At 42.5% G+C, this 72089-nt stretch overlaps 1 long non-coding RNA gene across 3 annotated transcripts; it reads left to right on the top strand.

The window, feature by feature from the left end:
* Positions 1–22578: 22578 nt before the first annotated feature.
* On the top strand, positions 22579–45359 carry LOC309366792. 3 transcript variants are annotated; one of them, XR_014166879.1, is made up of 4 exons: positions 22579–22676; positions 23060–23147; positions 34292–34397; positions 45186–45359. It is a non-coding gene; the product is annotated as an uncharacterized lncRNA (long non-coding RNA). The 3 variants fall into 3 exon arrangements; XR_014166880.1 differs by lacking the exon at positions 45186–45359 and adding an exon at positions 43706–43765; XR_014166881.1 differs by lacking the exons at positions 34292–34397; positions 45186–45359 and adding an exon at positions 23329–23761.
* Positions 45360–72089: the final 26730 nt, after the last annotated feature.

Below are 72089 nucleotides of genomic sequence, written 5' to 3'. Positions count from 1 at the left end.
CGCATAAGCACTACACTACAGCATGGCCATAAACTTGTACGTTCAACCGCTGAAATATACACCCAATATGTAGCAATGGAGATTTATGTTACTGCTTTATGAATGAACACTGTGAACGGACTCTGTATTTTGTGAATTACCTAAGAGCCACCAATAGGGAACTCTAGAATCTGACAGCTAACCAATTGGGTACTACCAAACAGCGACCCCTACTGTTGAAAGCAGGTAACCAGCAGGGAATGCTGCAGCTCAGTCTTTGCAGTGTTGACTGAACAGCCCTTGCTGTGCAGATAATGGAGAAAGCTCATAAATTGTATCCCTTCTGGCATCCTGGCCAACCCTATTACACTGGTGTAAACTCTGGTGCACCAGAAGCCCAGAATAGCAGCAAATAAAATCCGCTCATACGTCAGCAACTGATAAGACTTGTTCGGCTACTTCCATGCACATGATGTGTGATGCTAATTATTTCCCCCGGGAATTAAATGATAAGTAATCAGAGGCAGCTGTGGGAGAGCTATGAGATACAGGTGAGCGTCAGATGCCTTGTCAATCGGGCCTGGGATCTTGCAGTGTTTGGAGATAGCAGTGGTGTGTAAAACTATCTATTATTTTAGAGATGAACCAAATCCTAAAAGGAGATCCATAGCAAGCTTACACAGAGTGCTGTCTGATGCTCTTATAACTATCAATTAACACCAATCAAATGTAGTAAGCAGTTCCAGTGCAATCACATACAGTGGTACCTCGGGTTAAGTACTTAATTCGTTCCGGAGGTCTGTTCTTAACCTGAAACTGTTCTTAACCTGAAGCACCACTTTAGCTAATGGGGCCTCCTGCTGCTGCCGTGCTGCCGGAGCACAATTTCTGTTCTCATCCTGAAGCAAAGTTCTTAACCTGAAGCACTATTTCTGGGTTAGCAGAGTATGAAACCTGAAGTGTATGTAACCTGAAGCGTATGTAACCCGAGGTACCACTGTATTAACAATAATCAAACAAGCAGCTACTGCACAGAAGTACTATGCTAAATAGTATGAAACCAACAAATAAGGTGTGTAAGGTTTTCAAAAAGCAGGCCTACAACTTCCACACTTCATGAACACTGGCAATGCTTGCTGGGGCTGAAGGGAGTTGTAGTCTAAAGCACCTGAAGGCCACCATACTGCATATATAGTGTTAAATATAGTGCTATTATATGCGATCAAAGAATCACAGAATTGTAGAGTTGGAAGGGACCCTGAGGATAATCTAGTCCAGGCTTCCTCAAACTCGGCCCTCCAGCTGTTTTGAGACTACAATTCCCATCATCCCTGACCTGCTGGCTAGGGATCATGGGAGTTGTAGGCCAAAAACATATGGAGGGCTGAATTTGAGAAAGCCTGATCTAGTTCAACACCCTGCAATGAAGGAATATGTGGCAGCCCCATATGGGGATCAAATTAGCAAAGACGTAGATTAGAATAATAAAATCATAGAGTTGCTGAGTTGGAAGGGACCCTGAGGGTCATCTGGTCTAACTCTCTGCTATGCAGGAATCTCAACCCATGGCAGATGGTCATCCAGCTTCTCCTTAAAACCTTGCTAGCTGGTGGATGCCTCCCATTGCTATGCCACTCTGTGTTTCTTCTATGTAGAATTTCCTGTGAAATGAGAGCAGACAAATTTCCTATGTCCCGAAAACTAAATTATTCACTTCTCTATAAACAGAAACAATTAACTATACAGCATTGGGCAAAATGATTTGGCACTTTGTCTTGCAATGCATTTTTGCTATCAGGTTGTAAAATGTGTCAAACTGAAAGCATAAGCCGTTTTGTATATCTGGAAAACATTGCCAGCAATCTGTTAAAATCCAACAAGTAGTTATCACAAAAAAATTAAAAATCAACATGCTAAAGTCAATGTGCCTTTCCTCCTTCAAAATACACACACAGAAATAGTCTTTCTCAAAGTTACTATATTTGGTAAAGCGTACTATGACTGACTGCAAATTGTTTCTTCCAAGCAGTAGAACGTTTTCTTACCAAGGTAATTTTATTTCAGCAAGATGATATCTTTGTTTCCCACATAAAGGTATGCTTTAAAATTTAGTGCTCCATGATCCATTTCCATTCAGATGCTAGATGAGGCCAATTTGCATCCTTTTTGTGATAGACTGAAGAGGCCTTTGGCTTCTTTGTGGGAATCTAGCAATGACTAGTAAAGTCTGTCCTGTAGAAGGCCATCATACAAAACTTTCTCAGTGAAGTGGCTCACCCCTAGACCTTATGTAGATTTTTAGTGTGTACCTGAGGTACCTTAGGCTACAATCCTGCGCCCACTTACCTGTGAGTAAGCCCCACTGCACACAGTGAAATTTGCTGACATGAGTACACGTACATAAAGGTAAAGGGAGCCCTGACCATTAGGTCCAGTTGTGACCGACTCTGGGGTTGCGGCGCTCATCTCGCTTTATTGGCCGAGGGAGCCGGCGTACGGCTTCCGGGTCATGTGGCCAGCATGTCCAAGCCGCTTCTGGCGAACCAGAGCAGCACACGGAAACGCTGTTTACCTTCCCGTGACCTATTTATCTACATGCACTTTGATGTGCTTTCGAACAGCTAGGTTGGCAGGAGCAGGGACTGAGCAACGGGAGCTCACCCCGTCGCGGGGATTCGAACCGCCGACCTTCTGATCAGCAAGTCCTCGGCTCTGTGGTTTAACCCACAGCGCCACCCGTGTCCCACACGTTCATAGTTTTGTGCCATTAATGTCTAAAAAAGAAACACACCTTTTGAAAGAGAAGCACATATTGGGGAAGCAGGAATTGGTTGGACCTCTCTGGCATATATACACAATACAGGACAGCAATAAAATATGTAAGAGGAATATTCTTTTTGGCTATGTTCATGACCTCACAGCTTGTCTTTCCCAAATTGGCATCCTCCAGAGGTCTTTGACGCCAGCTCCCAACATCCCTGACTATTGACCACACAGGCTTAGGCTGATATCAGCTGAAGTCCAACAGCAGATGGACTACTTTGGGAAGGCTAAATTTGACCTTTACTTAGAGCTGCAAAAAATTCCTAACCTTGTGCTGTATGAGTACCTTTTTACAAAGTATTGTTTCATTGTTGCTATTTATTACTAGGTAAGAAATGGGTTACTTAATTTTGTTAACTTGCTTTTAGTTCTCTTTTGAACTGTTACGACAGCAGTGTGGTTTTTGTTTTACATTTTATCGTTTCTGTGGGCTGTCAGCCATCTTGAGTATAATAATGTAGCAAGGCAGTACAGAAATTAAAAATGAAATGGAATGCTCTTCTTATTGTGAGATCTTTCAGAGAAAAGGGATACAAATGAGAAACTAAAGTAAGGATCAGATGGCAAAATACATTCTCTACGTTTTATTTAATGCTATTTCATTGTGCTTAAAGGCCTTCCTCATTATTTTTAATTTTTTTGGATAGTTTTTAACAATAAACTGGATTCTGATTCTCTGTAGTCACTTTTAAGCTCAATTAACACAGATACTCTTTAAGGCTCTAATCTGTCTACACACTTTCCTGGAAGTAAGCCTCACTGAATTCAAGGGGCCTCACTTCTGAATAGATGTGGATAAGCTTGTGTTGTGAGACAAATGAGCCAAGCTATTTGTGTCTAATAGCAGAAAGCCTAAACATGTCAAAATATGATTTATCACTTCCTCCAAAAATACTTTTCAATGCAGACAGATGTGTGGCTTCTAACCTACATTAATGACTGCAAGTCTGGAATGGTTGCAGGTGGAAACTGTTCTGGAATAAATTAATATGGAGCAGAATGGTGTAGTCTTGTATACAGAGGAGGTATAAAGGTCCATACAAAAGAAGACTAATACAATAATTTTATTTAGTTTTGGGTTTTGTGTTACTATGACAACCTATTCATAAAGATGAAATGCAAATCTTGGTACTGCATGCCAAGTTTTTATTTTCTCTCTTGCAAAGAATGAATCATGTTAAAGAAGCATAAGGTCACAACTAAACACCAGGGAGACCCTCTTCCCCTCTGTAACCTCTTAGCCCATGTCTTTAAGTTCTCGCCTTGCATATTCCTCCACCCCAACAGTAGCAGCCAATGACGTCATCAATAATGCCATCAGCTAATAATAGCACCAGGACATGGTCATATTATGGAGGGGAAGGACTCTATATAAGCTGCTGTTTACAGCAGCAAGCCCATCTTCAATTATTTTCCTCTCTATTTTCCTGGGTATCATAAATTGATTTTTTAAAAACATGCAGAAACCTGCACTGTGCTGCCGCGTGTGCTTCTCATTCTTGACACACTTCTCTCAATATTATTTAGATTGCAAGGTCATTCCGCATGGGACATGTGTCATTTTTTTGCATCAGCAGCATATTAGGAGATAAATCAACCTCGGTATGCTTACTGCTGGAATACTGACTCTGAAAAATGAGAGAGAGGGAACTGGAGAGAACAAGATGGGAAAGGATCTATATACATATCTCCAGAGAGTTCTCCCATTCCCAAGGCCTTGTTAATTTGTGTACTTGCATTTGTACACATACACACATAGGCCTAGATGGTAAACCTGAGTCCGGATCGAACTGCTTCAGAGTGCTGAGGGATATTCACATAAATGAATACTTCTGCACATAGAAAACTTTTGGTTTCTGTACACAAAAGCCCTGTGGATAGACAACAAGCATGTCAGAGGAAAGGTTAGTCTAGAGTCATTTTCTCTAATATATAGTTTCTCTCTGTGCACATATAAACTCTATGCCCTGCGCAACATTCAGGCATGCAATGAACACAAAGCCAGCCAGCAACCATTCACCAGCCATTCATAAAAGGCAGAGTCTTAAATACTTGAATGGGAGCTCACAAGAAGGAAAGGTGGTGCTTGTTACGATGTACATGCGCCATAAAAAAACAAAACCCAAGTGGTTTTTCATTTTGCTTCTGAACAATTTTATTTATTCACATGCATATTGACTTTATTCACAATTGCATTTGAAATTAATTAACACTTTTTTTGTGTCAGGTAACATGCATAGTCAATCAGTGCTATTCACTGGCAAGTTACCTCTGTGCGTGCTGTTAGAAATAACACCCTCACTTAAATCCCAGGGGAATGGAGAACATATGGCTCTCCAGAGGTTTTGGACACCAAAGCTGGATCTAGACGTATCAAAAAAGCATTTTGGGAAAACGCGTTGTAAACCTCAATGTGCGAAATCACATTGGTGAAGAAGGAACTCCATAGCACCATCTGGTGTCATGGTTTTATAACGCATATAAAATGCTTTTTCTTTACTAATGTAGCTGAGTCCTGACTCTCCTCAGTCCCAGCCAGCCTGGGCAATGGGAAGGGGCAATGGGGCAGTTGTAGTCTACCAACATTTGGGAAGGCCACAGTTTTCCCAACCTGGCTTACACCTAAGGCCATGTACACACTCTACTCCTTTAAACCCTCAAATAATCCTGGGCATTAGAGTTTTCCCCAAGCAGAGCTACAATTACCAGCAACCCTTAACAAACCACAGTGCCCAGAATTCTTTGAAATAACATGCTCTGAATATGTTTTAAAAGTATAGTGTGTGCACAGCCACAGAAGTGGGGGAGCAGGAAGGATATGGCATATAGTAAGAGAACCAGTGATTTCGTTTTCAGATTCAGGGGATGAGAAAGGATTCTTGCCCTCACTAATCCTCATCCACTGTCTAGTTCCTCTGTCCTCTGTCCTCTGTGCTTGCTGATGCTGTTGCTTCTTACTCTTGCCAGTTGCACATTCTTACCGCTATCCATAACTAATGTTTAATGCACATAGGTAATAATGGATGCTGGTTGTGATGATGCCAAGTTTCCACTATAAGGCTGCTATGATTATTTACACATTGCAGTCAGATAATGATGGTGAACATTGGGTGGATTTAGAGAAGCCTTTTATTTTGTCAAGGGTTGCATTCTTTAGAACAGGGGTCAGCAACCTTTTTCTTTTCTTTTTTTTTATAAATATTTATTAGGATTTTTAAAAACAGAAAAAAATAAGTACATTAATAATAAACAGTATTGTTTGTTTTAACAAAGTTTCATGTCATCTTTGAACTTCCTCACGCCTCCCGCTCCCATTTACATCATTAATAAATTTTGTCAAGCAAATTATCATCTTATTTCCAGCTTGTGTATCAATAAAATACAATAAATTAATTCTCCTTCAAATTTGTTTCTCTTAATCTCTCTTATTATCATTTCCTGATCTATTTTAGTGATGGCCAATTATTTATAACCAAGCATCTTTTTTAACATTCCATTAAATCACAATATTTTTGTAAATAAGTCTTAAATTTCTTCCAGTCCTCTTCTATCCTTTCTTCTCCCAGGTCTCGGATTCTGCCAGTCATCTCCGCCAATTGCATATAGTCCATCAGTTGCATCTGCCATTCTTCCAGTGTGGGTAGATCTTGAGTTTTCCAATTCTTGGCAAGTAGTATCCTTGCTGCTGTTGTCGCATACATGAAAAATGTTCTATCTTTCTTTAACACCTTCTGGTCGACAATGCCCAGGAGGAAGGCCTCTGGTTTCTTAGTGAAGGTATACTTAAATACCTTTTTCAACCGTGGGCCGGTCCACCGTCCCTCAGACCATGTAGTGGGCCGGACTAAAAATAATAAAAATGAATGAATTCCTATGCCCCACAAATAACCCAGAGATGCATTTTAAATAAAAGCACTCATTCTACTCATATAAAAACATGTTAATTCCCAGACCGTCCGTGGGCTGGATGGAGAAGGCGATTGGACCGCCCCCAGCCCCTGGGCCTTAGGTTGCCTACCCCTGCTTTAGAAGCTGTTGTTCTCTTGGGGGCTGGGGTGATGGGTGGGATGAAGTCAGTGTGTGCAGGGCAACCCTTTTTCTTTCTGTCTTCCTAATGAGGAATGCTTGGGGGGAGTTGGGTATGTTTGGCCCGGATAAGAGGAGACTGAGATGAGATATGAGAGCCATCTTCAAATATCTAAAGGGCTGCCACATGGAGCAAGCTTATTTTCTCATGCTCCGGAGGGTAGGAACCGAACGCAATGGCTTCAAGTCACAAGAAAGGAGATTCCAGCTAAACATAAGGAAAACCTTTCTGATGGTAAGAGCTGTTCAACAGTGGAGAATAGACTCCCTCAGAAGGTGGTAGACTCTCTTTCATTAGAGATTTTTAAGCAGAGGTTGGATAGCCATCTGTCTTGGATGCTTTAGTTGATATTCCTGCGTTGCAGGGTTTTTGGTGACTCTTCAGATCCCTTCCAGCTCTACAATTCTATGAATCAGATACGCACGCCCCGCCCCCCATGCAGTAGGCTGCCATGGGAGAGGAAAATGGCTTTTTACAGCAGTCTGAACTGATTACTTGCAAAGGACTAAGGAAACTGGCACAGGACAAGTAAATACCTGGATCGATCTAGAAATATATTATTAAATAGCTCATCCTGGCCCCCCACCCCTTTGAATATGTCTTATTAAACTACGAGTTTTTATTTTAAGCATTCACTCATCATAGTTAGAATGGGAAGGACTGTAGGTCAGGAATGCATTCTTTCTTTTGACCAGGGGTGGTGGTGAGCAGACATGGGGAAAAGATGCAGTTACCAGACCTGTGATGAAACATGCTGCGCTAGACTTTCTAATCCTTCTCTGGTTCACTTACAACAAATTAGGTTCAGAGTCAGCCAAAGATTGCTGCATTTTATCAGAATGAAATTTAAACTACACTCATAGCTGGAGCTGAAAAGGCAGGATTCCAGGGCTGACTTTAAATTGCATTGGCTGTTTGAATGTGGTCTGCTTCCCACTGTTTTCTTTGCGAGGTCAGATGGGGCCCCAGCAAACCAAGGCACAGTCTAGCCCCATATGTGGGACAGGTTTTTGTTTTAAAGGCGACACAATTGCTCTAGCAGCAAGGGATGCTTATGATAGCATAGCAACACAGGTAAATTAATTTAATCTCTTGCCTCAAGTCTTACGGCTTGCTCACTCTGATTTGGAAGTACTGCTCCCTGTGACAGGGGGATGATAAGTTCTGTGGTTTTATTCAGTCATATAAATCCCTGCTTAACTAAAGCTCTCGGCTTTGCTGATTTCCTGCAGATTTGTGATCAGAACTGAGATTGTTCCACCATGGCTATGTATATCTTTTTTAAACAGGTAGGCTTTTCCTTATGCTCTGTATAGAATTAAAACAATTCAAAAGCAGAATATAGAAGATTAATCCTATGGCTTTTTCAAAAGCTTAGCAGAAGTACCAGAGATGCTATGTTGATCCATCTCCCTACTCCCCTGCCCCCCCCCCCGCTCACACACTGCCTCCCTGTTACAGCTTTCTGTTGCTTTAAAAGTTATCCATTTTATTGCTGCTGTTTTATTCAGAGCTGCACAGAACTTTTTGGGGTTGAACTTTGGAGGGCTTTGGGGCATATGTATAAAAGAATCCACAAAATCAGCTGTTTTGCTACAATCACCTGCTTGATGGGGCCAAGTCCCAAAGCTCAATGGTGGAGCCCATGCATCACAGAGAGCAGGTCTCAGATTCAACCCCTGGCATCTCCAGGTACGGTTGGGGAAGACTGAAGCCTAGGAGAGATGCTACCTAATCAGGAAAGACAATACTGAGTTAGATGGACCAATCAGTCAAAAGCAGCTTCCTGGATTCCTGGCAGCAGCAGCAGTTGCCATCTTTCCCCCTGGCAGACTTTAGAGTGAGGGCAGAGAGTCACACGGCATTATCACAAAGCAAATATTCTCTCCCCCCTCCCACTGAGTTACGATTTCCAGAGTGACGTAACAATCAATCCCTCTTATCAGGGAACTCTGAGAATTGTCCCTCTGCAAAGGGGGAAAGGCATCTCCTATCAACTTTCAGAACCCTTAGCAAACTGCGGCTCCCAGAATTCTTTGGGGGAAGCCATGACAGTTTAGCAGGGGTCAGCAAACTTATTCAGCAGGGGGCCAGTCCACTGTCCCACAGACCTTGCGGGAGGCCGGACTGTATTTTGAAAAAATATATGAACGAATTCCTATGCCCCACAAATAACCCAGAGATGCATTTTAAATAAAAGAACACATTCTACTCATGTAAAAACACGCTGATTCCCGTACCATTCACAGGCCGGATTTAGAAGGCAATTGGGCCAGATCCAGCTTCCAGGCCTTAGTTTGCTTACCCATGGTTTAAAGTGATGTCATAGTGCTTTAAATGTATGGTGTGGATGCGGCCTGTGACCACCAGTAAGTTCATGCAGACTCCATGTCTTTTCATACAACCACCACTGCCACTCCAAAATGTCCCCTCAACACCACAGTATAAAAAAGGGTGCAGAAGTTCAGGGAAGGACTTCAGCTCAGCCTTCTTCCACATTGCCATAGATCAGCCAAAAGGGGCATATCATTTCCCCTCTCATACGCATGGGCATGGGCAACCTTTGGAACTCTAGATATAGCTAGTATTGAAGATTTTTTTTTAAAAAAAAAACCCTCACACACATCTGGAGGTTACCAGACTAAGGAAGGTTGTGCTAAAGCCTGGAGCTGTGTTGCTTCATAATAATGTTTAATATCTGAAATGTCAAGCTGCCCTTTTCCTGTGACAAATTTGTGTCTGGTGGTTACCTCTCTGCTTTTTCTCACCAGAGCGAAAATATTCTTTTGGTTTCTGCCACTTACCCAATAACTGTTTCCTACAATAATGCAACGGTTTTCACTGCTTTATGCTTATGTCTAGGAAGGATTCTGAGAACTTTCTTCTCTTTTTTAGGAATAAAAAGATCCTGTAAGCAGGGATAGGGAACTTCGGGATGCTTCCATGCAGCTAGAATGTAGTCTACTGTGCAAGGTAGGATTTACATCAATTGCTCTGCCCATTTTTGCCTCTGACTCCACCCCCTGTCAGAATGTGGCCTCTGGAAGGCTGCTCATGAGGGAATGTGGTCCTCAGGCAGAAAACAGTTCCACACCCCTGTTGAATGTAGTACCTTACACAGCAGGGGCGGAGAAGCTGTGGGTTCCCATTGTTCTTAGATTCAAACTTCCACCAGCCCCAATCAGCATAGCCAATGGTCAGGGATGAAGAACCTGGTTGGGGAAGACTACCTTCATGGAACGGATTACAGAAGGAAACAAACCAGCCAGGCATGTTTACAAGCAAGTAGATGCTGAAATGCTTCTTAAATATCTCCCACGGACGAGCTGGTGCATTAGGGAAACAGAGGAATATTATTAATCCTATTGCTTTAGCTCTTTTGAAATGGGAATCGTGGTGTTTTTTTTTAAAAAAAGAGCCTCTGAACCATCTCAGCAGGATTCATTTTGCATGGATCCAGTGGGGTAATAATTGATGGAACTGGGGAACAAGTCCATCCGATTAGGCGGAAGGATATCTTGGGCTACCTACCTAAAAGAAACTGGCTTGCGCTCAGAATTAAGGAGGCAAGAGAGGATGCAAAGGAGAATACAAAGGAGCAAAGATGGCTGGGGGGGGGATCAGAATGTTACAGGGAAATGTTTTATGAAAGAGTAACGTGCCTTTATAAAATGCCTGATACACATTTTGTGGTGATACAGGAGCACGTCTTGAGGGTCTGTCCCAATCACTGTGTGTTCATTGTCTCCCTCTATGTGTGGGTGGGATGTGGCCTCATGGGCACTGGTGCAGCTTCCAGGAACGCTGATGATGTGTCTGTCCTTATATCATACCTGTCTTTTCTGATTGTGTTTTTCCCTTCCTAGGTTGAATGCTGTCAAGCAAAGTGGCCGTGTGTACTCTCAACACTGTAATATGAGTATTCAACTGCTCTCTCTCTCTCTCTCTCTCTCTCTCTCTCTCTCTCTCTCTCTCTCTCTCTCTCTCTCCTGTGTGTGTCTGTGTGTAGTCAACAAAATGAAGCAAATAACCAGCCTAAGTTTTTAAATGGTTAATGGATATTTTTAATCAATGTATTAGTACTGTTAATAAATTTCTATGGTATCCACGATGGGAATGCTGAATTTAATCATAATGAACCATGTGCTTTTAAACAAGTACTCCTCTCCCTGCACTATAGAGGGGAGTTGGCACCCCTTAGAGGGCTGGATTTGGCCCTGTGGCTTCTAGCTGCTATACCTCACCAATACAAGCCACTTAAATATCTCTCTTGTTCCTACCAAGAAGGTGTTGTTTGTCTTGTCATAAAATGAATTGCTATGAATTCCTAGCAAACTTCTTCAAATGGCAGCTGTAACTGATTAAGCTGTCAGTTTCAGAAAGCAGAGTAACGAGGATTATTTGTATATATTTTCTCCATCATTTGACACAAGTAAACTTGGAAGTGTGCTCCTTAATCTTGTAAATGATGTGAACAAGAACGCTACTGACTGTCATTAGGGGACGCTTGTCAGAATCCCCTGCTACTTAATGCCCAGCTACTACTGTTGAAATGGCAGATTACTTATGGTGCATTTAGGGCATCGGTTTAGTGCCAACAGGAGGCCTGAATTTATGGAGAGCTATGGAGAGAAAATGGCAAGATCAGTCATGTATACAGCTGCTTATGCAAAGCTCTGCAGTTCATCATTTCAATGCAATGCACTCACAAGTTAAACATTTTATGGCCTTTTATTTTCATACTTGTTTTTTTTGCAGAGGGGGAGATATTTCATGGGGAAGGTTTTTTTGTAAGTGCACAGTAGAGTTAACTGTTTGATCCCTCTGTGGATGCTTTGGTCTCTAACTGATTTTTTTTTCTAAGGAAGAACATTGCTCCTTTACCCCATCATGCCTTGCTGCAATTTGCTGGTGTGTATACACACACACACACACACACACACAGCACCTATCACCCCTAGATGTGGAATCCTATACTTGAAGTCCGGCCAGCTGAGACTATATGATTTGGGGAGCATGTTTTCACCACTGACCCAAGTCTCCCTCTTCATCTCCTCAACAAAGTGGAGTTGGAAAAAAAATGTGTATTATGATGCGAACACATGGATTTACATTTTTGAACACTTGCTCTTCCTTTGCATTATTCTATTGGCTAGGAAACACAAACACAACAACATCACATCAGATTTCCCCTGCCCAGCTACACACTCAAAGAGTTGTGGAGAGATGGGAAGCTGTGTTCATTTCATCCTCACTTTGTAATTTAATTGGCTGTGAAAAGGCAAAAGAATGCCGTCTGATAAACACATACACACAAAATGTCAAACTATTTCATTAGCAGGTGACATTGTTTCATGCTGGAAAAGAGAGCTTTCATTTATAATAACAGGCAAGGTCACTGGTGCACCCATGAATCCCTAGAGCACAGAGTTGGGGTCTTATTAAACACTTTAGTAATTGCAATCATGTTTTGTAATTACATGCAAACAGTTTGTTCAAGGGCATAAATATTTGCATGCAATGTGACTAGTTGGAGGTGATTTGTTCTAGGCAGAGCCACCGTAGCTACAAAACTTAACTACTTCTTAAGAACTGCATGAGCCACACTATTTTTAGATATCTGCTGCCGCCTTAGCTATAGATCGGAGCTGAAAACACATTTGAAGGCAAAGACAGTATTTCAAAAGGAAAAGCAATTAGCTTTAGTCAGATGCCAGACAACTGCTGTAAAATTTATCAACAATTGATTATGAAGACCATACATGGCCTGCCCTATTGTTGGATAGAGCGAGATGACTGCCTCAAGTGCCTCAAGTGGCAGATATGGGTAAGAGTTGCAACAAGGCATTAGAGAACAGAGTTGATTGTACTGCATAGTGTGTCCTCAACCCCCTAAGGTAGCCTGCTGCCCTCCAGTGTGGTGTAGGGATACTGTTTCATTGCCAGTCTTGAAGTAATGTTCACCTGCCAGTCTGCTTGGCTTCTGTACATGGAATACTGGCAGGGGCACACACCATGCTGTCATCATATCAGGTACAAGGGAAGGTTAACAGAGCATTGCTGCATATGGCCAGACCATGCATGACATCCAATGAATAGACCCATTATAATTAATGAAACTAAGTTAGTCATGTCAATTAACTTGAATGGGTCTACTTTGAGTATAACTGACATTGGATCCAACCTCATGGATACAAATTTTTTAACTTAGCTGACAAGGGCAGTTTAAAACTGTTGAGTCTGTAGTTCAGCAGAGGCATCTCAGTCTCTACACAATTTGGTAGCACACACACACACACACACACACAACACACAAACACATACTCATACCTTCTCTCTCATTTTTTTTTAAACACCCATATTTCATTTCCCTGAACCTCCCATTTTAATTTGTGCACTATGCCCCTTATTCTCAAATTATACACCATTTGGATCATTCTTTTTAAAAATCAAGCGTTCTATAAAGGTTCTAAATAAAAGGAAAAACTGACTTCCCATGAACCTAGAACCCAGTCTCTAGGTAACAAATTTGAGTCAACTGAAAATTAGCACATTAACAGCTCCACGCATAGTTCAAGACTAAAAACAACAGCAGCAAAAAATATTCTTCAGAACTAACCTATGCACTGCAGCCCAATCTAATCTGTGTTTACTTAAAAGTAAACTGTCCCGAGTTCCATGAAAGTAACACTAACACGGGCACTTGGACTGTATCCAGACTTGGTCACACTTATAGAACAATCCTAACTATAGAAAGCCGGTGTACGCTAGGGTGGCATAAATCACCCCATTTGAAACTCTGTCCAGGAGAAATTTGACTTGCACCTTGCTATGGCTGATGCAAAGAAATATTCTTCTGATTTTGACTTGCACCATTCTTTTTGTGGGCTCCGTTCCACAGGGTTGTTAGGTCCCATGACCAAACAGAAACGGGCCTGGAAGAGGTATAAGTTTTTCACGGTCCCATCCTCACCCTTTCCTGCCCCCGCCCTCAGAACACCCTTTTGGGGGAACTTAAATTGCACTGTCTTAGGGTCCACCAGCTGAGCCAGGTTGATAGACTTATGCCAGCACATGTCTATCTCAGTCAAGTGAGGGACTTACATTGGCATAGCCCTGGCTGAGCAGAGAAAGTCCAAGTTCAGGTGACAATTATTTCCCGTCACTTAAAATTTAGCGCAACATGGCAGCATATTGGTAAAAAAGCCACAGTTCCATAACACAACTGGTAAAGGAAATGTTCGACACTGGCATTTCCAGAACCACTAACCTTATAACCAGCAAAACTAACACAACAAGCCCCATGTCTGAATGCAGCCAGTGTAATTATTTCTACAGCTTGGTTGCTGGGTTTGAATCTTTTGCCTTGGAATTATTTTGTGGACTAAATTGGCAGACAGGCATTGACTTTAGCAATTGGTACCATGTAAGTATATCAGCTACTGACCTGCATCTAATCTGGAAAGCAATTCATCCTTCATCCGCAGCACTTAGGGGGACATCACTGTCATTTGAAGAATGCTGTATGGCAACCAGCAGCTCTTGACATGACTATTAACCTGCTGCTAATTATTCCTAGTTAATACAAAATATTGTTCCCTTGTGTCCGTCTGCAACAGCACATGTTAAATGACCTATTCAGCAGCTGCCATTTCAAAGAGATGGCTCTTTTCTCTTCTCAGTGAGATAAGCCTGCCTGTTTGTTTCCAGTTAAAGGCTCAGGGAACTGCTCAACTGATTCACACCCGCCATGTGTCAGTCAAAAGCCGATGGCATTTAGGCAAGGCTTATCCAGTTTAATTTAGCAACAGCTGCCCATCATATGTTGTATTCAAATTCTAACAGCTCACAGTTACCTTTTAGCACTCAGCCATGCAGTCATTCTGTGACACCGGTGATGAAGATTACAATGATGAACAGGCCATATTTACTATGCTTTCATGCCAGGAGCTGCTGGGGTTCAAACATGGAAGCTTCAGGCCTGTGTGCAGCTGACCTCTTTTGATAAGCCACTGAACGACAGGTTGCCGAATCCACCCAGGGAGCTATGTATCCTTAGGCCCTGGACTGATCCTGCCCATCTGCACTGCCCATTGGACTCTTCTGCAGCAACAAGGCCTTTCTGAGCTCTGGTATGGATATGCATCCTTCAGTTGCTCTTTGGTCCTGATTTTGGTGTCTGTTTTCTTGATCCTGTCTCCAGTTCATCTCAAACTGCTGTGCATGTCCCAATCCTGGCAGATCATGCTTTCAAAATCACTAGGTGGCCATTTGCTGCCAATCATGAGGCAAACAGCAACCTTGAGAGGAGATTATTTTCATTGGGAAAATGGAGCAGGGGGAAAGGTTAAATTGCTGTTCCCCCAGTGCCATGGCCCCGATCCTGTTTTTCCCCCACCAGCAGCTTCAGTGGTTTGAATAGACCATTTCCCTGCCCAGTCAGATGCCAACCACCCCTTAGAAGGTTTGAAGAACGCCTCTCTTGACCTTGACTTGATGCGTTTGGTAACTGGGGAGAAGGTCGAAGATGGAGAGGTTGGCTGCTGCGCCCAGCGGTCTGTGTAATCAAAGCAAAATAATCAGCCCAAGTGAACAAATTGATGTGACAGTTTTTTTTATTGTAGTTTTCTTTACCAGCTTAGTTCATGCAGAGTATAATTATGAGGTAGAGAGAGGCAATCACAGTTCCCTGTCCACTCAGAAAACAGAAATAAGGGACAATATGTTTAATTTGTGGGTTAAGATGTACAGCATTCTGTGCAATGCACTAGGGGCTTCAAAGTTCTCTCCTTCCCCCACTGTACACCTAAGAATGTAATGCAAGAGACTGCCACAAATCTATTTGTGCAAACACGTGTATTCTACTGCTTCCCATATTTAGTATACTGTCCGTGGGAAACCATGTTTTGGATTGTGTGGAATAGTCCTTGGATACTGAAATTGAAAATTAAGCTTATGCAGTGCAGCGGCATCATGATCTGAATTCACAACGTCCCTTCCGTAGAGCACCACATAAAATAAATTTATGTAAAATAACATTTCCAATTATCTGAACTGTTCACTTTCCAAATGTATGAGGTGCACCCCACATCATTGCAAAATAAGCAAAGGGCGAAATGTAATTGCATACAAAATCAAAGCAATTGACACCAAGCAATAGTTCTGCTTTAAAGGGAAATGGGAGAGATGATTTTTTTACATAGCTCTGGCAATGTCCTGAGAATGCTAATTGGTCATGAGAACTGTAGATCTTTTATGCCTGGCTTTGCATGATCAGGTAAAGGAGAGGGGAGGAACAAAGCAGATCTAAGAGGCGGCTGCTGAAACATGATGCTTGAGGGTGTGAGAGGGCAAGTCCTAAGTCATGAAATGGACTCATTTCAAGGGCCGGTAGCCCCTCTTCTTCTGATCCTGATGATTTGATCTTGCCCCCTTCAATCATATCTCAGACTAATCCACCATTTTTCCCAGCAGTGCATGCAACAATATTAGACTCTGATAGTCCAAGTTCATCTGAGGCTAGTTTATGACCTCTGAAGGTCTGAGGTGACAGTTTGTCTGCTAAAGGGACTAACATGCATTAGGAATGAGATCATAAGGAAACAACTGCCCGATCTAAATAGTTATGCTTAAGTACTCATCTGTTCAGAGAAAGCAAATCCATTTTTTCCTGCAACTGTATTTAACTATCCAATGAATTATCAGCCGCTTGAAATGCTTGCTGCGTTCAAGGTACATTCTTTTTTAAAAAATAATAATCTATCAATCTTTCACTTCAGTCAGGCAGTAGATGACTGTTTACAGCAATCATAGATTGATGCAAAATGTCTGGAGACATCAGAGTTCTGAAAACTCAGAACATATGCATATATAACATATGCATGGCTTTGTGAGGGTCTTCAGTTGCTCTCTGTCTTGTTTTCTTCCCCTCCCAGTTGGAAATTCTTAAAAAAATATCTTAATATTTCTTAATAAAAAGACAACCAATTGCATTCAGCATGTAACTAGGAAATGTACCATATGTGGGGGTGAGTGGTAATCATTTGAACTCTTGCCATGTATACGTCTGATATTTGTGTGCAACATCTGAATATATTTTGCATTTCCGATGGCTATGATGAAAGAGTCAAAGGGTGGGGTGGGGAGGGAAAAGAGGAAGAAGATTAAACCACCTATTTCATGTTGTAGCTTGTTGAACTTTTCCTGCAGATTCTCTGTGTTGCCTGGTCTGTGGAATGCTTGCTGCAAAAAGGCTTGCCTGGTGCCAAATTGAATGTGATTTCAGTGCCAGAAAAAGACCTTTGGTATGTAATCTAAGTTGAACTAGCTATTGGTTTTATCCGTTCTGATTAATTGCATCTTTTAATTGCTGCTTCTGCTGTTTTATTTCCGCAATATTTTATGTGTTTACTGAGAACCATAACTGAAGGGTGCCCTAGAAACATTTGTAAACAAACAAAGCAAGTGCATGCGTTCCTCAGGACTGACCTATGACAAAGGACAAGATGGCACCCTGCCATGGCATATACAGAAGCCAACTTCAATGGAAAGCATCCTTCGCTGTAACTAAGGACAACGGGGTAGTTTAGTGGGTGAATGGGATGCTGCATGACACAGACAGCTCTGTCCTCCAGCATCTCACCGCTATTCTTCAAATATTTAACTTTGCTGCCTGCCTCCACCAGCAACCAATGCCTGAGATGGCTGCTTCACTCTGCCCAATGGTAGGGCTGGGCTTGGTGATCCTCCAGGCTGGATCCAAAGTACAATGTGATTAGTTTTATGTGCCTAAGGAACTTGTCTTTCTCAAGCAGTAATGCCGAGTGCCTCTTGGCAAACATCTTTAGAAACTGAGAGACAAGTCTGTGATTTGGCATTTGAGGTGAGAGGTAGCAAATTATAGTGGGCAGACCTAGGTTCTTCAGCGTGCATGAAGGAGCTCTTTGGATTTCAGGGTCCCTATCTTATGGCACAATTGTGGCCCTCACAGTGTCTCAGTCTTGATAGTGTGGTAGACACACACACACACATAGAGAGAGAGAGAGAGAGAGATTCTGTGCTGAATTCACACACACACATGCACAAACTTCTACAATGAACTAGGGAATAGGTGTCAGCTCTGTGCTCAGTATTCCCTGAAGAGCAACTTGCTTTTATTTTATGAGGTCAACAGCTGCTTCAGAGTGATAACAAGCACCATAATAAATGCAATGTATTCATGCCAAGACTTCTGGGACAGCATGACAATCCACCATGTCTGTTTGAAGTCTGCTTAAGAGAACAGGCTGACTGTGCTTACTTGACTAGAAACTAAGAATAAAAGCAACACAGCAAGGTATAGAACCATATCTGGAAACAGTTATCTCTCTATAGTACCCATACTGCAGGAAATAATTTCAGGCATGTTACCTGTATAAGCTGCTAAATTTGTGTGTGTGTGTGTTAGCATCTTTCTTTACAGTTACTTAAATAATTAAACGATCACCGGTTTCCTACAAAACCAAATAAATAATACCATATACTATACAGTGGTACCTTGGGTTACAAATTTCTGGAGGTCCATTCTTAACCTGAAACTGTTCTTAACCTGAGGTACCACTTTAGCTAATGGGGCCTTCCACTGCCGCTGCGCCGCCGGAGCACGATTTCTGTTCTCATCCTGGGGCAAAGTTCTTAACCTGAGATACTACTCCCAGGTTAGCGGAGTTTGTAACCCGAGGTGTTTGTAACCCAATTTACAACCACTGTATGCTTTTAAGATTAAAATGTAGAGCGCATAGAAAGCATGAAGCCCTCAAGCTCGGAAATGTTCCCTATCTCTGACTTAAAATATTCCACTAGAGGTGATGATTAAAACAATGAGAATAAGGGATCCAGTGATTTCTCTAATCTGACCTTCTTTCTTAGCACATGATTATATTCCTTGAAAACCTCAAAATACAACTAATACTGGGCATAACCTTTGAGTTTTATGTATGGGGGGAACTGTCAGCTCACAAGACAAATGTACCAGTTGTACTCCACACTTTTGCCTGTTTGGAATGTTTCTTTTATCATGTTTCTTGCTAAAGTGGATTGAAGGATGCAGTACATAGAAATATCTGGGAATCTGAACAGCGAAAGCATTAGGGAGATGTTTGGATAATGATCCTCACCCCCCACAAAAAACCTGAATGAATATAGTGTGGCTATTCCACAGTAAATTCCTAGTGTGGAAGAAAATTTCAAGTCCCATTTCATGATAGAAAACAACAACAAACAACACAAAATTACTCTTGAGATCCTTTGTAAACAGAAGCCATCTACTGAATTTTGTTCATCCCAATATGTTTTTGCACATTACTCAGGCGATGTTTTTGTCTCCCCAATTTGCTCTAAAGAAGCAGCATCTTTAACTGAACATCTAAAAAGTTTGTGTGCAACTCTCTTGACTCCTGGGAGTTGAGTGTGTTGCCATTGGGATGATTTGTTTTAACATGCAGCATTGATAAGACATAGAATGACAGGAAAATGACTCTGTGTGCTTGTCCAGGTAAAGATTTATGAAGAATAAAGTGCCACAGTAATGAAATGGTGACAGGTTAGCATTAGCAGTTGACACTGGTGGGCTGAAGAATGGAGAAACAATTGAACTGGAAGTGAAAAACAAAATAGCAATGCTTTAGTGTTGTCACCTTTACAAATGTGGTTAATGAAAAGTAAAGAAAAAAGGACTGACACATTATGCTTTGCTGGACCACAATGGCTCACTGGGAGCTGTCCCTGGTCCTGAAAAGCCACACAAGTTTATTTGGTTCTATAGTTCTATACTGCCTTTCACAAAAAATGGCCACAGGATGGTTTACAGAATTTTCTGTGGATTGTTTTTATTTACATGGCTTACAAATAAGATATTTAAGCAGTATATATAAAGGTCTTAAATAAATAAATATGGTTATATAAAACATGATACATCATAAGCAGGAACATAATTTTTTTTTCTCATACAATGTATAACATAATTAGAAGGTATATAGAATCATAAAACTGTAGAGTTGGAAGGGAGAGTCTCATCCAGGTAGGATGACACAGGAGAAGAAGGCATTATTTCAGAAATGTTGTTTCTGTGTCTGGCTCTCTCAGACTAGGGAACTCCTGTACTACTTTGGAAGCACTGGTGTTTAGGAGCACTGATGTCAGAAAGCTAAGCATGCTGCTGCTATCTATATAAATTCTTAAAAATCAAACTACTGTTACTTAAGCAAAACTAGTCTTCTCCCTAAAATGATACACATTTTCATAGACTCTTATGTGACTCTCAGAAAGTTGGCCCATATGCCCAAAATGTAATGTGAAAAGCGACTCTAGCAATATTTTGCTATGCCATTTTAAGTACATGTTATATCTATGACAAAAATTCCTTAAGGCAAATATTAATGAAGTATTCAGTTATCATGCTGACTTGTGAGGCACAGAAATAGTTAATGCTGGACACTCTCCATTTTAAAACAAGTTCCTTCCTTCACAATACAGAAAAGATACACTTTGATAATAATTTTCTGTTTAATGATAAATGATTATGAGTTTTGGTCAGGAGAAGGAAGAGTCAGCGCTGAGTAAATGAGCTACCTCTCTCTGAAGAGCTGATAGGTCATAAACCACATCTAGCGGCTTGAGGGAGGTATAAATTGAAAACATTACAAGATTTGATTAGAAATCCTGAAGGCTCCAGCAATGACATAGCTTATTTGGAGAACTTTTCCTTCAAAGAGCGAGTGCAGAATGCTATATAAGCCATGGCTGAATTTAAAATGTGATCTATAAACTATGAAGAACACGAACCGTAACCAGGGCGGATCTACTATAAAACTAACGAAGCTTCAGCTTCAGGGCTTAAGTGACCTTGTAAAAACATTTACCTAATTTCACCCCCCACAATAGAATGATAGAATAGTTGGAAGGGACCACAAGGATCATCTAGTCTGACTATTTATCCCCGTGTGGGACTTGAACCCATGACCCTAAGATTAAAAGTCTCATGCTCTATCAACTGAGCCAGTGTGGTGTAGTGGTTAAGAGCGGTAGTCTCGTAATCTGGTGAACCGGGTTCACGTCTGCTGGGTGACCTTGGGCTAGTCACACTTCTCTGAAGTCTCTCAGCCCCACTCACCTCACAGAGTGTTTGTTGTGGGGGAGGAAGGGAAAGGAGAATGTTAGCCGCTTTGAGACTCCTTCAGGTAGTGATAAAGCGGGATATCAAATCCAAACTCCTCTTCCTCCTCCTCCTCCTCCTCCTCCTCCTCCTCCTCCTCTATAACTCGAAACCTATAAGGCATAGGAAATTTTTATTCACACCAGTGACTTTGACATGTGAGATAATCCAGTACAACAATTTTAATCAAAATCAGAGGTAGCAGCTATTTTTTCAAAAATGTGGTGCTCTGTTGTGGAACAAACCCACACAATAAGTTAACAGTCATTACCCAGACCTCACTGCTGGTTGCGAAGGGGCCTCCACAACAATTCAAGTTTCAGGGTCCCCAAAATGTAGATCTGCCACTGACCACAACTCTATCAAACATAATTCACTTTCCTGGACCTAATTTGAATATCTGTAAATGGGAGCATAAGCTGTTCTTAGCAGAACTTTAGACAGTTGTGAAAAGTTCTGAAGCTGTCTTACATAATTTTCAACAGTAGAACAGCATGCTATTGAACATACAAATCACACAAAGGTTTTTCTCATGTTGTGAACCAACTAACACTCGTGCTTTTTATTTCCACTTCACATGATTGGCTACTGCACCACGTGATGATACAACAGCATGGAAAGCATATTTATATTTTCATCAGACATTGGCTGCTGTCTGACATGATTATATATAACTATTTAGCATTATGAGGATGTGCTGCAGCAAGCCTCAGGCTAACTTTGTCTTCCTCCCCTCTTCAAACATAGAGGAGATTTAAAGTGTCTAGATATAGTTTGTTACAAACGGCAGCTTCCCATTTCCTCTGGATATGGGAAATTGTAGTTTTACAAGCCCCAGTTAATTCACAGTGCAGGACAGCATACCAGGATGGTTTCACCTTTCAAATACATTTAAATAAGACCCAATGAAATCAACATAAGCACTTAAACACACTAAACCTTTTCAAGGATTGCATTGAAGATGAAGTAAACCCACCTGTGCCTAAACAGATTATCCTCTCTCCTCTTCTTGTTGAATACAAAGTAAATACTCAGCATGGACTGCCTGTTTTTAACATGCAAGTCTTCAATATCCAGCTGGGAACTAATCTGTCATTGAAAAAAATTAACATTCTGTGATCTCAAAGCTAATGACTCTGGATTTCCCAAGAGAAAACAGAAGAGGACAGTGCAGGAGAGGCTGCTGGCATTTGACTGAAAGCAGAGGCATATGAGCAAGGAGGTTGGAAAGGATTCTTGGCAATGAGATGAAGGCAGTGATTAAAGAGAAGCTGAGTGGAAATGGCTGCATGAAGATTTAATTACCTGTGGCTAAGGTAAGCTGGATTTGAGCACCTTCCAAAAGCATATTGTGCTTGAAAAATACCCTAAGTGGTTATCCCTGATTTATCCTCCAATATTAAAACAACCTAGCAAAATATCAACATGGTCGTCAATCTGACCTCACTGAAGGTCGACATCTGCAACACTGTAGTCAACAGGAAGGGGAAGAATCCTAGACAGAACCTAAAATGTAGCATCCAATTTCACACATAAGCCTAAAACAAATGCAAACTTCAGACCTCATGCCCTAAATAGTTCTGCTATTTTAGCAAGGTATGTATGTCTGTTTGTGATGAGGTTATGGTCAGGAGAAGGACAAGCAGAGCCACAATGTGCTGATTCTCCTGTGGTTTTTGACACAATCAACTATGGTATTATTCTGGATGGGCCATCCTTGTTGGAGAATAGAGGCACCATACTATATCGCAGTGGTTCCACTTCTATCTGGATGGCCTAGAAGGTGATGCTAAGATATAGCTCACCTATAGATATAGGTGAGCTATATCTTAGCATATAGCTCTATAACATTAATGCAATGGGACCATGTTATTTAACATCTACATGTAACTGCTGAGTGAGAGAAGTCAGTTGGAAATTTGGGGCAAAGTGCCATCTGTATGTTAATGGCAAACAGTTCTGTTTCTCCTTTTCATCAGACTCCGATAAAATGATGGAGAGTGGGGAATCAGTGTGTAGAAGCTGTAATGGATGGGAAGAGGGCCATCAAATGGAAGTTGATTCTAGGTAAGTCAGATGCCCTGGTGATAGGTGGTTCACCTGGCCAGCAGAGGGTGTGTGGTAGCCATGCTGTTATGGATGGGGTTGCCTTGACGGCTCAGCTTTTGTAGCTTATGGCTGCTGTAGAATCCCACATAAGATGGAACCAAGCCATTTCCACAGCACACAATGTCTTTTATCTTCTTAGGCTGCTGCCTCTGGTTACATCCCTTCTCGCAGTCATAGTCTGGTCACTGTTATCCATGGGCTTGGAACTTTGAGGCTGGACTGCTGCAATACATTGGAGCTGCCTTTGAAGATTTCTTGGAAACATCAGTTGGTACACAGCGTAGGGTTAAGCTGGAACCAGTCACATTGAATGGATATCACCAGTTCTTAAACAGTTACACTAGTTCTAGCATCTCTAGGCAAAATTTGAAGTGTTGGTCATTACCCATGAAGGTCCAAATGTCTTGGAACTCAGCTATTAGAAGGACCAAACTTTTCCATATGATCCTGCCTAAACCTTTCAGTGACCCACCCTCTAGCTCCCCACTCCCTCAGTACCTGAGCCTAAGCAGGTGCTGACTAAGGAGAAGGCCCTAAGGAGAGTTGTGGTGACTCAGAGATTGTCTTTCCTGGTGAAGCTTGCTTGGCAAAACACTCAATGTCTTTTCAGTGCCAGGCAGTTATTCTTACTTTTTAAAAAATCTACCCAGGGCAATACAGTGTGTTCTATAAAGGATTTTAGTGTTGCTTCTATGATGCTGCTGGATTTTATGCCTGCTGCTCCTGTCCATTTAATGCAGCTCTGATTTTAAGTGGTTTGTGCTGTGGGATTCTTTGGGGCAGAAGGGCAGCCTCTAACAAGGCAGATGGATGATCTCGATCAAATACATACGCAAACAAGGAAGCTGCTCTCCAAACACAAGAGCAAGAGTCTCACCAGCAGCTCAATCAGCAGCAGCCTGGAGGCCAGCATAGGAACACAGCTCTTTCTCAGCTCTGAGAAACTAGCAGTTTCCTATGTGTTTTTTTTCTGTGGTTCTGATTCTTTCCTACCAAGATTAGCAGCTCCCTGGTTGATACTCAAGGGACTCTTTGCATGGAATTCCATGTCCCCCTGCATCATTTTGCCCCATAGCACTATCCCATGCAAAGGAGCTGCTTCAGGTGACCCATGGACCAGAGATACACGAGCCCATACAAATATCAAGAACAGGGATCTAAGGAAGGAGATGCAGGTAGTTGACAACACACCAATATAAAGACTGACAGAGGAAGTTTGCTTGTCCAGCTCAGTTGGGATGGCTTGATGAGGTAGGGCAGCCTGTTCACCTGCTTTTGAAAGGCTCCTCTGGGCTGCCATATTCAGAGGCAGGCTGTCTCTAAATATTTCTGGAGGCATCTGTCTGGTCATTGTGGAAAGCAGGATGCTGGACTGGGGTGGCCACTTGATCTTCTCAGAGAAGGCTCTTCTTACATTAGGTGCATGACTATGTGCACCTCTGTTACTAAAAGAAGGCGTTGCATTGTTGAAATTCAGAAATCTAAGTTAGTCATGTGTATTGACTTCAATAGGTTTGAGTAGAACTAGCACTGACTACCACCCATCCGGTCTATCAGTTCACTCCACTACAGGAGGATGTGGGGAACCAGACAGCTTCCTGCTATTCATCCCCCACTTTAATTTTTCTTTTCTTTTTTCTTTTTTAAAGAACGCTTACTAAATGAGTGGCTCCCGAGTAAGATATTTCACAGCCCCCAGAGAAATTAGCGACATTTATAAAATGTAGTAAAACCTTTAAAAGGTTCAGAAAACAATACAGAAATCTTCCATTCAAGAAGCGCTTGTGACACTTGAGCAACCAAATCCTACAAAGCAAGATGAAAGTGCTAGGAGTTATTCAAAATTAAATTATGATAATTACAATATATAAGCATGAAGCTGTTCGTGTTCTCTCTCTCTCTCTCTCTCTCTCTCTCTCTCTCTCTCTCTCTCTCTCTCCTCTTTTGTCTCATTTGGGGCAATGGCTGCTGTTCCTGGCTGGCTGATACACCTTTCTGATTTAGTGGAATTTAACAAAAGGATCCAGCTTGTGGCAGACACTGGTTTTTGAGAGCACGCTTTTGAGATTTGTTCAGAATCAAAGTACCCTTCAGTTCCAAGGCTTTTGAATAGCCAGTGCCTTTTGGAAGATGCACCCATCGTTCGGTCCCAGCTCCTGCCCACCTAGCAGCTCAAAAGTACCCTTAAGTGCAAGTAGATAAATAGGTACCGCTTTATAGCAGGAAGATAAACAGCGTTTCCGTGTGCTGCGCTGGTGCTGGCTCGCCAGCTGCAGCTTCGTCATGCTGGCCACGTGACCCAGAAGTGTCCTCGGACGGTGCCGGCTCATGGCCTCTAGAGCGAGATGAGCACGCAACCCCAGAGTCGGACACGACTGGCCTGTACGAGCAGGGGTACCTTTACCTTTACCTTTGGAAGATGCATAGGATAAAAGCAAAGGAATCCCTCTTATTTTATAAGACTTTCTGGGGCTACTAGTTGCAATGGCTATATGTTACCTGCAATATCAGAGGAAGCATGCCTCTGAATGCTGGTTCTTGAGGACCGTGAGTGGGATAGTTGTACTGCTCTCAGGGCCTGCTTGTGGCTTCCCAAAGGCATCTGGTTGGCCTCCATGAGAACAAGATGCTAGATGGGCTTTGGCATGGTCCAGCTGGGCTCTTCTTACTTCCTCCCATACATGCTGAACATGAGCCCAATCTAACAGAAAAGACCCATGCATACAGCAGTTGGAGTCGTACGGTACATTGTGGCGCTCCTTTGGTCTCCATTACTCTTGCATACTAAGGTGTGCATCTCCCATCTGGGGCCTCTGCTAGCTAGACTGGGGCCAGTGATTTTGATGCTAGAACACATCACATATACTAACAGGAAACTTGACTCATTTGAGTGTTAATCCTTATGTGATCAAAATGGCACTAACTCCGCCATCAGAGGGGAGGTCTAAACAGGCCTGAAAGAATACCCAGCGTTTGCGGAAGTACAAAAATCTTTAGAAAGCTAACTCTTAGAAGGAAAAGCCCCCCAACATCCCAATGAAAACTGAATGTGATCGGTAGGTATGCAATTCTGACTTTTTTTTTTTTTTGAGGGGGAGAGAGAAATGGAATTCAGGATGAGGGGAAAGGAATGATACTCACATGCTAGCATTAAGGATTAGGGTTCAGTTGGTGAGTCCTACTAGCAAAAGTCCACACAAGGACTTCCACTAGTGCAATGGGGCTTTGCCCCCTCTCCTCCCCCTCACACCCCACAAAATGCCTCTTGGAAGGTAGGAGAACACCCAGAACAGTGTGCAAGGGGAGGAGGAGGGGGGGTAATTGTTTTATCTGTCAAGCTGCAGCGCTTGTGCTGAGGGACTAATTGCCACAGTGCTACACTGAATCCCTCCCTCTATTGTAAGTCCCACTTGTTTTCCCCCTAATTCAGAGCACTGTAAAAGTGAAGAGCTAGGACAACAAGTGTCTCATGGTCAAAGTAAGGCAAGGCAAAAGAGAAGTGAGCAAAAATGGCCTGGAGTAGCTATGCACATACACACCTGTCAGCTTGCTGAAGAAAAGAAGGTACACAATCCCTCAATATAAGTCTTTGGATACATAATGGAGTTGCATTCATTTGGTAATTTTGTCATTTCCCACACACAGTAAGAAAGAAAGACAAACTACCTAAAATGAAAATGACTCACTTGTTCCCTTTTCTTCTCATTAGTTAATGACGCCATTATTAAGATGTCTCACACTTCGTCAAGCCAAGCAACATCATCTCCGGACCTCCCACCCAACCCCATTTCCCCCTTCACTAAAATAGATGTGAAATGCAAGGCAGAATCCCTGGTGAATTTCATTCACACAATGTCGGGCTTGCTTGCGCCTTTCCCAGGACTCGCAAATGCCTGCGATGATGACATGGAGGAAATTGTGATGTTGTCCAAGTTCATAATGACCTGGTTTGGAATACAAATTTGTACACCTGGTAACGCTAGGCCATAGTAAGAACTGATCTACAGTGGACCCTCCAGACATGAATTAAATTCATTCTGGAGGTCTGTCTGCAACCCAACAAGTTTGTAGGCAGAGGCGTCGCTTCTGTACACTCGCATAGCGTGATTGAGCGCTTCTGCGCATGCACGCGGGGCAAAACCTGGAAGTATACTTCTGGGTTTGCCGTGTTCGTAACCCGAAAGTTATGTATCCAGAATGGTACGTAACTAGAGGGTTTACTGCACTGTATTCTCAAATGAGACCCTGCACGTTCACTGTTAGCATCCAGCAGACCAATCACTCAAGCCAGGTCTTTGTAGGCACATGGACTCAAGTTATTTGATTTTCATCCCTTCATGGTCCCTGAAATGCGCATCGATTGCTGTGATCCTCACTATCAAGACAGCTGCCTCCTATGCTCATGCTCAGAAGATCTTTAATGCTAAGCCCACAAATTGATTGGTGTGAAGTATGTGGCCAGCCCACTTCATCAACCACCCTTTTGTTATGTCTAGTTTATTTTGGCCCATCTATTATTTTGACCATATTGAAAAACATTTTTATGTTGCGGTGGTTCCTCCATCTTCATCTGAAACTTTCTTGTTCCCCAGCGTGTTTGCAGAAGTGGCTGCTTGAGTTTCCAAGGAGCTGCCTGTCGTGGCTTGTGCAGGCAATTTCAATTCCCAGGAAGCAGGTGGAAAGATACATGCATATGGCACCATCAGCATGTGTGTGCCAACATTACAAGCTAGGAGAGAACTTTTGGGAAATAGATTTTCCCCAGCCCCAAAAGCATGCTAAAAAAACCTCATGACTGGGTACATCTTTTTCCCAGGGACAGATTTCAATAAAGCGAGTGGCAGGCATGAACACTTGTGGGAGTGAAAGTTTGATGAAATGACAGCACCATGGGAGATATATCCTGTTTCGTTTTCTACCACAATATGTACAAGAACCCAAAGTCTTAATTTTTAGCAAAGCAAAACAAAAGCATCACAGACAGGTAACAAAATGGGTCGCAAGGTGTGGTCTGAGGCACTTAACGGAGCCACATTGCTGGGCTGGAGAACCTAAGCAGATCTGGGCCTGGTCAGTGCCTGGATGAGACACTGGCTGGGAATTTCATGACCACCACCTTGAATTCCATAATGAAGATATCAAAATGCACAAAAGGTGGAGCAACCAGCCCAACTGCTCCAGTGATACACACTGTACTAAGCAGTCCAGAGTGAGGGGTGCAGACTAAGCATCTCTATATGGAAGCATCGTTTGATAGGACTGGGCAAATCTATCCATTTCTGTGTCCCCCTTTTTCTAATCTTCAGTTCGCTTCTCCACATTTTGAGACGTATTTGCAATTTTAAACAGAAGTCTTCATGCAAATTCAGCAGCATTTTAGTTCAGTATTTTTCTAATATACATATTTCTATGCAATTTTTGCCTCATATATACGTTTTTGAAAAACACACATTTCCCGCATATATTGTACATTTGTTCCTGTTGTTTTCTCCATTACATGCATTTTATGGACACCAGGGGTGGCCCGTCCCATTTCTTCTCCTGAGGTGAAACAGGAATGTGTTGTCTCCTGTTCCCTGCTGTGCCCTGCTCACCCCACTACTTCTGCTATCATCATAATCCCCCCCCCTTGCCAAAACCTTGCAAGAGGAACCTTGGTGCTCATCTTCTCCACCCCAGGGGCAGGGAAGACAAGTGGCAATACCCACGTGTGGAACGCCCTGTGTGCTCATTGAAACTCGGCGACACGGCGGCATTCCAGTGGTGGTGGAAGGGCTGGGGCAAGCAGGGTGCTACCTCTTGCATTTCTGCCAGTTGAGGCAGCTGCTTCACTCTACCTAATGGGTGAGCCGGCTCTGGTGGACATTTTGCCCTAGTAGATGCATTTTTGTATGCGTTACTTGGCTGGAGAACTGCACTGTAAAATTTGGAGAAATTTCAAAGGATGACTGCGTGTTGGTTTGCATATGGCTTTGGAAAGTGCAATTTAGGCAGGTTCCCTTATAAATGTGAACTGAATTGAATTTATCCCATCTCTACCTAGATGTATCCACCATTAGGGTTGTGTGCGCGCACGGAGGTGGTAGTAGTGGAAGGATGGGGGTTGCTGGGCTCAGCAGATCTGCTCCCTCTCCTCTTTTCCCATCCTATGTAACATATAATTAGCACTGAGTGAGGTTTCCTAGGGAAGCCTCTTTTTCTTAGGGAAGCCTCTTTTTACTGAAGGATGCAAGAGATGATACTGCACTGAGTCTGGTCTGCCTTCTCTCTGCTTCGATCTCACTTAGCATCTGGTCCACTTGGTCCAAATAGGGCACAACTCCACCAACCTCAGCCTGCCACCAACCCTGGTCCTCCTTAGAATCACTATTGCCCCTTGTGGAACTCAGCCAGTAGGAGGATGGGCCAAAATTAGAATTAGTTGGCTCTGCTTGATATTGGTTCTGACTTCACCTACTGTCAGTTTCCCTGCCTCCCACCCTGCCAGTCCTAATGGGCACTAATCATCACTGTGCTGGTGGGAGCCCCAGCAGCTAAATGCAGTGGAAAGAGGTTGAGTAGCCCCTAGCACAAATGCTAGTATTATTCTTATCCTTGATGACAGTTAAGCTTTTGTACTACTGTTTGCTCTACCTGTTAGAATTCCTGCTCTGTGATTGCAGTCATGGGATTGTTGTCTATCACATGATGGTGTATGTTTTGACTCCACAGAGTGGGAAGTGATGGAGACAGGATGTTTGTGTAACTGTGTTCCATGAAGTGGGACTATTGTCCTTTGTTCTTTCTCTTTGCTGTCTGATACTAGAGAGAGAGGGAGCCATGTTGCAGTGCTCCATGTGTGTTTATATGTAAATAAAGTAGATTAGCCAAAATGCTGAGTTACTGAGGTCTGTTACGCATGATGCGCAAACTCTGCGGATCCCTAAGTGTGCCGATGTCTGTTGGCATCGGTCACTGTCATGTTTGGGCTGAAGAAAGCTTTTGAAGCTCCCGAACTATCAACCAGGAGGGAGGGAACGTGCCAGTCGGGCATGTGTCTCTGCCAAGGTCCTACTTGAGTGTAGGCTGAGCTCCTGACACTACCAACTATCAAGGTTCTCGTACTAACGTTATATTAGATGTCACCCCAAACACACAGAGTTCTCCAGACTGGGTGGACAGGCAACATCTAGCCCTCTCAAGCTGTAGTTTTCAGCCAATACCTTTTCTTCAATGTGTAGGGTATAACATATTGGATCCTCTCCCAACCCCAGGCTTCCACTGGGCAGCAGGTGGTGGGCTTGAAATGAGATTTAAATTTTGTGGACATTGTCCAAGGGCTTAAGCCTTGCCAATGCTAAAAGATCCAGTTATTTTAACACTCAGTGCCACTTGTGTGCATAAATGGGTATTGTTTTGTAGCCTAAAATTCTTCTTAATTCAACATTGCCACTTGCTTCTATTTTAATAAGTTCACTTTTTAATTTTTCCTCTAAAGCTTTTCTTTGATGTGCTTATCAACTTGCTATTTAAAGAAAATAATATTGGCATGTCACATCTGACAGAGCGTTCTGCGTATAGTTGAATATTTGTACTTTGTGGGTTTTATAAAAGTAATGTTATGTTATGTTCATGTCATGTTTCCCTGTCATGAACTTAATGTTTCACAGTCAGTCTTTTATTTTTCTTTTCTACATGTATCAAACACAACCAGAGGTTACAGTGTCAATTAGCAAAAGCTCATTTTTTGAATGTATCAAGTTTATAAACAAAGTGGATTATGCACAGTTGTCCTTTTCATTATTTAATGAAGGCAAACTCTTAAATGTCTAAGTCTGTGCATCTGAAAATTTCATTCTTCTCATGTGTTTGGTGTTTGTTCCCTATAAACCCAAAAGTCCTGCCATGTTTTTGCTGGGTAAGAGATCACCAATGCAGTAAGAGAGCACAAACGCAGCTCTTTCTGGACACATCACCACAAAGGTACTGCTTGAAACAGCCAAGATTTCCTTTTGAAATTTCATAGTAAAAAACATTTGCAGCCGCCAGGACAGGATGTCATGTCAAGCTGTTAACATATTTTTCTATATTTCAGCATATTCAGTGCTTTTAACAATGTTCTGGTCAAACATATTATATATTTGCTGCTTCTAGCTGCATTGGTTGGTTGATGCTTCCCTGGCCCCTCAACCCAGCACATTATGTTCTGAACCCTGATAGCTATTAGAAATGAAAGAGCTGAAAATGCTGTTTATAAATTGTTCCAAGAGGTTGCCGCTAATACTCAGTGGTAGAAAAAATGCTTGTAAAATAGCAACAGCAATGCAGTGCAGTCACCAGCAGGAAACGGCATGAAATTAATGTGGTGTGATCAGAAATAAAGCTGTCTAAGGGAACTCTCTTTCACAGTTTTGGAACAGGAAGAACTCAGGCTCCACACCCACCTTACACAGGGCTGCTTTTGAGAACTGCTTTTCAGAAAACACAACTAGTGCAAAATACATAGGAACCATAACCAGGGCTAAATCTATTATTAGACAGAACAAGCAGATTTTGGATGTCATGAAATGACAGTGGATGATTAAAACCCAAATATGCATTACAGAAACAACATTTTCCTATAAATGCTCAGCTGTTTAAAATAGCTTTTTCCTACATGTGACTGCTGTAAGAAAATTACATATATTCTACCACTTCTTAGCCACTTCCAGAAACATGTTCCCTGATACAGAGATCCGCAAATGCAACAGATATTTGGAATCTTTTGCAACGACAGCACGGTAGTTAACAGAAGGGAGTGATCATCCCTCAGTATTCTCAACAGGGGATCAGCACTACCAAGGTGAACAGTTCCAAATATTTTTCTAGCAGTGCATGTGTAACTTTGATCCCAGGGCAACTGTGTGTGTAGCTCCAGTTACTGGACATGGGATCTTCTCCCCACACCCACAACATGCTTGTGTATATTTCACCCAAGTATCCCCCACTTCTGAGTTTGAAGGCCTACAAACCCTTTGTCAGAGCTGCAAAATATGACAGATAAATCCGACAGCCTGACTTTTCTGGAATTCAATCAATCAATGTTTATTATGGCAAACAGCCAGCATATTAAACCAGAATTTATGCCTAATTCTCTCCATAAGCGTAACTTCTACATAATTCTCTATGTGGAATTCTTCAGGTTCAATGTAGGTGCTGGCAAGCTGGAATTACATCACTATTTGGAACCATCACTTTTTGGTTAATCTCTAAGCTTTATCTTGCAAAGGACTGCTTTTTTTGCTACATTATCACCCAAGAATTTAACGTGAGTAGTGGGAAGCAACATCTTCAGAGATATAACAAGGTCCACCAAGGGGAATCATCTTTCATCCATCACACTAAAAAACAGGGCCTGATTTGGAGAATAGCGCTGGCTACAAGGAGAAGTGGAGGCCACACCCAGAAGGCACAAGCCTATGAACAGGCATAGGCAAACTCAGCCCTCCTGAAGTTTTAGGACTACAACTCCCATCATCCCTAGCTAACAGGACCACTGGTCAGGGATGATGGAAGTTGTAGTTCCAAAACATCTGGAGGGCCGAGGTTGCCTATGCCTGCCTATGAACCAAGGTAAGAGTCCTTACTTAGGTCTTGCCTACTGATGACTCTGGCCCCAGCCATTTTTGGTTCAAGCTCTGCCCACCGCCAGCAAGTGGCCCCCAACATATTACCCACAAGGAAATGTGTGATTATGTAGTGCTGCCTTCACACCAGTCCTTCACCCCATGGAGAAACAATCACTTTGTGGCTACTTCTTGCTGTCAAAAAAGATTGCTGAAAACTCATCCTGCACTCTTAAGCACACTTATCAGGAAGTAGGCTTCATCTACCCCAGTGAGACTTATTCACACATAAATGTGTTTAGGGTCAGAAGGTTCTGATAGGCCTTACTTGCCTGGGGCTGCGTGTTGCAAAAGTTAATGATCTCTCTATATACAAGAGTCTCCCTTTGCATGTTTTCCAGCTGTCTTCGGTCATTAATTTTTCCTTTGGATTCCTTTGAGCCTATCCACCTCTGACCTTATCTCTGTTGCCATAAAATTATACTACGTTGGAAGGCCTGTACAACAATCCTGTGGCACCTCTAAATCCCATTACAATTTGAACCTGCCAGATTGACTGCCAATATCAGATGCTCCAATCCTGCCTGCCCCGTAGCTCTGGGCCAGCTTCATGCACTGATGAAGCTTGGCTTTGATCTTGTAATATCTCAGCACTTCGCCGAAGGTCTTTATGAACCTCATTAATCGTGCCATCTCCTATAAATGGGCCCTTTGCTGCCTCCCCTCCGGCTGCTCCCAAAATACATATAACATTTCGGAAAGGTCTTCTCCGATATGTGTGAGAAAGCTGTCAAAGGTACTCCTGGAAGTGCTTGTGATGAAGGGGCAACCTTTTAGTTACCTTTTACAATGCATTTAAATATATGCACACGCCAACCTGCCTTGCTCTGAGGTAGGGTGTTGCCAGGTAACCACAGCAATCTCCATTCCTCACGAGAGAAACCATTTTATCACACTCCATTTACCTGGTCTAGAGTGCAGCAACCAGATTATTAAAGGGATGTGGCCCATGGGAGCACATTTCAGCTGTGCTCAGAGCACTTGGCTCCCAGTTAATACCTGAGCCCAATTCAGAGCTCAGCTTTTGCCCTTTATAAAAGTTTAAAGCCATAAATGTTCTTGATCCAGACTGAAGGAGCAGCATGACCCATGTAAGAACACAGGAAGTGCCCTCCTGGATCAGAGCAAAGGCCCATCTGCTCCACCATATTGTCTTCCACAGTGGTTCCACCATAAGAAGAGCCTTGATGAATGGAAAAACTGGAGAAAAGGATACAAATTGCTTGTTGGCAGGGAGTGGCTGAGGTGCTGAAGCACATAATGTATTGGCTGCTGAGGAAGAGCCACAGTTTAGTGGTAAAGCAGCTGCTCAGAAGGTCCCAAATTCAATCCCCACATAGGGCTGGGAATGGGGCCTGCCTAAAACCTGCTGCCAGTCTGGGCGAATAGCACTGAGCTAGATAGAGCCACAGTACTGACTCAGCAGAAGACAGCTTTATCTATTCTTATGTTCCACAGGCCCTCAGAAAGCACACACGTCTAGCAGGAAAGCAGCGTGCAGGATAGGACAATAATGATGCCTGCTGAGCTTCCTGATTCTGTGTATCTTCAGGATCCGTGTACTGTAAGTGCTTTCTTTGTTTGCTTGGCAAACATTTTCTATATTTCGCCTCCCTCTCTGCCCCTTCCAGGCCCTTCATTGTTTGGAATGCCTCCACGCCATCAATTCCTCTTGTGTGTTTACCCTCAGGAGCTAGGCAGCTATCACCGAGTCAATTCCCTCTAATTTTATTTTGCTCTGTAGACTGAACCAGATGAACTACTGAAATGACATTTTTATAAAAAGTAATGGCACAAGAAACCTTCCGTGTTCAGGTGGATAATTAAATATAATTTCTTCCAAGGATTCCATTTGCAGTTCTTCATGTCTGCATTTTCCAAAATGGAGACATCAGGCTTTCAAATGCAGAACCGGCACACATTCATTTTTAAAAAATGAATTTCTAGCTTTGATCTCATTTTCTTTACCAAGTGAAGATGATGAGGAGAGTGTCAGTCAATTGTGCCAAGCATTCCAGGCAGTTGGAAAAACAAAACAAAAAACCTTTAGCTCACATTTTCCTTTAGCTCTGATTCAACGTCCAGATCCCAGATTTAGGGATCTGTGTAGAGGGGTTTTGTTGGGTCTCTGGAGCAAGTCCACCTACACAAATCCCCTCATCCAAATCAATAATCCCTCTACACAAAGAAGACTGCATAATGGAGGTACATCAAACTGAAATAAACAGGGAAGTCCACCTGCACGGGATTTCTACATGCTTACCCACAGAGTATATAGGATGTTTGAGCAGGGAATTTTGTCTCCTTTCTAGTGAATGTAAGTCTGGAATAAAGCTGGAGGATGAAATATTTCTCTTCCAGTAAGGCAAAGCATTTCCCCTAATTTATATAGCCTTGGTTGGAGGAATTGACTGTTTTCCACTTAAATATAATCACTCAGTTCTTGTCTGTCACCGGGAGTCATATTACTGTAAAAATTGTCCTGGCACCAGCTAATGAAATAATGCAATTTTACTGCACTGGTGTAGACAGAAAACTGTCACTTTAGAACTGGCCAATAAAATTCGCATTGTTTTGGAAAATGGTCACGAGAACATTTCAGAGAGTAAACAGATTTCCCGAAAACAACACTGGCTGTGTTTATTTGGGTTAGACTTGCATAGAATGGACTGTTAAGTTTTCTGCAGGTGGAATGTTGCAGCCTGACAGGATTCCTTCTCCCTTCCCCCTTGCATCTATCTGCTCTGCTCTTTATATTCAATTTCACCGGTAAATATCACCATCCAAAATGACGCCTTAGCAATCAACACACCACAAAACAGCTGATATGTATTTTTTTTCCTAAGAAAAGATAGTGTGTAACATTTGTCAGGCGTATCTCAAATTACAGTGATATGAAACTCAAACAAGCTCCCTCAGTCTTTATTACGCCAAGGGTGAGATTAATTTGCTTTCCACTCTTACTTCTGATAAGGTTCTAACAATAAAACATCTCTTCTCTTGATGTAGCTGCTTTCTTTCCTTAAAGATTAGAGACCCTTCAGGATTAGGGACCACTTTCCTTTTCCCTTCCCTTTTAATAACAGCAACAACAACAACAACAACAACAACAACAACAATTATACCCCACCCATCAGACTGGGTTGCCCAGCCACTCAGGGCAGCTTCCAATGCATATAAAAACACAGTAAAATGCCAAAATGCCAAACATTAAAAACATTTTGAACAAATAAACAGATGAACTATACTTCCTTGTGTGTTTTTTTAATCTACCAACTATAAACGTGTCAAACAAATACGTGTTTCCCCTGAAGTATGTCACAATTTTAATGATAGCAAACAAGAAATGATCCATAAATTACAATTCACCTCAGGACCAGATGCAGAAGCCTAGAGCACTGCATTTGGTTCCTAGGCCCAAGGTTCCCCAACCCTGCTGTAACATGTCAAAGAAGCAGGACACAAGATGAGGCTATGCAGATCGAAGCAGCCTTGGTTCCATGGTTTCCATAGGCAGGAAGCAGGCTGATCCACAATTTTACTTTACTTTTATAGCTGCCATCTATTCCTGTGGGGAAATGTAAAGTGCTGCACTAGAGGAACTACACTAGTGGAGCCAAACCTGACCACCACCAACAGTGGGTGACCCAGAACCAAGATGCAGGAGATGGTGATGTTTTCCTGAAACATCTCTGCTCACCCTCCAAGACTCAAATTCTTGGGAAGATGGTCAGTAAAGAGCACTTCCTCCTCCCATGCCCCAAACATCTTCTTGGTTGGAGGACGACGCATACCCTGATGAGATGTGAAGACCTTGGTTGGCATTGATTGTAGGGGTACTGTGGAATAGTGGTAGGTTTGGGAAAACCACACTGTTTTCAGTGATAGATGAATAGATGGATGGGTGAGAAAGGAAGAGTACGCGGAGAAGTGGAATTGATGAAAGAATGGAGATTCCCCCTTGCTTCCATTCTCCCACCTGTCACACTTGATGGACCTTCAGTTAGTCCGTAATCATTCAATCAGCTGAAACCTTAGAGTTAAGGATTTTAATGCATACATTAAGCTTGCTGATATGCAAGCTTCAAGTTTCCTGCGGGCTATATTTAGAGTGCAGGTTATGTTAGATTTGTTGATCATCAAATATTTATCCATTTTGAACTATGAAAAATAAAATAAATTTCCCTCTCACCAGTTCTTTATTGCTCAAATGAGAAAAACATGTTTGATCATTTCCCTTTTACTACCATTCGTAGGCTGTAAACACTGTGCCAGTGCAATCCATTCCCCCACCTTTATGCACATTAAACCGATGACTCTTAACACAACTGCGCAATGAACATAAATTATCCAGACCCACCACCACACTGCGTGCTTACATATGTTTGCCCATATTCTGCTTACAACTCTATTTCTTTCTATGAATTAAATATATGTGAAATGCTTTCAAGTTCAAAATATATTCAGCATTTCAGTGTACACTGGGATCAAATCTTTACTGAATTTTAAGCAATACACAGTAGATTGGAAAAGGACACCTTACAAACATTTCCATATACACACATATATATATGGGGGAGAAAGCAGAATGGAAGAAACAGGAGGGAGCCATGGTTAGGAACAATCACATTTAATACAAATGACATCAGCAATAACAGCTAGCCTTTGGGGAGAAGGCAATCAAGGTTATTCTCTTTGTTTCACTCAACTATCTTATAAACTACTGTAGTTTTATAGAGCTGGAAACAAAATGAAATTTGCCCAGGCAGGCTCATTTTGTGATCCCTTGAGAGCAGTGAAATAACTGACACAGAACACCAGGTGTTGGGTGATAATTGGACCAAATCTTTATTGACTAGCAGCAGGTAAGCAGGGTTGGTGTGGCAATAGGACAAGGATCAGTTGCTCATTCCACTCGGCCCTCTATTGGGTTGGAACTACCCATCCCTTTCCCTGGGAGTTGCCCAGTGTTGAACCCTGTTGTGGTGTAAACCAAGCATCTAGGGTCTTGCTGTGTGTCCAAGGTGGGAGATTCCAGCAAGGCAGGGGCCCTAACCTGAACTTAGGGCATGTGATGGCTAAGCCCCCTCCCAGGCCCCTTATGTGGGATCACTTTCCTACTTCTTCCCATTTCTGGTCACAGTTCTAATAAAATGAACCCAATGCCTAACACAAGGAAGCCAGATTTCACTGAGGGAAAGGTGAAAAGCCCACCAAACAAGGACCAGTTGAGGTTTATTGGGGGGAAATTCCTTGTTGACCCTGTCAACGAGCAACCCCAATAGCTCAGTGAGATGCTAACCTGAAGTTGGGTGGGAAGCTCGTGGGGGGAAATGGCTCCAAGGACTTGTGGGTGAGGCCTGTAAAGTCCTTGGTCATTTCTCCATCGAGTGAGATCCCACGGGATGATTGTAGTCTTGTGAGATCTCATGAGAGTCACCAAGGAGATGCAACTCAGTCTCCCCATTGCTTTCCAGGACCAAAGACAGTTTGCATCCCATAACCATGTTAAACTTTGTCAGTTAGCATTAGCAAGTCTTTGAACTTTAGGCATAACCTTGGACATGATTCAGTGCAAGTTAAAAGTGTGTAACTCCTACAGCTTTCAAATGGGTATAATTAAGTATGTATTTAGCTCTTTTCTTGGGCTCAATGAGATCTAAAAGTGCTTCACTTTGGTTGAATCATTATCTAATTCTTATTCTTCTTTGGTATTCCCCTCCCCCATTCTTCTTTTTTTTATAAATTGATCATTGCAAGGAAGAATATTTGTGAAACCAGAAAGACATTATGAACTATTACAAGGGTGTTATCATTGGCCAGCAACCTGATAAGTAACAAAAAGTAATAATGAGATTACATTACAAATATAGTTTTCACTCAGACCTAATAACAGCATAGTTGACACTGAGGTTCAGACCTAGCAACCAAATTTTCTTATTGACAAGACACAAAGAGCTATATTATATGTTTGCATAAGCAAAGGTCACTTCTGAAGTAAGATTATGTAATATGTCACTGATAAAAATAGCTTTTACATTTGTATTTTAAATAAAAAATAACACATACCCGGCAAGTGTTCTGGGAAAAAGGGACATCCTAGCTTTTTGCGTGAGAGCATGGTGGTCATTTTCTCCCCCAAAAAAGCACTTTTGGGGGGCCGCTATCTTGCATGGCATCCCAAAATGTGTGTTTTTGAGCACTGCTCAAGCACAACCCCAAGAAAGTGTGTCTTTTGGGCTCCATGATCTCACACAGGAGCATGGGTAGGAAGACTTATATCCCAATTTGGGGGCTCATTATTTTGGTAGTTAAAACCAACGTTCTTTGTGTAGGGAATCTCTGAATTTGCTTCAGGTTTGTTTGTTTGTTTTTCCTTCAGCTGAGTGACACAACATGAAATTAGATTATTACTAACTGGCACATGTGTGTGTGGAAAGTAATTGGCATAGGAGATATTTTAAATTGACCTTTTGTGCAATAAACCGTCATGGTAGTGTTGTTTTTTAAAAAGATATAACTTTTATTATGATATTGTGTCTGCTGCTTTTTCTTTTCCTAACATGAACCTGGAGATTCTAGCTTACAGCAGAATCCTCTGCTGTTTATTTGGAAGAAAGTCCCATTGTGCTCGGTATGGTTTAGTCTCAGCTACCTGTTGATAAGATCGGGATGGAGGTGTCTGTCAATTTCAGCTTCTCATTTTTTCAATCTTAAGTTCATGTTCTCCACATTTCCACCTCAGTTTGTGAATTTCAGGGTAAGGTTCACTGGACATCTCAACTGATGTGCTGTTTCAGAACGCAGGAAGCTTCCTTATGCTGAATCAGACTGTTGGTCCACCAAACTACACTGGGGGTTTCAGAATGGGATCTCTTTCAACCTTGCTTGAGATGTGGAGGATGGAACACATAACCTTTTGCATTGAGAGCATGTCCTCCATCACTGAGCCATGATGCCCCCACTTATTTTCTTACCTTTTCTATTTTTTTCAAATACATAATTAGACCCTCTGTTCTGTCTACCTTTAAGCTGCAGAAGCAGGTATCTCAAAGAAGCACAGGAAAATCTGCTGTGGCATAAATCTAGTGCTCTAAATCCCCAGCTAAAGTTGCTTTAATGGTTAGGCTGGCCTTGGATTATGCCTCTCCTCCAAATATGCTCCAGGATGCTGTGTTAGTCACAAACTCCAATAATTACAAAGGAGAAGGCTAGCCTCAAGATGAAATAATCATAGTAGATACCAGGGGTTGTTTTGTGGCTTTTTTGCTTTCTTTTGTAGATCAGAAAATGACAGAGAACAGCCGTTTCAAAGCTATCATTATACTGCCGAATATAAGGAACAATCACAAACCCCTCCTGGAATTACATTCAGTTGTGTGCCAAGTCATTAATTCCAATCTGGAGAATTTATCTATAACTGTACTGTTATTGCACATTGTCGGACTCCATTGTTCAGCTGGCTTTTGCAAAGCTGGTTTTGATGTTTTCCCTCCCCACCCCACCTCAAATACTTTTATAAAGGGAAATTGCCAGCATTGCCTACTGGTATTTGAATTGGGAATGGGCAGCATTTTTTTCTTCCTTTAAGAGAACCACATGCAGGAATAAAAATTAATATTGGGGAGAGGTGCCTCATACATAGTTCTGCTTGACTGGAGAAACATAGTTAGATTTCCTCTTAGACAAGCAGGATCTGTAACGTAACCAAACCCCTGACCCTGTTCAGGGCTTCAACCCTCTCAAATGGGACTCTGGCATGTGGGAAAAGAGAACGTTTCCCTACCAAAAGTTGCAGGATTCCAACCAGTCCAATTCATCCCCCCTCCCCGCAACAGGGAGGGCTCACCCACACTTCTGCTTGCCTCATACCTTAAAAGCACAGATACAAGCTGTTTTACCTTTGCCCTCCAATTTCCCCCTCTTTCATGAAATGCTTAGCTAAAGTGTGGGGCTGTGTCCAACACTGCCTTTCCCAAACCTGGTTCTCCAGCTGTTTTTGGACAACTCCTCCCATCATCCCTAGCTAGCAGGACCAGTGATCAGGGAACTGTAGTCCAAAAACAGCTAGAGAACCAAGTTTGGGAGCCCCTGCCTTAGGGCATGGCTGAGCAACCTGTGGCCTTCCATATGTTGTTGGACTCTCATCAGCCACATGGCCAGTAGGTAAGGAGTGACAAAATGTGCAGTCCAGAAACATCTGGAGGGCAGTAAGTTCTCCAGGCTTGCCTTAGGGCAGCCTTTCTCAACCTGTGGGTCCCCAGATGTTGTTGAACTACAACTCCCATCACCCCTAGCTAGCAAGGCCAGAGCTCAGGGATGATGGGAGTTGTAGTCCAACAACATCTGGGGACCCATAGGTTGAGAACCTCTGCCTTAGGGGAACGCAGTTCCACTTGGGTAAGTCGGGGCACCTGTTTTTCACTGATACCTCCTACTTTGCCCACCTCAAACTCGTGAGAACTGTAGAACTCTCTGCAACAGAATGGGTGATGGTGCAACAGACTGCAGCAGAAGGGGGCGGGGGGCAGAATCAGGAAAAAATGGATGCTGTTGCTTACATGAAACAGTTTTCACTAAGGCAAAGCCACCACCATTGTATACACTGACCCATTGTTGTGAGGCAGTATCTTCACAGTATTAGGACATCCGATTTTATAACTGAAATCTTACCCTTTAAAAAAACCAAAAAAACACCACCCGACTCAATACATCTATTAATGTACATTATTCTGAGTCTCAGCAGGGCTCCGAGGCTCTGTCGAATATTTCAGAAGCAAATTGAATTTCAATTCCCGACATTCCGAGGCTAGCTGTTCTACTAGCCAGACAAGGCTGGTGAAAGGGGGATGTGATCTGATTAGAATGCAGTGAAAGAGACAGCTTTGTTAGTGGCTCGTTGCACCTGTGTGACTGGCAAGATGTCATGTGTGAGCACAAGTCTCCATAGTCTGTCAAGCACCAGAAATCAGAGTAGACTAAACACAGTGCTTTGTACAGTGAAGGAGTTGGGGGAGGAGACATTCTCTTGCTAATCCTCAGGTGGAAGGAAAACGATGCCATTTTTGAAGCAAGCAGAATTTTTTTGTGTAAGCAACAGAAGACTGAAAGTTTATATGTAAATAGTTACAGTCATGCTTGAATCTAGAAAAACATTACATGTGTGGATTTCATGGACACCAAAAACCAAAGTATTCCTGGTGAGAAATAAATAGGGGCCCATCCACACAAATGCCCACTTCTGCTTTCCATTTCAGCACCCTAGCTTAGGTGGGAATAGTCACCATTATTAAACAATTGAGTGTTGGAAACCCTGGCCAATCTAATGCAAATAACCCAAGGGTCTAATAGTAGATCCCAGTCTTCATTCTGCCCACCAATAACACAGGGGTGGGAAGCCTTTTTCAGCATGAAGGCTGCATTCCCTCAACAGCCACCTTCTGGGGACCACATACCAGGGGCAAGTGTGGCTAGAGGCCGACTAGAGAGGCCTGAGGTTCTGCCCTCCTGCCTTAGCATAAACATACATGCTTTCCACCATATGATGGGCATATCTTGAGTTCATCAAGAGTAACAACAATTAGATTGCTACAATCATGCTGGAAGCGATAAGGAGAGAAAAAGTTTAAAGTAAATAAGAAGTATTCAGCGAAAGATACGTTGTGTTAGTGCAATTCAGTTCATCACACACCAGATGCTCTGCATTTAAAATTCCAGCAATTAAAGAAGTAATGTAGCTCCAGTGCATCTCAGAACTAATGAGTACTCTTCCAATAACTGATGCTACACATAGAATTTGCATGACAATTAACGAAATTATGGTGCACATGCTTTGGTTTTAATGAGTGGAATGTGCATACCTTATATTAGCTAAGAAATATAAGCATATTGGTCTAAATAAAACAAACTTTGTACAGGTTTTTTTTTTTAAAAAATCATAAGCTGAGTATGTCATTCCAAAACACAGCTCCCTTTTTTCTAGTACTAGATTGCCAGCATGGGGAAGAGATTGGTACATAATTCTCAGACAAAATACTGGGGCAACCCAGTCAGACGGGCAGGGTACTACTACTACAACTACTACTACTGATGATGATGATGATGATGATGATATGCTCACTGGGTAGGTGTCCCAGAGGTGATAGGATAAAACAGATCTCCCTCTCCAAGGGCAGAGAGGTCCTTATCGGTCCTTGCACCCTGCCATGGTGGAAACCTTCACAGTCCTCATCTGACAAGCTTTGGAACCCCAACATTGGTAGAAGTTGCAAGGTGGGGCATGTTAGGGTGGATCGGGGAAAGGCTTGGGTCTCACAAGATCTTGCCAGAAGCAGGAAGCCACCACAGGCACATCTCACTTCTTCAGTGGCAGCGGTGGGGGACAGGATGACAGGATGATGTGGTGTTATACCTCAGATTCTGCCACTTAAGGCAGCTGCCACAGTTTGCAACATGGCCAGGCCAGCCCTGGATCAGAGGTAGTTATTGGCTTTTTCATTGGGTTTTCTGGGCCTCTTTCTTATGTGATGCCCCACCCTCTCACAGCCACAGATTGTCCTGTTCCATCCAATCTGACCTGTAGCAATCTGTGGCTGTCTGGACCTTATTGGTCCAATGCCTGGTTCCCTCTGAAGATGCCTAGCTTTGCTCAAGCCTCAGACAAATTGAGTGTACAACCGTCACGTTTACAGACCTTACATCCTTTAGCATTGAAAATGCATGAAGGCAGGATTTAAAACTTCAGCTTAATAATATACATAGATGATATATTTAATGTGAAATGAGTGGTCACGACCTAGCCAAAGGGGAACTTTTTTAAGTTGCATCAAAGTCAACAGCAGAATTAAGCAACTGCCTATTTCTCTTCCACAGAACTCAATGGAACTTTAAAAGTGCTTTAACTTTGGCTGAATTCTGACTCATACATTTATGTTAATGAGAGTACATAAATTAATCCCATAAATAAGGTTTCTGTAAAATTAGAAGCCTAAAGGCATTTGTCCCTATTTTAATAAATTACCGTATTTTTTGCTCTATAACACGCATCCGACCATAACACGCACGTAGTTTTTAGAGGAGGAAAATCCGTAGGCATGCCACCCGTAGGCATTCCCTCCATAACATGCACAGACATTTCCCCTTACTTTCTAGGAGGAAAAAGTGAGTGTTATGGTGCAAAAAATACGGTATTTTGCTCCTGCTACTATTGGCAGAGAAACCAGAGGTGGGAAGTTGAGAACACTGGAAAGAAAGAAAGAAAGAAAGAAAGAAAGAAAGAAAGAAAGAAAGAAAGGAGATGAAATCTCAAGGGTGCACAAGAATACAAAATATCCTTAGCACTACATGTTTCAAAATATACCGTACTTCTTCTTTGGAGCACAACTAATAAGAACAAACAAGTTATGTAATATAATACTACTAAAGCAATTATACAATATAATAGGAAGGGTGAGATTTATATCACTGAAATATCATTAGCAAAAGGAAAAGAGCAAGAAGTATTTTTTTCTTTAAAAACACCCCCACAACAACTGCACTGCTGTTATTAAGTTATTTGATACTGATATTGGTGGAAATATTTGTAAGCTCCTCACACTAAAAGGTGGGGATATAAACTTTTTAACTAAAAGTGCAAGTACTCCAGGAGTTCACATCTGGGAGAAATTAACCCCTTCCATCTTACCAACCCTGATCGCAGTAATATATTTGAAGAGTTGGGTATGATTATAGCCTGTATGGATGGTGGTCATCTTTAGTAGGATGCGGTAGGATTTGTCCTTTTTATGTTATTGCAAGACGAGCATGTTCAGCTAATTTATCATTTTTTAAAAATGTATTTTAAATTCTATATGTATTATGTATTATTATTTTTGCAAGTCGCTTAGGGACACTTTTGTAAAGGTAAAGGTACCCCTGCCCGTACGGGCCAGTCGTGACCGACTCTAGGGTTGTGCGCTCATCTCACTCTAGAGGCCGGGAGCCAGCGCTGTCCGCAGACACTTCCGGGTCACATGGCCAGCGTGACGAAGCTGCTCTGGCGAGCCTGCAGCAGAGCAGCACACGGAACGCTGTTTACCTTCCCGCTATAAAGCGGTACCTATTTATCTACTTGCACTTAAGGGTGCTTTTGAACTGCTAGGTGGGCAGGAGCTGGGACCGAACGACGGGAGCTCACCCCGCCGCGGGGATTCGAACCGCCGACCATACGATCAGCAAGTCCTAGGCACCAAGGTTTTACCCACAGCGCCACCCGTGTCCCAGGGAGACTTTTGTAGTAGGTGACAAATAAATGTAATAATAAAGAAGTATTTTATTCATTTATTAAATTTCTGTCCCACTCTTCCTTCCAAAGGAGCCCAGACATGCATCCTTGGAATGCCTTGTACCTTATGCAACCACAGAATCATAGATTTGTAGAATTGGATTGAACCTATTTGGAGAGCTGCCCTGCCCAAATCTGGTTTAAAGATGAAGAATTGTAAGAAGGGAAAGCTGCAGAAGCCTTGAAGTTGCCCGTAAACAATGAGGACACGGGGCCAGCCTTTTGCTATATGGCGTGATATACTGTATATCCATATAAATTATAGTGATTTTTAAAAAATACATCTATTCATATAAATCAGTATTTTTTTGGGGGGGGGGGTGATATCTAAGTGAAAAAGCATCCTGGTACTGATCCTGATTTAGGTCGTTGCTGCAGGCAGAAGATTTTCAGAACAGCCATAGACCAGACAACAAATTGGCACAAAAACAATGAAAATGTTTTCCAGAAAGAGTCGTGCATAATTGTATGCTTTAAAAAAAACAAAAACTTAGCAGGTAAGTTTTGTGGTTTTTAAAACACATGCTTGGACACACACACACACAAATGCTCATTAAGCTGCTTTTGTGAATTAGAAATCAAAGTTCATTGTTCTCACGGTTGGCTATATGGTGGATTTCCACCCCCGCACCCAAGGTGGTTGTTTTGTAAGCAACTCTTCACCCACCACTGCCATCTTTTGGCAGCCCGATAAATGAAAGCTGTCTCTGAGAGCCATTAAGTCTCCCACATTATTACAGAGCAGCATTTAAACTAATTAAGCCACTCAGCTTGAAGTGCCTAGTGGGAAAAGCCAGCCAACATTCCCTCAGTACCTGGAATCCCCAAGCCTGAATTAAAGGTTTTGTTGCAGAGTCTACCAATAGAGGACAATACAAGTCTTCCCTACTGTTTGATAACGCCTGTTTTTCTCCAGACAGTAATAAATGCAAGGGTGTTTGTGGAATGCTCTGGTTTAGCTCCTATAGTGGAATAGCTGCACGATCAACAGAAAAGCTGGTTAGAAGCAACAATGTAAGAATTTTTTTAAAGTTGTTGAAGAAGTGGAGGAGTGCGACTCAAGCAACACGTTGGCGATTAATATACACAGAACAATAATTACACATACTTTATCAACCTTCTGAGAAAAATACAAAACATTAAACAAAGCCACAAAGACTTGCGAACTACCCAGCCTAAAATGAACTTATAATGTCTGGTTTCAATAGATTTTTCAAATGCTTAACTCAGTCTTTTAGAGAAGTTCATGAAGATACCAACAAAAGATAATTTCGGTGATATTCACAATACCGAGAGATGCTAGTAGAGTTGTAGACAGAGACAGGGTGCCAGCGTTTTGCACCTGTTTCACCCTGGCAGTCCAAGTAATCAAAAGGCCGCTGTTCGCCCCCAATGGGGCCCTTTAACTGGGGCTTGCAGGTAGCACACTCCCAAGATAGTTTTCTGGGCTTCTTCAGTGGTCTAATCTCAAAGCCTTGATACATACATTGATATTCCATCTTACAGAGAATAATCTTTCTTGGCTTAAGCGTAAGAGACTGATTTGCTTAGCAAATCAACTAACCAGCCTACAGCAGGGATATATAATTAGGACTTGTCAGCATAGTGCTGAACTGAGCAAGAATTTGGTCATCTATGGGAGATGCCAGTACTCCAGCACCCTTGGTCCCCAGCTACCTCATGGTGGCAGTGAAGGGTGGCTGTTTAGATTTCCCACAATACCCCTTATGTAGCAGTCCTTTGGGCCACCTAAGGAAGCTGCCAAGGCCACAGGGCCAACCAACACCCTGGACATCCATCTGTGGGTTTACCTCATGGCAGTAATGGTGGGCATTCATTTACATTTTCCATAATGCCCCTGGCACAGCATTGCTCTGGGGCATTGTGGGAAATCAAAATAGAGAAGCACTTTGCTGAGGGGCCCATCAAACCAACCATGGGGCTGTGAAAGGCAGCTGCTGCTACTCAGAGTACGGATTTCAGGAACTTCTCTAATACAATCAAAGAACAGCATTTGGAGAGGATTGGATAATACGGTAATTCCATAGTGGCTGACCTTGTGAGGTTAACAAAATATAAAGCAAGTCATCTGGGTTATAGTAGGATATGTGATATCTTAGCAGGCTCAGAGTCAGCCCACTAGGACATCATTGCTCCCCACAATGGGGAGTTAGCACAGTTGCTAGCTGCCAGTCACCTCGTCCCCCTGGATGGGCCTGCTCAACGGTGTTGGCAGTGGTGTAATGGGATGTGAGCCAAGTGGCTGCTTTGCCATGTTTAATCTCCCATAGTGCTCTGCCCGGTGGCCAGTATGTCAAGCTACAGCCTTGCATATTACATTATTGGTGTCCTTTCCTTCAGCATGCCAAAGACATATCAGCAGCACAGCCCCACAAAATACAAAACTATACCTATTAAAGCATGTGCTGCCATCTAGGTGTTATGGACTACCAACTCCCATCATCTCTGACTATTACCCATGCTAGCTTGGGGCTGATGGAGAACACCACATCAGCTGCTGCTTCATTAAAGCATTGTCATTTTCAGCTGCTGGCTGAGAGCGCAAGCCAATGCAAGCTTATTCAAAAGGGGATCCCACTGGGTTTAGTAGCTTTTACTTAGGACAGCCAGGATAGCTCAGTTGGTTATAGCGTGGTGCTGATAATGCCAAGGTTGCAGGTTTGATCCCCATATGGGACAGCTGCTTATTCCTGAATTACAGAGGGTTGGACTAGAATTGATGATCCTCAGGATCCCTTACAACTCTAAAATTCTATGATTCTATATATTAGTCAAGTTTAGAGAGACTACTTACTTCTCAATAAGAGACATAACACAGAAAAAATCATAGGAAGCAACTTTACCATTTGCCATCCCTGGCAAATAAATAAGATATCTCAGATTAAGGAAACTTTACTTTCATTATTGAAACTGTTCAATTTACTCCACCTTTTCACTGGTCCACAGCTTGCTTTGTGTGACATTTATTTAATTGTCTTTGTTGCAGATGGTATCTTGATGGTTTTATATATAGGTTTAAATTATAATTTTTTTCTGTTACCGTGGATATGCAGGCTATGCTTTGTTTTTTTAAGAAAAGGTTTGCGTCAAAAATCACTACACAAAAAAAGCAGGTGAAAGCGTCTCTGCTGTCCCAGACTAAAGTACCATCTAGTCTAGCATCCTGTCATCAGTGGTGCCAACCAGATGCCTCCACTGGAGAGCCAGTGTGGTGTAGTGGTTTCGTAATCTGGGGAACCGGGTTCGCGTCTCCGCTCCTCCACCTGCAGCTGCTGGGTGACCTTGGGCCAGTCACACTTCTTTGAAGTCTCTCAGCCCCACTCACCTCACAGAGTGTTTGTTGTGGGGGAGGAAGGGAAAGGAGAATATTAGCCCCTTTGAGACTCCTTCGGGTAGTGATAAAGCGGGATATCAAATCCAAACTCTTCTTCTTCTCCAAGGTGCTCAAAATGAACAGCTCTTCTGGCTCCTCCACTATGGTTTTGTCTCCCTTCAGCTGGCAGTCAAAGCCATACTGTCTCTAAGCACAAAGGTTCCATTTAGTTACCATAGCTAAAAACCACTCCCCTAATATATAAGCATGGCATAAATCTAATTTGTTCAGCTTTCTCTTCCAAATTCTGATAGATGTCACCTTCCAGAGGCCAGGAAAAGACATTTCCACAGCCATCAAGGAACATTAATGTTATTTTGTTAAGTCTTTGCCCCTTAGCTGCCAAGTGTTCAGCTGATTCACAGTAATCAAGACAAGCAAATAAACATTCCTTCCTTCCTTCCTTCCTTCCTTCCTTCCTTCCTTCCTTCCTTCCTTCCTTCCTTCCTTCCTTCCTTTTTCAAATGATACAGAAGATAGGTAGTAACAAAATGATGCACTACTGTCCCCAGTCAACAGTTCACATTGCAACTAGAAAAACTGCACCCCCAAATGTAGCTAGGCATCCCTTTCAGGACTTGGATACCTTGAACCTCTCAGATTGGTCTTAAAGCATATAATTATAGCACCCATTATGCTGCCATATCTGCTTCCCAAACACTGAGCTATGTAAAAACAAGTATAGCGCACTGTTTTGCTCAATGTCTGGCTTGGGAACAAGCTAAAAGAAGTGACTCTTCCTTGCTTTTAAAATTACGTTGGTAAAACAATACCCTGTATAATCCTGATGTTCCAAAACTAAATATTCCAAACAAAGATGTTCCAACTTCTAAGTTTTGGTCACTGGACATGATTGAAGGGTTATGTGCATCAATAAAAGCCAAAAGAATTTCTTTACTATGACCACACTCACTGACAATACAGACAGCTTTTGTACTGCTTCCTAAGAGTAATTGTTCTCTAATGAAGCTTGATGAGTTGTGGATATAGTTTGCAATTATAGTATTTACCCTTTTAGCATAAATGGCTGCCAAGACCTTATAATATTGATTTAATAAAGATTCTGGATGACATGAAGCTGTCAACTTAGGATCTTTATCTTTCTTATGAAGCGTAATAATTACAGCCTCATTCCATGAATCTGGCCTTTCAGAAGAGGTCGAAACATTCATTACAAAGAGTCTGTAGCAAATTCAGTAGCAGGTTGGCAAATGGTCTATAAAACTCAGCAGGAAAGCCATCTAATCTTGGAGATTTATTTGGCTTCAGGTTTTGGATGACCTATTGTATTTCATTCTTGCAAATGGTAGCACTTAACTGTAGCTGATCTTGTTTAGAAAGTTTAGGAATATGATGCTTGCCAAGAAACTCATTAATTAATTCTAACTTTTGAGGGTTGATCTGGAGATTTATGAAGTGCAACAAATTCTAACACAATTCCATTCATTATTAGTAGCAGCCTTTCTCCCCCTGTCCTCCCCCCCACCATGGATTGTTAGTATTAATCTACTTTTCTGTTCCCATGCTGATTTGTGAGCTAATAACATATTGGCTTTGTTGTCCTTTAGAAAATATTTGTGCTTTGTAAATGTCAAGGCTTTATCAGCCTCCTGTGTATTCAGAAGATCAATAAGATTTCTATATGTGTCCAGTTCTTATATATGTTCAGATTACTATGTAGTGAGTGTTTGGGTGTTATCTTGGGGGGGGTCATTCTTTTACAAAAAGTTGTTTTTCTGCTTGTTGAGTTATGAAAGATGTCACCCTAAAAGGCCCCGGCCCCCAAAATGAGTTTTAGTAGCATCCAATATCAATTTCATGTTGCATCAGATGTTCAAGAAAACACAAAATACTCCTGAATTTCCATCCAATAGCTGTTAATCATTTCTTAATCAAGAGAAAGACACTGAAATCTAAATTCTTAGCCTTTGCCAGGAAGAATGATATATCCAAGTTGGTGTTGTCTGCATGATCACTTATCAGCAGTCACTCAATTTTGGAATTCCAGAGAGGAAAGATGGTGGACTAGATGTCTCTTCTTGACACTCTGTCAACAAGAGATAATTATGTGATGATTAATGAGAGCTATGTTATAAATCTTGGTTTATAACATTTTCTCTGGGAGAACAGGAAAAAAACAGGGGATTAAGATCTGATCCTCTCCATCCTGGGATTCTGAGAAGCTTCAAGATGGAGTACAAACTGCAGTTGTACTCAAACACCACATAATAGCCCTGAGGGTCAGTCAGAAAAGGTGACAAAGCCATATCCTCTAAGCCATTCTGAGGATGCAGACCCCACTCCAATAAAAATCCTTTTCTGACATCACATGGCAACCCCAAATCAGGGCTGAGTGAACAGGTGTGCAACCTCCCTAAACCAAGTGCTAAACCTCCCTGAATACATCAGACAAGGATGGCCTAAATAAACCAAGCACTGTTCTGAATCTACCAGTCCCCAAGTAACACCTTCCCAGCATTGACCATCCCATTGGTTGTGTCTGCTCTCCTCAAATTCATAAATCACCCTCACCAGTGACTGGCGCTCTGGTGAAGGACCCCCGCAGTTAGGAAACTGTCCGTTCAAAGCACAGCAAGCTTAATCCAGAGTTAAGCATGCGTAAAGAGGGTGTGGGGACTTCCCATCCCCCACACAGTAGCCTTCAACACCCCCCTCAATGCTAAGTGGGGGAAACAGATAAATGGAGTGGACTAAGGCATGGGAGATGACAGGGACACCCCATCCTAAAATCAGGTGGAGGAAACTCACACAGGCAGGAGGTGACATGGGGGGGGGAGGCAAAGATGTCAGCTTCTACCACTTCTGTTATGCGTCCTTGACACAGGATCCAACTCAGTATATTTAAGCTCTTATTTGTCTCAGCTAAGTCAGTTACATAATGGTTTTATATTCACCGAAAGTTGCCCTGAGTAGGTTTAGTCAATAGAGTCTAAGCTAACAATAATTACTTTTCTAAAAGCTGTAAACAGAGATACCCCCCAGAAAGGCAATTATATTTATTGTCAGAAAGCTATTGCTCATATTTGTGTGGGTGAGGGGACTGCTATTATTTTAGGATTGCAGCTTCTTCTTAATACCACTCGGCTTGGAACAGGCGAGCTAACTTGCTTCTTTCTGCTACCTTTGGTTCCCCTCCCCTGCAGTGTACCAAAGCTTCTGTTCAGTGTGAGGGGTGATGTTGTTGCCAGTGGATAGGGAAAGTGCTCAAGAACATGAGGCGTTCTGCAAACGAAGAAGACGTCCTCAATGCTGAGCACACACACACACACCCTGTATGCTGGTCTATGACCATAATAAAGTACTTGAACTTGAACACACACACCCTGAAGAGCAATTTGATTTTCTATGAGGCAGTATTGAGGCATATGGGTCAAAAGGTCAGAGAAGCTGAATAACTAGGCTGAGGAGGAAATCCCCTCTTGCCAAAATGTTACATGAATGATCTGACAGATAGAAAAATAATCAGCTTGTGGGGAAAGCCACAGGAACCTAAAGTACAGGAGGTATAAAGCATTAGAAAATGCTTTACTGTAAAGAGTATAAGAGTAAAGGGAAATAAGGACAGGGTAGAGGCTTCTAGATCTGGTGAAAAGGTCACCTGTGATTTTAGCAACGGCAGTTTCAGTGGCAGAAGCTGGACTGTGGGTGGTCAAGAATGGAGTAGAAGGAGACAAAGGCAGGAATAAGCAGCATCTTCTAAGAGCCTGAAAGCAAAGATATCCTCCAGAAGACCTGTTTTTGAGCACTCATCCTGATTTGCATGCACAAAGCTTATGTGGAAATTAAACTATAGCCAATCTTTATACAGCATTCATTCTGATAAGTTTGTTTGGTGTTTGTAAGTCTTCTGATTAATATTTCAGTGCATGTCCATGTGTCAGAGCTGCCTCCAGGTCCCAGCTCACAGAGGACCAACGCTAGCCGGTAGTAATGTACAAAAGTCTTTATTGAAGTTCAGTTTCCATTTACAAGCTGCAGCGTGCAGCTCTACGTCTAGAAGCTAGATCGGCGAAGCTCCGTCTGAGTCTCCACCCCCTGTACACCAGTTTAAGACTCTCGCCTTACTCCACCTCTTCCGTCGCTCCTTTCTCCTCTGGGTCCTTCTGCCCCCCGGGGTCTCCTCCTTCCTGGACTCCTCTGACGCTGACCCCCCTGACTCCTGTCCCTCCTTTCGGCGGGCTTTAGGACCTGGCTCCCTATCCGGGCTACCCACTGTGCCGCTCGCCTGTACATTTGAACTTGGCGCACGCGCCCAGCTTCCAACCTTCCTCTTGACCGTTTCCTCGCTCTCCGATGGAGGCGTGGCCAATCCTGACTCATCTCCTCCCGCTGGCGGTGAGCAGCCTGATCCCGATACCTGGGACTCCTCCCCCCTACTGCGCTCTGGTGGGGAAGCTGGTCCTGATTTCCAACTGCTGCTCTCTGAGTCCCCTCTGGCCCCTTCTTCCTGGGGTGTCCCCCTAGGCACCCCCCTTGCTCTGACCATGGGAGCCCCTTTCTGTGAGTCTTCCGATTCGCTGGAAAGACTCAGAGACCTCGGACCACTGTCATCGCTTACGTTTCCTTCGGATTCCTCCCCCTCGCTCTCCATTTCCTCCCTTTCCTGTGCTTCTGCTCCTGAGCCCCTGACACCATGCCACTTTGCTAACCACAAGAAGTTCATGTGGGGTGTGTTTTTTAGCAGATTTGTTGCATTAGGGTGACAAAATGCACAAAAAAACCCCATGAACTTACCTGAATTGCACAAATATAAATTACAAACCTAAATTTTGCCTCCTGCAAAATACTGACAGTCTGGAGGTGACCAAAGTCAAGTGAGAGATCACCTCGCAATAAGAGGATTGGGGACTACAACTGCCTTTTATCCAGATGCAAGTAGAGGCTTATCTCTGATTTTAACACTATGATGCTGAGCACTGAAATTGGAGAGAAGAGATCTCCTATCTCCAATCTTAGCACTTGGTGTTCAGGTCAAGGCTAGGGGATTGGTGGAGGGACAATGAAGTGTGGTCAGAGGGAGAAGACGACGGGAGGAGGAGGTGTTGGTAGCTGAAGGGTTGAGTGAGCAGGAAGAGTCTGTGGCATAGAGCAGTCTAGAGGCAGAGGCAGGAGCAGAGGCTGGAAAGGAGGGTGGCCAGGAGGCGGGGATGAGTCAGGCTGGTGAAGAAGCCAGGGTGTTTCCCCTTCCTGCTATAACCAATTCCCCTCTCCCCTGGTCTCCCAGAACAAGAAGAGGAAGAGGTATGAAGTGGGAGGAGCAATAACAGGCATGGCGACCGAGTCTCAGATTGCTTGGGAAGGCAGATTGCAGGGAAGGAGGAGATTTAGGCAACTGTGGGAAGACGCCGACCTTCAGTCCCCACAACTGCTTCATAGGGCCAAAATCTACTGGGACAGGTTGCTGTACTTACTAGGCCAGGCCTCCTGAGCAGACTTCACTTCCTTCAATAAAGAATTAACTTCACTGACACCGTGTGAGTTATTGCTGACCCACTCCTGACACCTGCAAGGCAGCCCCTCTTCTGACAGAATGGAAGAGAAACGGTGGAAGACAGAGCTTTCCCCCTGTCACCTCTCTTTTCCCACACACCCTTGTCCAAAGTACTTTTTCTGTTGGTGTTTGAAGCCCAGCAGTAAAGTTTTAATATTCACATTGAAGCACAAAATAGCAAAAAAATAAAAATAAAATGCATATATCTTTGAACATATTCCAAGCATGTAGAGACATAAATATGAGGAAGTAGGAAAACAATACCTTTAGACGATCGAGTAGATATAGAGGAAAGCTTTCCAAAAGTTTCAGTGGTTTTCCAATTCTATTAAGTAATTCAGAAGACCATCTGCCATAATTCCATAGTTTCAGCTTCAAGTCTGTCAGAACAAATCAAAACGTAAAATGTACATCAAAAGTGGTGACTAGTGAGATATAATAAACTTAATATGGGGTGTGAAATTCAACCCTGCCCCACTTTTCAGGCTTCATTCCAGTCACTGAATAAACTGCTAATGTGGAAATTGTTTTGATATCAGCTGGTCTGGCCTTTGTTAAAGACTGCTAGGTATTCTGCCAAGCCAGGGCAAATTTGTTTACTGTCTAATACTTAACTGAATTAGGCTAGAAAGATAGATGTTTTATGAAGCACCAAAAGAATTGATTTGTTCTGAGCAATTTCAATCACAACTATTCCAGAAGCATCTTGCAACTCAAAAGACAGTTCAGAAGCTTTGGGAAGACTATATATGTGGGTAATATTTTGCACTATTTAAACAGCAGTGGTCAGTAAAAGGAAGGATGCTTCCAGAATGTCACTATTTTCGGGTGGGATCCAATCACATGTCTGCAAATTCAGGTTGTGCAATTGGGAGGCCTTGTGCAACAAACCCACTTCCCCCAAAAGGTCAAGCTTTTTGTGACAAGGTAAGTAATGGGTAAGGAATGTGTGGGGTAGCACTTGCTTTGATGCAACGTCACCTAACTTCCCCGCAAGCGCATCAGAGTGCATGCTCATTAAATAGCCAACATCACCTAATCTCCAAACCAGGATGCATCCTCAATTAAAAGGTCATCTGGAAGTGCCATTAACTTAATCAGGCACTTAATGAATTAGAAATAAAACAAAAACAAAAAACCCTGCACATTACTGTTAGTTTTCCATAAATGTTTGTTTGCTTGCTTGCTTTTCAGGAAATGCATATATTGCTCTTTGCCAAAAGGTCAGAAGGCATTTAATAACATAGAAAAAACAATACAAACAATGGGTTGTATCTAGAGAAGGTGTACCATTTGCTCAAAGGCTTTTGTTTGCACTTCCCCTTTCTCTGATCCCCTTATGCAGTCACCAAATCCATTCTGGGGGTTACCCAAGATTCTGAAGAAAAATTGGGGTATGGGGTGTGTGTGCGCGGGGGGGGGGGAGAAGAGGGAATAGTAGTTCAGTTGTGCAAATGGAAGTCCTTGCCCCAATGCGACTATGCAGAATGCAACCCAATTATAACTCAATAGTTGCGTCAAAATATTAATAGATTACTAAACAGTTTCCCTCATCCAAAAGCCTGGTGGAAGAGGCACATTAATATATATTATACATTCCACTATTTACACAAACCCCTATTGAACCGTAAAATTTCGTAAGACTTATTCCACATATCAACAAGCATAGTATTCTTGATACTATCATTTCTCCTGTTTATCATATATATTAGTTTACCTATCTCGGATTATTATTTTTTATTGCTGAAATTAATAAATTAATTAAGGATTTCGTGCCCTTTGGGATATCAGCTTCAATCTAATTAAATAAAATCAGTTTAGGACTTAATCTTATCACTGTAATTTCTGTTATCATACAAGTTGTTTCCAATAATCATACACCACTCAATACTCACTGGGGCATGAAATAAATTTAATATCAGTTTTGCTTGGAAATCTTGGAAAGGCAAACTATAGATACATCTATAGTACATCTACAGTACAAATACATATATAGTACATAAAGTATATAAATAGTACATCGTTTAATATGTGTTACTTTTTATTGAATTTGAAATATAACCCTGTTTATTAGGATTCATATCACTGTTGGGATACTGCCAGGGAGACAAAGGCCATCACTGCCTCCACGTCGTCTCCGGACGATCTGTTGATCTCTGTAGTCACGCAGTATCAGCAATTAGCGGCACCAAGCCTCAGAAATAGATTACCACATTCCTGGGCTGGAGCACACTCTGCCAGCAGAATTCACACAGCAAAAGTTGCACTCAGGAGAGTATCATTTAGAATGTTTATTCAGCGTTGGTCAGAACAAAGAAAACATGACCGACTGCTAACGTGTTCTGGCGCAGAGAGAGAAAACGAAAGCAATAGCAGAACATAAGCATCCTGAGAAACAGGACATGCGCAGACTCTGTGACTCACAAGCCTGCTCTCTCTTAAGGTGGAACGGAAATATCCTAACATCCTCCCCCTTTCCGTGTAACCTGTAGTACCTGTGGTTCACCCAATTGCAACTTCTGTACGTAAACCTTAAGTTGTTCTCTGTTAACAACCTTAGACAACAGATCAGCAGGAATTTCATTTCCTGCCATGTAGGACACCTGAATCAGTCCTTTCTGAATACACTCTCTTGCACGATGTAGCTTAATCTGCAAGTACTTGGTTCTTTGCTTGCAACTCTCTGAGTTCAGCAAAGCCAAACAGGATCTATTGTCTTGGTATACCTGTATAGGACATTTCACAGAAACCCCAATGTCCTTAAACAGTTGCATCAACCATTCACAATCCATGAGTGAAAATGACAGAGCATTGAGTTCTGCTTCACAGGAACTTAGGCTCACTGTTGTCTGCTTTTTGCACAACCAGTCAAACAGACAGTGGTTGTACATGTAGCACACTCCAGAAGTGCTTGTACCATCCGTGGTGTCACTTCCAAAACTTGCATCTGCAAAAATTTCAAGACCTCCAGTCTTCTGACTGGTGAACCTCAGCCTGTAGTGCATAGTCCCTTTCAAATAGCGGGCTATGCGCTTCAGAGCTTTCCAATCCTGAACAGTAGGATTGTTAGCATGTCTGCTAAGCAGGTTAGTGCTTACAGCAATGTCAGGCCTTGAGCATCTAGCAATGAAATTCAACTTGCCTAGAATGCATCTGTACAGCGTAGTGTCAGAGAACGCTTCAGCAGTACTATCTACCTGGTAACCTGTCACCATCGGTGTGTCTGCTGGGTTTGCATCAACCAAATTCAACCTGGTTAATACATCAGCAATTTTCTGTGTTTGGTGTACCAGAAAATTACCTGCTTGGTCCCTCTCCACCTGCAGAGAAAGATAGTTGGATACCTCACCAAGATCCTTCATGTCAAAGTGCTCCTTCAGCTGAGCTAGGGTGCTTTGGTAAAAAGCCTGATTCTTCCAAAACATCAGAAGATCATCAACAAAACATAAACAATACAGTTTGTTTTGCCCCTCCTCCTTGACAAACACACATGGATCAGCTTTGCCCTGGTGAAAACCTAGAGAAAGCAACGTTTCAGTGAGTTTTGTGTTCCAACACCTGGCACTCTGCTTGAGACCATATAAGGATTTCCGCAGTTTACAGACCATTCCCTTCTGTATCTGCATTCCATCAGGTGGAAGCATATACAGCTCCTTGTTCAAAATCCCGTACAAAAAAGCTGTATTTATGTCATGATGAGAAACATGCAGTTTCTCCTCTGCAGCTATCTTGAGCATCAGCCGAATGCTCTCATATTTGACGGTGGGTGAGTAGGTCTCGTGGTAATCCTGTCCTGGTACCTGTGAAAAACCTCTGGCAACCAATCTGGCTTTGTGTCTGACAACCTTGCCATTCTGGTCTGTCTTGGCCTTGAAGACCCATTTGCTGCCAACCAGTCTCATTCCTGGGACTACCGGTACCAATTCCCAAGTTTGGTTCCTGTTCAAGGAATCAACTTCAGCCTTCATGGCATTAAGCCAAGGCTCAGCATCTTTAGAGGTTAACTCCTGAACCTCTTTGAAGCTTGAAGGTTCCCACACCTTCTCTGAGCTACTAAGAACAGCAGTTGCCATCTTAGCAAACTCATCAGCAAACCTCTTTGGAGGTCTGCCTTTGGTGGCCCTCTCAGATCTGCGAACCAGACGTAAGTCTTCTGGACTCATCTCCTCCTTCTTAGGAGAAAAGTGACCAATGGTGAACAGTGGTTCTTCCAGTTCATTGTCAGACGCATCAGATGGTCTGACTGAGGCCTTTGCGCTCTTGTAGTCTGCTGTGTCATCACTGTCACTGACAGCAGCAGCAGCGCCACCAACTGAACTGGAATCCGAACTCTGATCATCATCATCATCATCCTCATCCTCAGCTTTCTCAACATCATCTGTCTTTTTCCCATCACCTTCATCCTCCTCTGGGTAACTCTGGAAAATTCCCACATTTTCCCCCCACTTAGGATTGTACTCAACACTCTTGGTGAACTTAATGGATTTAGAGTTAGTCAGTGCAACACAACAAGAATCAACACTAGACATAACAGCATTGTCATCATAAGTTATACAGAATAAACCATCCATAAACTTTGCATGCAAAAAGTCCTCTTTGCCTTTCCTGATGACACAGACGCTCCTCTTGAAGGAAATCTCAAAACCACGCCCAGTCAGCTGTGGGACGCTCAGTAGATTGTCCTTAGCTCCAGGTACATAAAGCACCTTACTAATGGTTGTATGCAAACTTGCAAGTTTAACAGTCCCTTCTCCTGCAATTTGCAACGTCCTTCCATCAGCCAGGTGGATCTCTCCTTCTTGAGGTGTAAAGGAGATAAACAGGTGCCTATCCTTTGTTAAATGGCGCGTGCACCCTGAGTCCACAACAAACTTGGCTTTAGCCTTTGGAGCAGTCTTTGCAGCAAGTAAAACCTTGTTTTCCACCAGCGTGGGCTTTTGCAGCTGCTCCTGGCCATGAGGCTTGCCTTTAGCCTTTGGTGAAGCTGTGCCAGCTAACAACGCTTTGTTTTTCCCTGGCGTGGGCTCTTCACCCCCCCCCCCCTCTGCTTCGGGCCATCTGCAGGCATCTGTCTTTGTTTACCTCTAGCCTTCCGGCCTCTGCAAAGACGATGACCTTGGCTCCCACGAGAAACAGAGCTTTCAGCTGCCGACTCCTTGGCTCCCCCTGGAGGCTGGAATGCTGCCTGGGCTGACATCACAGTCTGCTCCCCCTGCAGCTTGCAATCGGTGCCCTCAGCATCCCTGCATTCATTTGCATTCTGGGAAACAGCCAGGACTTCCGATGCATTCACACTCTGGGCATTCAGACTCTGAGCTGGGATGACTGGCAGATGAGCTCTCTTTAAAGCATTCCACATCTTACGTGCCGTCACGTTGCCAGCAAGCGTTTTTATTTCCTCCAGAGAGACGGATAAGACGATTATGTCAATGGCCCTCGAATTCTGGGCCTCCCATTTCTCTGTCAGAGGAACTGGGGGGCTTGGGACACGGTTTGCCACACTCCGTACTGACGCAGCAAACTCTCACACCATTTTGCCCAGGTCTGATAATTTCCCCCATTTAACTTAGGGCATTCAGCAGCTTCAGACACTTGGAAAAACTCCATTCCAGGTCTTTACGTGAGCCCGAGTCTCTTTCTTTACTTCAAAGACTCCTTATCTCGGCTCCCATTAATCACGAATTCTCTGGCGCTGCTCCCAGACCAATTAGTTTTGCCGGACATCAAAAGCTCCCTTCCGCGGCATTCAGAAAAGCCTCTCCGTTTTCGCTTTTCACATACCTCAGCAGCAGTCTGTTGCATTCTTACTCTCCTGTAAGTGCCGTGAATCTGGGCCCATAACCTGTTGTTGGGATACTGCCAGGGAGACAAAGGCCATCACTGCCTCCACGTCGTCTCCGGACGATCTGTTGATCTCTGTAGTCACGCAGTATCAGCAATTAGCGGCACCAAGCCTCAGAAATAGATTACCACATTCCTGGGCTGGAGCACACTCTGCCAGCAGAATTCACACAGCAAAAGTTGCACTCAGGAGAGTATCATTTAGAATGTTTATTCAGCGTTGGTCAGAACAAAGAAAACATGACCGACTGCTAACGTGTTCTGGCGCAGAGAGAGAAAACGAAAGCAATAGCAGAACATAAGCATCCTGAGAAACAGGACATGCGCAGACTCTGTGACTCACAAGCCTGCTCTCTCTTAAGGTGGAACGGAAATATCCTAACAATCACACCATATTTTTATACCTCTTACAACATATTTATACTTATGTGAATCCCAAACCATATTGAAATCTCTTGCCATTATCATTTCCCCTCTTACAAATTTCTAGATATCTTTGGTTAACTAATGAAATTGTTTTGCTACTAAATGATTTGGTGCATACACAGCTACAACAGAGAAATCCATAAACTGTGGGATAACTTGCAGTCCCATATAATTAGCACCTGTAGCTCCAGTTAATGCATGAAGGGGTTAAGACCACAGAGTAAACTGTCGTTGCTAGACTTGACTAGGTCACACCAGGTTACCTCCAATGAAGAAGGAGGTGAAACTTCTTCTTTCACTCACAGCCTACCATGTAAACTCACCAAGCTAGGATGTGCCTGAGGCTGCTCGCTACAAGCTCAGACCTTGTACTTAGAGTTATTTCATTATATTTTGTATCCCAAGAATTTTGCTTGTGTTTACTTGTTGCTGCATGAAATAACACATGAATCTGACCTTTGCAGTTTGCAAGTAAAGCATTTAAACTTACTAATTCTATGGTCTGTTCCTTGTGAGAGGGGTAGAGAAGGGAAACATTGTAAGGGGACTAAAATGGCATATTAAAAAGGTCTAACAGCCTATTATTCCCATGCTACATTGCTGCTTGCTTTTGTGACTTTTAAACTCTGCTGGAGGGTTCTCTCTTGCTGGAGAGTGTGTTTAGCACCACACTTTGAATTTAGGGATCCAGCCAATTCTTTTATTAATTACCCCAGCCAGGTGATTTGTATCGATTGCCACCCTACATGTGCTCATGATACTATTGGTGTGGTCACAAACAGTCTCAATACTGTTTGGTTCTTTTGATGCAGGTCACACTGCTTCATTTTTAATAAGGCAATATCCTGTAACTTTCTGCTGTATCCTGTAACTTTTTATACCACAAACGTTCTGGTTTATTTTTGTCCCACTTTTGTTGTATCATTGGCCCCCACCCCCCAGAGGGCAATAATGTAGAAGCATTGGGGCAGCATCACAGAAAAACTAATAAAAGCAAAATAAATCTACCACTAATGCACTATTATTGTGTCAAGAATATGGGTCAAAATACACCTGAAATAAAACACAGTCTGAAATAGCCCCAAGAGTCCAGTGATCCTTTCTTTTGTCAAATATCTTCCTTCAATCTTTCTGTATCGATCTTTACATTCCCATATCCTGCTCCCGCAAGACCACCATAGCAACTCCTTTGGTTTTATTATACGCACATGAATGATATAGCTGACTTTTATGAATCTTCCCAATAAATGACTGTCTTTCTATGCTATATGTATTTACTCTGGACATACAGCACCTGCTTCTTGTCTTTTTATCTGCCAGGAGATCCTGTTCCTCATGACTGGATGATGTAAACCATTCATATTAAAAGAGATACATTTGCCGTTAAGACATTTTAATCATAATCTAAAATTATACAGATATTAAGCTTCCCCATGCTATTGTTTTCCTTCATATACCTTCACTTATCATGTATGATCCAGTACATATATTTACCAACAGTGCCTTTTGAAATGTATTACCCAGCCAATGCTGGCATGTCCTCCCCGCTCCCCCCAGTTATTGAAATATTTTGTTTTTCCTTGCTCCTTTTAACTCCTTTTGGTTCTAACTCAGCTTTTAAATCTTCTTCTCCTTGAAGATCCCAGGTGAGAGCTGGGAAGGTTCACTTCTTTCTGTGTGGGACAAGGGTAAAGATCTACCTGAGAGAGAGGACCTGGTGTTTTTCTCTTTGCTCAGATTAGTTTGTCTGTTATTGCAATGTATTATGAAAAGTGCAAATAAAATCCTTTTAAAAAAATCATTCCCTTCTCATGACTCAGTCCTAATATTTTCTCTAGCTAGATCAAAGTGTGATTTGCCTTTCTCCCCCACCCTCAATTTTTTATTTTATTAATACATATCAAAAACAAATTGTACCATATATTTTAATTTCATTTATGCTATCTTTATGTCTTAATATAATTGTCAGGGATTCTGGAGCTAAGGTTTTTGAAACTATCCTGTTTGTACATATGTTAGTTCGTGGATGTACAGTATATCCATGACCTAAAATTATCACAAACACGACCAACGGAATATTGGTACTTAAATGGAGGGCTGCCTGGAGACATTATTTTCTTATTCCTTAGTTATGAAATCAGAAATGTAAATTCCCTAAATTCTGTAAACACCAAGTGTTTTCAGATAATTAATTTGATTCAGTATTGGCCATTTGATCTGGATTTTATTATTTTTTACTTTATGCTTCCGATAGCTCTTTTATGCGACCTTTAATAAGTAACTTCTTTCCTGCCCACTATTGAAATTTAACAGCTTCCTTTAATTAGCAGTGGCTGCTGTATATGCCTTGATTATTCAGGCACGTGTGATGAATTAATAAAAACTCGTATTTCCAATTCTTTCTGGCCAGTGTACAGATAGCATGCAATCAGCATCTTCCCTCTTCACAAAATGCACACAAACAGCATATTAATTCAATTCTCCTGGTGTGTGGGTGTGTGTATGTGTGTCTGTGTCTGTGTGTATGCATATCTGAGAGAAAGAGACAGATATTTGTGTTGTGGACAGGGTTGCATTACTGCAAAAAGCACAATAGAAAGCACAGGTTCACATAAAACTTACATATACTAATTTATATGATTGGCTCCTTAGATTTATTACCTCCCTCCATGCTAGAATCCTAATATGCATGGGGTTGGAGTAGCACTGATAATTTGCATAAACAACAACACTCTGAACTTGAGGGTGCACTTATGGAGCTAAACTAACATCTAGTCCATGGGTAGGCAGACTAAGGCCCAGGGGCTGGATCCGGCCCAATCGCCTTCTAAAACTGGCCCGAAGACCGTCCAGGAATCAAGATGTTTTACATGAGTAGGATGTGTGCTTTTATTTAAAATGCATCTCTGGGTTATTTGTGGGCATAGGAATTTGTTCAATTTTCCCCCAAAATATAGTCTGGCCCCCCACAAGGTCTGAGGGACAGTGGACTGGCCCCCTGCTGAAAAAGTTTGCTGACCCCTGATTATAGTCTGACTGAGAGAGAGAGAGCGCTAAGTATGGATTCTGTGAGCTAAAAGCATTCTGGGATGCTGGCTACATCCTCTGGTGGTCTACTGAAGAGTTTAAGCTGTGCCTTCACTTGCAAGCAATCAGTTTATTTGCAAATTAACTAAAATACTACATTTACACTGTAAACTTCCAGTGACCTCCTTCCAAAGAAAAGACAAACTTGGGCAACTGCTGCATCCCCAAATCTTGCCAATGCTTGTAAAATTTGAAATACCGTAAATTCTGGCATATAAGACAAATTTTTAACCCCGGAAAAGATAATAAAAAGTCGGGGGGGGCACCCCCCGCTGCTGCTGCAGTGGCTCCAAAGCAGTCGCAGCAGCAGCGGGCTCTGCTCCGCGCTGAGAGAGAGCTGCCCGCCGCAGAGCCCGCACACTGCGGCTTCCGAAGTTTGCTGCTTTCTCCCGGCGTGGAGCTGCCCAGCATATTAGGCAACTGGGCTTATAAAACGAACCCCCAAATTGCAGCTGCCAATTTGGGGGGCTGTCTAATACGCCCAGTTGCCTAATATGCCGGAATCTATGGTAATGGGAATCTGCATTAATACAAGAGAGCACAGAAACTGGGAAGTAATAGGGAAGAATGGCAGATGAAGTTGATGGACTATATGGAACTGGCGGAAATGACTGGCAGAATCCGAGACCAGGGAGAAGAGTCGGTGGAAGAAGATTGGAAAAAATTTAAAGATTATTTACAGAAATACTGTAAAATTAATGAATGTTAGAAAAATGTTGGAATGAAGTTATATGGCTTTAGCAGAAAAGTTATAAAGAATTAAGTACAAATAGATTTTTAATGTATTAAAGGGAAAAATAAGGTTAGAATAAGTTAAGATAAATTATAGGACAGAAAACAGAGGAAGATGGAAAGGAATTGCTGAAACAGTTAATTGAAGTGGAATACAAAAAGGGAGGTGTGAGGAGGTCGTGGAAACAAGTGAATGAAAGTTAAGATATTGAAATTATTGGATGTGTTCTAAATTGTGTTTGTTTTGTTCTGTTAATTTAATGTTTTGTGTTAGTGTTACGTAGTGTTTTTGTTTTTGTATTGTGTTGTATTGTTTTGTTGATTTTTTTTCTTTTATAGTCTTTAAACTGTTAAAAAATATTATTTTTTAAAAAAAACAGAAATTGGGAAGTAATAAGCTAGATAAACAAGTTGGAAGTTAGATGCTATAATGAAAGATTGCCTGCTACTACTACAAAAATGATAAAACTGTTCTTTCTGTGTGTACAACTGTCACATAAAGATTGATTTTTTTATGGGGGGGATATAATGACTGAATGGAAGCTTTATTATTCTGAGCATTGCTCTGAGTTTTGCTTCAGCAAAGGTGGCATCAGCTGTGGGCGTTTCACCAGTTTAAAAAACACTTTTCAGCAGGATTTAGACAAATCAGAGCTTAGTCTGCCAGAATAGAAAAGCACATTTCTCTAAAAGCCTCAAAATATGATAGATTGCCAGTTGCCAAGCCTGGCACATGGAGCCTGAATGCAAAACTGCTTTTAAAACAAATGTTTTTGCTCTGCCCAACAATGCTCACTTCTAATCTTATTGCTGGAAAGGAAAAGCTGTTTTTTGTTATTTTTGAGTCTTCAACTTGAAAGTGCACAGAATTCCCTCCTGTCCTTTGTGGAACAGCATGAACATGAATAAGGTCTGCCTGTGGCTTTCTTCCTTTCTCTCTTAGGTAAAAACAAACACCAGCCAAGTCTCCATGGAAATAATGGGAATCTGCATTAATACAAGAGAGCACAAAATAAGCAGCGTTTATTCCCAGGACAGGGGAGAAAATAGTAATAAAAACCTATACTTTGCCAACCACAATAAAGAAGAAATTCAGACAAAGTTGTACAGTATTACGAAAGGTTTGTGTGAATTTTAATAGAAATAACCAGGGACAGTTAGACAACTGGAGGAATGTACATAACAATATCAGCCAATGGTTGCTTCACATGTTAAAGATTACCAACACCACAGTAATTCACATGTAGGGTTTTGCATGAAATTTGTGCATACATCACATCTATTTATGTGAGGGGTTTTTTTGCACATGTGGAAAGTTCACTTGGAAACTCAAGGTCAGTTATAATATGTAGAATGTATACAGTATAGACAACTGCACTTTTTATGACTTGGGGTGGAGGGACCTATCCATTTTGGTTCTCTTATGGTCTGATTTTTCCACTCTTATATTCAGTTCTCCACATTTCTGCAGCTATTTACAAAAGATCACCAGCATCTTAGTGTGAATTTCTTCCAATTAAACCTCTTAAATGCAGTTTTAAGTAATATTTTTGCAAGCCATTTTCCTTAATATGCTATTCCTTTTAATGCTATTTTCACTAGTATGTGCATTTTTATGCACACTTTCCCCTAATATGTAACATTTTTACAAACACTGGTTGATCAGAGAACTGCATCATGAAGTTCAAAGTAGTGTAGATTTTGTAAAATGGCTTTGTTTAGATTCTCAGGATCCTGTAAGTCTGCTCACCTTTTCTGGTGGGCGGCGTTGCTGGTGCTGGGTGGGGCCCTACTCAGGGATGGTCCCATTGTCCAATCAGTGCCAGCTGGAGGTGTGGCCAAGGGAAATATAAACCGCAGTGTGGCAGGGGAGCCCTCCTCTCAGTGATTAGGCATTGGGTAAGCCTTTGTTTGTATGGAGGATAGGTTATAGCCTCTGTCTGCCCCTCCTCATTAAGGCTATCCTGTTAACGGGATGCAGGAGTGTGGATTCTGTCTGATGCCCAGAAGTGGGCTAGGGTTATGTCATGACCCCAACGGGGACCCCTCGGAGTGCCCCTATTTGATGTAGGTCATAGGGCTCACCCTATCGGTGGTTTACCCTTAGAAGGACTCCCTGCAGACAGGCAGAGTCAAGATATAGCCTGGCTTCACCCACTGCCTAAGCCAAACCGTTTACCTCTGTATCCAATAAAGTTGCAGCCTAATTGAACCCATAAACCTAAATACTCGTGTCCGTGTGTGTTTATTATCCACTAGGGAACTTCGGGTCATCGGGCCTTGGCACGCAAGATGTAAGACACTCAAACAGGTCATTCCACCTACTATCCCTGCACACAACTTTGTACTCAACTCCTAAATATGCTGAATCCTCATTGACCTTTGGTCCTCTTAGTTGTTGGTATTTTTAATTTTAATTTTACACTGGCAATCTCAGGGTTCTCTTGAGCACCCTGTTACCACTCTCAGTCCCTATTGTTTTTTCAGTGGCACTATTTTGGCTCTGTTGGCATTCAGCAACTGAGTTTACTGTTACAGGGACCAATTGCAGAAGGAGACTATGACTGAAAGACAGCGACTTGTCTAACACCATCCATTGAACTGATGTCAGAAGTGGGATTAAAAACAAGTACTTTTCAGTTCTCAGCTTAGTCTTTTAACTACTAAGACACTGCACTAATTTCCTAGACCAAGCATAGCCTTCCAGCACATGTACACAAAGTCAGATATATGAACAGGTACACTGAACAGGTTTGTCATGCCGTTTTCTCAAGGGAAGCTACCTGTGAAGGTCTGAGGCTGCAGTCAGTGAGGCCAGAGAGATGAGGGTGGAGGTGGGGTAGTGAGCATGGCACCATTTCTTCCCCTACATATTACAGATGAATGCCCAGTATGGTCTCAGGAGTCCATACAGATGATCAAACTACCCTGGAATAAACTCTCTTAGTTTAAAGTAGCATGGTCCTTGTATATATTCCTATCAAGAGGTAAGGAAATTCTGAAAACACATTAGCTGCTAAAATGGTCAACCAGGCTCCATATCAAAGTAGACTCTGTCTTGTTGCTCAAGTGCCTCTTGGGCTGCCTGTCCCCTCCGCCTTTCCTCTATCCTGTCATTTGCTCTGCAGAAGAGAGATGGTTCCCCTATTATCATAATGGAAATTGGCATGTGATCAAAGAAAAGACATGAAAGAACAGGCTGTTATTCATTCTCTTCATCAAAAGACGATGCTGGAAACGTGCCTACGGTAAAAGAAAACAGCTTCTGCAAAGAACTGGCCTCCTCACTTTTCTGCATTTCTGAGGAGTTCTTGTGCTATGGATGGTAAACAGAACTCCCCTTCCTTTCCTTGCAAGTTCCTGCACCCAGATTGGGAAACCTGTGGCTCTGCAGATGCGGTTGGACTCCAGCTCTCATCAGCCCCTGACAGGATGTCCAATGGTCAGGGATGACGGAGAGTTGTAGTCTAGGAACAACTGGAGGGCTAAAGGGTCTCCATCCCTGTCCAACACAACACTAATATCCTTGGAAGGAAAGGAGGCCCAAAGGCCTAAAGTCGAATATTGTGTTCATATTAACCCAACCGTAAGAAAGGAAGAAGGCATATGCACATTGGAGTGCCAGTTCCCAAAATATGTCATTGTAGTTAAGAAACAGGCAGCCATCACACTAAACATTTTACAGGACAATAATGACTGCAATGACCTACGCAGGTTAAGAAGGGAGTGGTGGTGTGGGGCTCTCCACAGGGAAGTGGAAACCATGCCTCAAAGTAGGATTCTTGCATTTCTTCCATGCAGCTTCCCACCTCTTCCTTTGGAGAGACAGGGCAGAAAAACCTCAAACTTTCCTGATTACAGAGTTTCTAAGGGACGCGGGTGGCGCTGTGGGCTAAACCACTGCACCTAGGACTTGCCGATTGGATGGTCGGCGGTTCGAATCCCCGCGACGGGGTGAGCTCCCGTTGTTCGGTCCCAGCTCCTGCCCACCTAGCAGTTCAAAAGCACCTCAAAAGTGCAAGTAGATAAATAGGGACCGCTCTCCGGCGGGAAGGTAAACAGCGTTTCCGTGTGCTGCTCTGCTTCGACAGTAGCAACTTTGTCATGCTGGCCATGTGACCCGGAAGCTGTTTGCGGACAAGCGGCGGCTCTCGGCCTCTTGAGCGAGATGAGCACGCAACCCCAGAGTCAGTCACGACTGGACTGTATGGTCAGGGGTCCTTTACCTTTAATGTCCCCACAGAAAAAGGAAAACTGGTCTAAACTTTCTCAGAGAGGGGTTCTACTTTATGCCCCCCAACACTTGTGGAATGCCCATGCTTGTATACATTGATAGCAATTATTTTGTCCTCGGCTTTTGCCCTTGAATCCTGCTGTTTTTCCAGACAGGAGCTTAATTTGCGAACTGGTCATTGGCAACACAGGTATTTAAAATGTCTAACCTAGAACCCGCTGTTTGGCTGTCGGTACAGGATCTACCTGGAAGGAAAGACCTGCTCAGGAGAAAGGTGAAAAACCTAGCTGTAAGCCATCACCCAGGCACAGGCAGTGACCAGAAAGATGACCATGGGAGGACAGTGATCATAGAAGTCGGTTCTGGAGCTTTGCTGGGCTTTCAGAGCTCCTTAATGCTCCTGCTCCATCCACACTGCTGATTCTAGCTCCACTTTCCACATTTGTTGCTTGTCATGGACACCCAGTATATAAGAGCAGAGGATCAGCTTGTCCATGCAGCCTCCCTCCCCCCTGGTCCAAGCCTTTTCCATGGTATGCCATGGAGAAGCAAATAGAGACTATTGTTGGATATAGCCTCATAGAGCTTTTATGGGTCTCTGAGAGGAGATTCATTTTCTCCTGATTGGTATCTTGCTTCCTAAGCCAGCCATTTAGTTGTGTTTTATTAAAAGCACCTTTTTAACAATCTCTGAATTTGGAAATCTGCTTCATCTCCTGGTGTGCCTGTTGCAGCAGGCAATTTTGTGAAATAAAGAACAATTTATAATTAGGCTTTCCTAATGTTTCATTCATATATATATATATATATATATATATATATATATATATATATATATATGAAATAGTCATTCAAATGCTTTTAAAGTATTTTTAAAAACCCAATAGTAGTTCAATCCCCTAAGAGACATCTAATAAATGTTATGACTCATAGCAAATGACTACAGATGCCTTCTACAAAAAGTGAATGCCTTGAGCCTATGGTAACAAAAATCTATTTCTAATTCCTATTAAAATGGCATGTTTAATAATGAAAGACAGGCAGCAACAAGACTCCCATGTCAGTCTATCTGTGGAACCAATAAAACAAAAGCTGCAACACCTCCAGCAGCTGTGAGATCTTGGAGGGTGGGCAGGACAATGGGGGGCACTGTGCCCAGGGGACTGCCACTTGGTTAGCAACCCTGCACATCCTTGTAGGCAGGCCAGGCTTGCCCATATATAGATGGCTGGGGGGAGAGATAGTGGCCCAAAGGACATTCAGAGGGACAGTCCTCACCAGGCTAAGCTGTAGGGAAGGGTTGGAGGTCAGCAGGTGAGAATCTGCTTTGCCTGCCAATGGTCTCCGGTTTAATCCCTGGCATCTCCAGGTAGGTCTGTCTGGGAATGTCCTTGAGAGTTTCTCCAAGTCACTGTAGACCACTGGTTCAAGAGCCTGTGACCTGTCAGGAGGGTCTAATGTAGCCTACAATCAGCTGACATCACTCCAGTGGGTGGGTAACATCAACTGATGGCCGGAGTTCAATTCTGCCAGTTCTGCGCAGGGCAACTGCGCCACCAGAAGAAGCTTATCCTTTTTCTTTGAAAGTGCTATTAGTCTCGGGCTGCCATATGTTTTCCTGGACATTACCAGGATTTCAAAAGTGGAATTGATGTCTGGAGGGAATTTCTGAAAGGCAGCGCTTTGTCTTGTCTCAGGCAAGTCAATTGAAAAATTGTGGCGGGGGGGGGGTTGGTGTTTTGTTAAAAAAAGGGGGGAAAGGCTCAACAATTCCAGTGGTTCCCTTAAAAAAAAAGCTGGGGAAAAAGGTTTTTGCTAAAAAGAACTCAGCAACTTTTGAGGTGTCCTGGTTTTTACTTTTTGAAATATGTCAACCCTATATTAGTCCAATGTTACATGTAATATCTAGGGTTGCCTTCATCAGTAGCTTATGGTAAGTAATATGACATTTCTTTATGAATCTATGAGACATTCCTAAGCAAAACTGAAGCATACTAGACAACTTCTGGATTGCTTCAAATGTCATGGGGAGGGGTGGAGAGAAAGGAAGAGTCTTGAGCTCTGCTGAATGGCATCTGTTAAATATAGTATTGTTTCAACAGAGTTTTCTTTCTTTTTTCCATCAGTGGCACGTGTCTCCATTCCTTTTGATTCCATGAAATTGCGCAGCCCCATCGGCTTGACAATCACATGAAAAGTATTTTGAGAGCTCCCCCCAATACACAAACCATGAACAGAGCCTGTGATTTAATTTTGGCAATGTTGTAGCAGATGGTACACAGTCTGCTCTCTCTGCCATTGAATCTCAAGAATCTTGTGGGTGTTGATGGCAACTGAGTGAAACTGTAACAGCTTCAAAATATCCCCAACTTTCAAAGAACATTCTCCCATTCACATTTTTTTTAAAAAAAATAATTCAAACGATCCCTCTCATTCTTCTCCACAGCTACCACCACAAACCCAAGAGGCTACAGACGTTGTGAGGTGATTGGAATGAACGGCGGACTAAGCTCACCACTGAAGTTAGTTAATTGATGCAGATGCATGCAGCATGCTGTGAAAGTCTGCTTCTTTCTTCACTTTACTTCGAATGTTTTTCTTTCTGCAGATTCCCTACAGATTCCCTGAAGGAACTGAGCTCCCAAGTACTTGTAATTGTTTACAGAAAAACAAGATACATAGCTGTGTGTTTTCTATTAAGGAAAACCTTTCTTTGGCCCTTAGTGACTAGCATGAGTGGCAGCTAGGAATGGGGGGGGGGAGCAGTTCAATTCAGCTGCCATTTAAAGATGGGCCCATCTAATCCACACTTTCTAAAATACAAACTGAAACACAGCCATTATTTGAAATTCATACTTTTTTGAATTTTGCACTGCAGTTCTCCAGCCAAGTAATGTGTGCAGAAATGCAAATAATATGGTAAGATGTGCAGAAAAAAATCCAGGTATTAGAGTAATCATAGCCGGGTAAATGACTTTGCTAGAAAAATGTGTATTTTAGGCGATATTGCATGCAAAAATGTGTCCGTTAGGAGAAACAGACACTCAAATGCTAGTGATTGTTTTTTAATTAGGACTTTAAAAAAACCCCAAACTGATATGGAAATGTGGAGACTGGAACTTAGGATTGGAAGAATGAAACAGAAAAATTGAAATTGACAGATTCACCCATCCCCAGAGGGAGCATGCATAAATTGGGTTGACTTTGATTTTTTAGGAAACTAATGTTTGGCTCCTGAGTGATGCAGCAAGGGAGCCCAGATGGAGCTGGTGTGTGGCTGATGAAGATTGGCAGAATCTGGTAGATTAGAGAGCAGAACCCAGGGAAAGGCAAGATGGAATTGGGTCATAGAAAGAGTCAAGGGAGGGAGGGAGTGAAGCAGCAGGTCTGTTTTGGACCAAATTGAACCTTATTGGCTTTTCAGGTCCCAGTATTTCGGGTCCCAGTTTGCTGGTGTGACACTTTTAAAGCTGAGGTCACTAAAGAATATTTGGTTGGCTATCCTACAAGTGAACTACGCTCAGAACCACCAGGTTCAGAGAACCACCTGGACAGAGATGGAACTGTTTGTTGCAGATTTGTATAATTACACCTGAACCTCTAGACATGTCCACTTCGAAGCAAGTCTCACTGAGTTCAATGAGACTCCCCAAGGAGGTTTGCATAGGATTGCAACCTAAATCTCTGTTTCTGTATGCTGCTTCTCCC

The sequence above is a fragment of the Podarcis melisellensis genome (assembly GCF_964234715.1).
Source record: "Podarcis melisellensis genome assembly, chromosome: 3".
Taxonomy (NCBI): Eukaryota; Metazoa; Chordata; class Lepidosauria; order Squamata; family Lacertidae; genus Podarcis; species Podarcis melisellensis.
Note: the sequence above shows the minus strand (reverse complement) of the source record. Positions and strands in the feature narration are given on the sequence as shown.